A 72,089-nucleotide genomic window follows, 5' to 3' on the forward strand; every position below is an offset into this window, starting at 1 on the left:
TATTTTATTATAAAAAACTTATTATCTAATATATATATATATATATATATATATATATATATATATATATATATATATATATATATATATATATATATATATATATATATATATATATATATATATATATATATATATATATATATATTGATCAGAAATAACATCAAAAAGAATGCAGTCTTGAGATGAAGGAGAGCGATATCACGTCTTGGATTACAACCTGCCGCTTGCGTCTTAACTACAAAAAATGCTTTATCTTACACTTTAACAAAAGCAAAAATCCCAACCACCAATACTATATCTTGATTCAATGAAGGATGCAGCTTCTCGGTTCCTCTTACAACAAAAAAGATCTAGGCATTTGTATTTCACAAAACAAATGCCTAGATCTTTTTTGTTGTAAGAGTTTTTCTGCACACAACGTTAAAAAAATTGATCTAACCTCACTAAATGAAAGACACAATCGAGGTGATGTAATCTACAACTTCAGGTATATTTATAACTTGGAAAATATTTGTTGCCTTAACCCATAAATTGGCCATCTATCTGTTCAAAAACTCGAGGACACTCTCAGCGTCTCTTAAAAGTGTTCTTCAATGCTTCTGACCTCAACAACAACAAGCAAGCTATCTCTACTAGGTTTAATTTCTTCCCTAACAAAGTAATCAACCAATGGAATTCACTCTTTCAAACTGTGATTAACACTCGTTATCTTAATAAGTTTAACATTCATATTGACAAACACTTTAGCCAGCACTAACATTATAATTATTCACAAAATGCTGCTACAGCTCATCGTCTACTGAAAAGGAGCTAAAGGGTTGTTAACCTATTCAAGGGAGAGAGAAAAAAAACACACACAAAAAGTTTACTTTAAGCTAAATTTAGCACTTTTATTTAATTTAGTTTTATTTTAATATTTTCTCGCCGCAGCTTATTATGATTATTACTGTTTTTTTATATATAATATATAATACGCACACACACACACACACACACACACACACACACACACACACACACACACACACACACACACATATAATACAAAATATAAAATAATATAAAATTAATTGATAAAGTTTTATTATAAATTATTTATTTTGTTATAAAATACAACTATTACGGAAACTTTAATTTTTTTATTTACACCAAGTTATTTTTCTTTCAAGTTTTTATCAACTTTTGATTATTAGTTTTTTACAACTATCATTTTTGTAAACTTCTTATATGATATATGTTTTTAAAATACGTTTATTAAGATGAGCTCGATGATAAGGCTATTTTATTTTTTTCCTGTTTCAGACATATTTTATTATATATTTTGCATTGTATATATTCTTAAACGGCTGATGATATACTATGTTACAATTATTTAAGACCTAAGAGACCGCCCGTCCGAGTTGAAAAAACTCAAATAAAAAAACGATGAACCGGTGATAAGCAATCCACCGATAAACCGAGCGATTGAACCGATGAACCGAAAGGTGCCAATTAAAAAAAGGTCCCGGGTTCACAAAAAAAAGAACGACGTCACGCGCATACGCAGAAATAAAATAAAGGATAAGGTGTAAAAAATTTTTCATATAAAAAACTGTTACAAATAAAATTTTTTCTGTTCCCTGAAAATAGGGTAGTGTTTTTTTGCCCAATTCTCGAACGTTATGTTTGGGTTACGTTCTTTTATATACGTCATGAAAGAATTGTAAATATCAAGTTCTTCAGCAAATTGTTTGTTAAATTTTCTAGACATTTCCACAACGAATAGACCTTCTTCAATTGACAAAACAATTTTTTTCACCACAACATTTAATTTTTCAATCATTGTATTAGTTTGCTAAAAAAACAAAATAAATTTATTCATAAAAATATTTACAAAATTTAATCGTAATAATATTTATTATTTAAATCAAATGGGGGGGGGGGGGCGTCACATATCCATTCTTCTTTGAATGGGGGTCGTCGCATATCCATTCTTCTTTGAGCTCTTCGTTTTTTTTTGTTTTAAAGTTTGTTATTTCCAATTTTCTACATTTTTCAAAATTAAGACCTCGGAGAGGTCTTTTTAGTTTTGCATTTGGTTTCTGGAATTCAAAAGGTGTAGCCACCAGTTCATTCTCCCAGTTTTCAACATTATTATTATTATTCATTTTTTGTATCTAAAGAAAAAAAAAGCATGTTAGTATAAAGTTGTATAAAAAAAGAGGAATAAAAATAAAGAAAAATGAGGAATAAAAAAAAGACAAAAATTGTAATAAAAAATATTCTAAAATAAAAAATACAAAAGTTATTTTCTAATTTGACAACTTTGGCATACGCCACATTGTTTGACACAAAAGTATCTTTGGTTTGTTAAAAGTGCATAAGACAACGATTCCTTTTGGAGACAGAAATAGTAGGGATACATGGCTGTAAAAAAAAAAAAATGAGTTTAAATAAATAAAAAAAAATTTGAATTTTTTAAATAAATAAAAAAAATATACCTTTCATTTGTTGGCGTACTTTTTTGGGTATTTTTTTTTTTTGAGCAACCACTTTTGTTCATTTTTTATTAGTTTTGCTATAAATATAAAATAATATCATTTATATGTACAAATTCATGAGAAATAATATAATCATATTGCTGTAAAGCGCAATTTACATAATTTCTTAATAATATATAAAAATCATCATATTGTGTATTATTTAAATAGGGTAAAATATAATGAGAATTAAAAATTTCAACAGATATATATAAAAAAAAGCTAGATCAAAAAAAAATTCCAAATGTTCTCTGTATAAAAATTGAGGTCCAATTTCAGTTGACTTGTAAAAAGTTTGTGTCCAAATAATATGATCTGAATCGTAATATTCTATAGGAATGACTTTGGGAAGTTCTTTTAAAAATGTTTCCTTTTCAATTTGTATTCTTGCTAACCCCATTTTTCTTTTGCATATTTGTTTTAATGTTGGCACTTTTTCGTATTTATAATCCAGTCTAGTTTGTGGACAAAACCATACCCATTCGTGATAATGCAAGTTGAATTCTTCAAAACTTTTTCTTACTAGTTGCATTTTTATTAGTTTGGCTATAAATATAAAATATTATTTTTATAATGTATAAAATTATTTTCGTGAATATAATAATATTGATCTAATGCCCATTGAATGTATTTTCTAATACAATTATAAAAAAATTAAGTTCTTCATTTTTAATAACATGATTATTATAGAGCGATCTAAACATTTGGTATAAAGGAAGTATTATTTTTTTTTGCAACCAAAAAAATAAATTGTGATCGGTTAAAGAACTAAATTCACAAATATAAAAAAAATCATCATCAGAACTGTTTTCAGGATAACGAAAATATAAAACTCCAAGCTGATCTTTTAATAATTCCAATTCGATTCTAATTCTTCTAACAGCTAATCTTCTTTTACATTGTTCTTTTAACGTTTTCATGTCTCGATCCATGTTTTTTTTTGTTTCGCCTATAAACCAACTGGCAATGTGGATAATGTCGTATTCATAAAAGTGTTTGCTTCTTTGATTTTTTTTATTAGTTATCTAAAAAAAAATTAAAAAAATTGATTTACAATTTGAAAATGAATAAAACAAGGTTCAGTAGTATAAAAATATTGTTCTTTGGCCCAATTTATATATTCCATGATTAAACGATATAGTTTTTTGCATTAAATGTATTTCCAGTTGTTTACGTGGCTCAGCAAAACAGGATATTTCTGTAAAAAGTAAATGAAATAAAGTATAAAGATATCGTCTTTGAAGATAAAAAAACAATAAACGCCTTTTTATAAAAGGTAAATCAAAATAAATGTTTGTTCTATAATAGGTGTAAAACATTAATCGAATATTATCTTTATTTTTCCATTTCGTAAGTGGTAGTTTGGTTTTATCAATTAAAGAAACAATTTTATTTTGTAATTGATCGAATTCAAATCGAATTCGTTGATGTGCCAAAGTTCTTTTACATAAATCTTTCAAGGTAAGTTGAGATTGATTTTCATGGTTAAATTTGTTTGATTTTTCCAATGTAAAATTATCAAAGTGAAAAAGATAATAAGAAAAATGTCGTTCTTCTGGGGTAAACCAAATTAGTGTTTGATTTTCAAAGTTTTTAATGTAAGAACGAATGTTTTCCAAATAACGACAACATTTTTTTGTTTCTCTGTCCATTTTTATGACCTTTTTTTCTCGTTTCATTTGTTTTTCACGTTTTTGTAGAAAGTAGTGAAGTGAAGCATCTTCTTTATCAAGTATATCTCCAATATTGCCCTAGTTGCTGCCCATTTTTTTAATTAGTTGTCTAAAAAAAAAGGTTTACAAAATAGTTAATACAATAAAAAATTAATGTTTGGGAATCAAGTCATGGTTTTACTATACAAGTAAAAAAACTATGAATTGATTCCCAAAAAAAAAGTTTAGTAGAAATTAGGTTCTTGTGCTCATTTTGGTATAGGATTATAAAAATGGAATAGTTCTTCTTGCTTGACTTCGATGACTGCACTTGATAAACTGCGTTCGGTGGTGAATAAACAGGTGGTAGATTTTTAATCATGCTTTCTTCATATGTTGGTAGTCGTGGTATTTTATTTTTATATTTAGTGACAATATCCATTCGATGAATCACTTTGCATAATACAAGTAAATATTCTAATTTGCTTTCTAGTGATTCGTAAATATGTCCTTTTTCGTTTTGTATGGTGTTATCTTTAAAATATTCTACAATATCCAAACCATTTTTTAAAGTTTCTTTGATTCCAAACGGTATTCTGAGTATGAATTTGATAGATCTTACGTTGGCGTTGGTTAGTTTCAGACTGATTTCTCTGAATATTTCAATTGTATTTATTTTTTTTATTAGTTAATCTAAAAAAATAATGTATAATAATTATAGATAAAAGTACAAAAAAAACATATAAAAAAATAACAATGATAGAACAAAGTACAAATACATTTTTTTACATAAAATATACTATTGAATACTAATCGTGATAAATAGATTATTGTTAATAATAAATTGTTTTAGTTCTTCGTGTGAAATAAAATTGTTAAAACCAACAGCTACATTATATTCAGCGGTAGGTTTATCAAAAGAACTATCGTCTAAAATTTGAAGATAATTATGATTGGTAGTAGTACGAGTAAAAAATTTATCTTTATCTCTCAAGGTTAAATTGACATTTTTGGTAAAAGGCCATTTTAAAGCATCGTCCAGGTCACCTCGTAATAATTGAAAGTAAATGGCTAGTTTGTTTACGTCGGTACTTCGAGTATAAACTTTTATACGATAACAATAACCTTCTGATGTATAAACGGGTTCTGTATAAAATGGTTCATCTGATAATAGCCTCAGATTCATTTGATCAAGTTTGATGATTTGCGTGTCTTTAAAAATGTGTTGTATTACCTTTACTTCTTTAGGTTGTTGAATTCATTTTTTTAAAGCTAAGAATTCTATGCTACTTTCTTCTACGATTTGATAAAGTTTTGTTATTTCTTGTTTGAGATGTTCTGTATCTTGTTGATTTGCTAAAACCATCATGTTGTCATAAAAGAGAATTTTTAGTTCTGACATTTCTTTATTCGATTCTTCTAGGGCTTGATGAAGTTTGACATTTTCTTCTTTTAGATTTTTAATTTCTTGGTCTTTTTCTTTAGAGACAACTACTTGTTTAGTTGTAATTTTTTGAAGATTTTTCATTCCATTCATGATTTGATTAATTGAAAGATTCAAATAATTTAAATTTTTCTTTTCGTCTTGAACTATTTGGTTCAAATAACGATTTTGTTGTTCTTTATAATATCGAAAGCAGATGACAGAGTGTTCATAATAATCTTGATCATCGACTTTGGTATTACAAAAAAAACATATTTTTTGTATATCTAGAAATTCATAATCACATTCATGGTTTAACAAATCTTGTACCTTTTTCTTACATGTAAAACATTCGTGAGAATATTGCTCTGTAGAACAATCTGTTTGATGATTTAAAAGTTCTTCTGCACTAAATTCTTTGTCACAAAAACAGCAAGGATATATGTTGTTTGCCTTTTTTTTTTATTAGTTGCTGAAAAAAACAAACATTTATTTATATAAAAAACTATAAAAAAATATACATGTCTTTTTTTTATCATAAAAGAATTAATAAATAAATAAAATCACTCAATAAAACATATAAAAGAATAAAAATATAAATGAGGTTCTTTTCAATAACTTCTTTTTCTTTGAGGTTCTTTTCAATAACTTCTTGTATATTGTTAAAAGCTATATTTCCTACTTCTTCATTTAAATAATCTCCAAACCCAGGAAACATATCTTCAAAATCATCATTATTATTCATTTTTTTATTTTAGTTGTCTAAAAAAAAAAGATATATTTACAGATAAAAAAATAATTACAAATAAAGTTCGGGTAAATTGTCCATTTTATTAATGACGTCTAAAATATATTGCTCCCAATCCATTTCATTTAAAATCTCATGAATTTCTTTTTCTATTTCTTCCATTTCTTCTTCTAACATTTGTGATTTTAGCTCTTCAATATAATCTGATTCTTCCACTTCTTCCATTTCTTGAACTAATTGTTCTAAATAACTTTCATAATCTTCCTCTGTTAACTCTTCCATTTCCATTAATTCTTGTAAATCATGTTCTTCTTCTTTCGACAATAACAACTCGTTATAACAAATAGTTTCTTGATTGATATATTCACCATAACTAAAAAGAAAAAAAATATATAAAAAAAATTTAAAAATATAAAAAAAATATAAAAAAAGTAAAAATAGACTTACCATCCACATTTTTTGATATATTGTTTCATTTTTTTTTAATATATTAGTTTGCTAAAAAATAAAAAAAGTTACAAAAAAGTTATTGCAATATAAAATTTGTAATTATTTCCATAGTTATATCTATTTTTTTTTTAAGCTCTAAATTATTTTCTTTTGTTTAAATGTCAAGAGACCACATCCATAAAGCATCATATAAAGCACGAGCTGCTTCGATTTCTGTTCCATTTTTTTGATATATTAAGTTTAAAAGTCTCATTATTCTTTCGTTGATATTATGGTAATCATATTGTATACATTCGATTTCACGTTTTTTGTAGTCAAGATATTCTTCCAAAGTTTGCCATTGTGTTTGCAAATGTACTGCTATTTTTAGTTTTACTTGCATAAAATTCATTATTTTTTGCTAAAAAATATTATATAAAAAACATTAATAATTTAATATAACCAATTTACAATGTAATAAAGAAAATAAAAGTTCTTGCTTGTCGGTTTCAATTTCCCATCTTGTTAATACATAATATAAATGACTAATAGCTCTTTTTTTATTTTTGTGATGTTTAATATAAATAATTAAAGTTTTTTTGATTTTATCAAAGTTCTTGACATAATTTATATCGATTTTTTTAATTTCGTTCTTTTTAAAATTTAAATAAATTGCCAATTGCTTCCAATGTGTGTGAAGTTCTTTTGCTATGGTATTTATTATTATTTTTATCATTTTTTATTCTATTATATATAAAATAGTTAAATAATAGTAATATAATTGTATATCAAAATATTAATGTATATAAAAAAAAAAAGACTACAAAAAATTTTATTTTCTATAAAAAAATATACAAAAAACTTAATAAAATTTCACTTTCATGATAGCGATTTTCTAAAAAAAAGTGAGAGAAAAATATTAAAAAAATGAATTTATTTTTTATTAATAAAAGCTGTAAAAAGTTAAACTTACGAGAAGACTCCTCGAGCCTTTGCCTTTTTCTAAGACTGTTCATTAAATCGTTAACAACTGCCAACCGTTTATCTAAAAGAAAAAAAATTCGATGGTTATAAAAGTTAACAATAATATTACATATTTTTTAAAAAATAAAAAACTACCCAATGCAGCGTTGTACGGTCTTACTGTCGCTACTGGAAATTTTTTGCCGTTTTTTATGATAAATATTTTTTTAAATAAAGTGTTGTTCTCTTCCACAAGTTCGTGTTTTATATTATTTATACTAAATAATATAAAACACGATTATACTGTTTTTGTAATAAAAATATTATATAAAGTTTTTAATAAAAAAATAACATTTTTTTAATAAATGCCTAAAATAAGGTATACTCCTAGATCATTAAACACTGTCAATATGGCGCGTACAAAAACTACAGTTCCTAGAACAAAAAAAGAAGTTCAAACACAAACAAGTACAAAACAAAGTTCAACATCGACACAGACTGAAAGTCAGTATTTACCGAGCAATTGTAAAAGATTATTATCGTGTTTACGAAGAACAAATAACAGATATAAAGATAATAAAACAAATCGTAAACTTGGAAGAGTTGGTAAAAGAATAAAACGTTGGGTTCATACTGCCGAATCTTATGTCGATATTAAACATCAATTAAAAGAAGCAAACATAAGACGAAAAAATAGACAAAAATAATATATTATTTATAATAAAATGATTACAAAAAAGATTATTGGTAAGAATATACCATTGGTGTAAAAATTAGTCTTTTAATTGTTTTTTTTAAGTCTGACCTTTTTTTTGAGCGGCTTTTTTTTTTTTTTTCTAAAAAATAAAAAAAATGATTTTTTTTAAAAAAACTAACATGTTTAATATAAAAAAAGTGTATAAAAAAATAGCTTACTTTTTTTATAGACTCGTTAGTAGTTTCTTCTGGGAATTCTAATGGTGGTTCGTTCTCGTTTTATTTTATAGTTTCTGTGTTTGTTATAGTTTTATTTTTGATTACAAAATTAATTTCATCTGTGTCGCTGTTGTAAAGGTTTAAATCTACGAATTCAAATACAGGATCATCCTCGATGACGATAACTTCAGGTTCGTCATCATTACTTAAAAGTACTTCATCTTCCGATAAATCTATCTCTTTTCCCACAACTTCGTCATCCATATAATAAAAAAACATAAGTAAGTAGGCCTACTAAGACAAAGTAAAGACAGAATAAGTAAGGTTGTGTCAGGGTGACACCATGTTTTTTTTATCTTGTAAAAAAAAGATATAAAAAAAAGTTAAAGTCAAATAAAAGTTAAAGTCAAAAAATGGCTGCAGATGATATTGATTTTTCCCGTATGATTGTAAGACGAAATTTATTTTCAACACCTTCAAATAAAAGCAATTTAAGACCCAAATATACATCTAAATTACCCAAATATACGGTAGATGGAAAATGGCCTTTTCATAGAGATGCTTTTTTGAATTTTTTGATAGGACTTCCTTTGATGAAAACGAGTTAACCGATCCCAATAATACAGAACTAAGAGCTCTAAGACAAAGAAGAGCTAAGAAAAATTTAAAAAAAATAAAGCGTCAATATTGTAGAAAAGCACTGATGTGTTATCGAAAAACGAAAAGCAAGTATATAAATAATAAACAAAATCACGAAATGAATCGAGTAGGGAAACCGATATATCGTTTTGTTTTAACAAAAGTGGATCGCGATAAACACAGAAATATTTATTAAAAAAATGAGACATAGAAGACATAGAGGTCATAGAAATGCTAAAAGATATATTTTTGTTCATAAAAAATCGAGAGCTCATCCTAGACCTTATCATTCTTTAATCGGTAAAGGACGAAAACGTATACTTAGAAAACGCGGTAAAAGTATCCTTGGTAACCTATTAGGAAATATACCCGTACTTGGTGGTGTATTTAAAACTATATTTTATTCGGATTAAAAAACATGTATAAAAAAGCTCAACTCTGTAAAACGTTTATTTACAAAAATGAATTCAAAAGTATGCAAACATGCGAGAAGAAAAACACATATTAAAAAGTATTGCGACAAATGTTTTGTATAAAAATTTCGACTCTATGTTGAAAAAAATTCTAAAGAAATTTTATGGTTAATAAAAGATATGGAAAAGCAAAAGCAAAAGCTCAAAAATTTAAGAACAGATACAAGCTCGTGAGGAGAGTATATTTTAACTTATGAGTACGAAAACGGCATTGCCGAAATCATCAGTGGTAATAAAGATACTGGTCACACAAAATATCTACGTTTTTGGGCGGATTTATTATGGATTTTGACATTATAAATAAATTATATTGTATTTCGCATATTAATGATGGTGTTTTTATGTAGGTAATAAAATACCAAAAATATATTGATAAAAAAAATACTTAATAGTGTTTCTTCTGTTTTTTTTTTAAAAAAAGTACTATAAATTTGGTTTTTTTTTGAAATAAAAAAAAATTCATTTGAAGAAAAAAAATTCATTTGAAATAAACAAAAAATGGAGTTTAAAACTTGTTTAAACGAATTTTATAACTCTATTATGAATGTAGAAGTTTGAAGCTAGTGATAGTTTAAAACAAGTTGAAGGCAATTTTAAATTAGTATTTCGTTTAAATAGACTAGCTGAAATTCAAGTCACTCGTTTTAACGAAAACGCTCATATTAATTTTATTTATAATAAAATCGACCACGCATTTGAAATGGGTTATGAAGCCTTTGTTGATGTAATTACAGAGTCATTTAACTTGTGGTTACTCGAAGAAGCAGACATAAAAAATGAGTTTTGAACTTTATGCAGAGATTCGTTTTCCGTTTCGGCAATTACGAGATTTTTATATTTTACTATTTAAAGCATACAGTAAAGCAAAGGGAGATTTTTCCTTGTCACATTGTTTAAAACAGGGATAAATTATTAAAGTAACTCGTTTCAATGAACATCTCACTATTGTGTTTATATATGAAGATGGAAAAGAAGATTCTTTTCAAATTTCTTTTGCAACATTTTTTATCGTATGTTGTCAATTCTCAAAAATGGTTTATCGAAAAAAACAAAAGAGACATTATAGATCAAAGATACGTCGAAAGAGAAATAGGATACGCACAAGAGGAAGAGGATTAGCTGATTTTATAACTCCTAAAAATGTAAACAACGCATTGCAAGTGAGTTCGCTGTTATATGGTATAAAAAAAGCGTGGAAAGGCAAAAAAACAAAAACGGCTCCTGTTCCTGTTGTTACAAAACCTGCCAACCCTTATATGCCTCCGGATAAAGTGTTTGAAGTATATTAATAAAACAGTTGTAAAAAAAATATTCATTCATTTAAAGAATAAATATGTACAAATAAAATAGTGTTTGTTTTTTCTTGTTCTCTTTTCTTTTTATATCGTTTTATAAGAATAGTTTTTTTTCCCTTGCAAGTTAAACAAAGTGTTTTATGAAGATGTATTTTTGCCGGTCTTTTGGTGACGCTGTTAAAAATCCATACGTCTTTATTTACAACGTGTATATTGCAGTTTTTTAACAAGTATTTGTTTTTTCTTTTCTTTTAAAACCACAAAAAACAGTTCACCATATCCATTACACGTAGCACATTTTTCTTCGACAATTTCTTCTAGTAATGTGTGTGCTGTTCTCTTCATGATTCTGTTTATATTAAATTCAGAGCAATCTGCCTTTTTATTTCTTTTTTAGTTATGACATCATCAATAGGTTTATCTAAAAATTGATTGGCAGTCTTTAATCGCGTATATTTGTTTGCATAAATTCTATCCATTTCATTTTGAATCATATAATAAATATTTTCCTCGTTCATCACAGATGGAACGGCTTGAATATCGCATAGGGATAATTTATCCCACGTAGCTTCATAATTTGTTCTTAAGAATCCTGCATCTTTTAAAAATCTTTTAAGAGCATTTTGAGCCAATATTTGTTTTTCATAAATATCATTATGCAAAGGAATTTGTTTTGTTTTCATAGACAATAGATCACGTTCCAGATTTTCCTGTTTTTTCATATAAAAATGCAACTGCATGTCTTTTTCAAACAGTTGTTTAGCAGTGTTATCAAGGTGTGGAAAGAGTTCGTGTTTAATAAATTGAAAAAATGAATAAAGATTTATCTGAACTAGTGAAGAGGCATAAAGAGTTGTTACTTCATAAAAATAATGGTTTATGATTTTCTGCTGTCCATTCTGTAGGAAAATGATTAGATTGTCTTATATAAGAATTAATTTCAATTTCGTTGTAGTTAATGTTAATAGTGTTGATTTGTATATTGCTATTCACTTCTTCTACTGCTTCAAACAAATATTTATTAAATCCTAAATGTTTTGGAATTTGTTGCAATACACTTTCTTCACCTAAACTATCAAAACAAAAAAAATGATCCTTGTCTATTTTCATCAACACTCTCCAATGTTGACCTGCTTCTTTTGTAGTTTCATTGTTGTAAATCATAAAGGAGCCATTTTTTTTCATTAGTTCGTCAAAAGCATATATTCCTATAAAATAATTTTTAAATTCTGAATTTTTAAAAAAACGAGACAAAGATTCATCAGTAGCCATTTTTTTATTCTTCTTTTTCTAAATTAAAAAAACTCGCAATAAATAGTGTTACAATAGCGTGTAATATATTAACATATAAAGTTTTTTTATCGCTGGTTCCTTCCTTTATAATTCCTTCAATGTTTCTTTTAACAGATTTCTCTTTTAAAGCACTATCTAGTTTTTATATCAAAGAAGAGACGGTAGGTATTACTTTCGAAGTAAACGTATCCACAAAACCGTCAGTTTGATCGCTCTCTGTTAGATCCATAGGTGGTTTGATATCTCTGTCTAGAAGCAAAACAGTAAGCTTGGCTTTATAAAGTTCAGCTACATAGTTATCGCCGAGTCGTTCTTTCAAATCATCAAAGTGGTTGAGATGAATAGGACAAAGTTGAGGATTTTCGAGTAAATTATTAAATTGACTGTTTTTAAAACATTTTGCAATACTGTAAGAATTTAATGTTATCCTTTTAGAATCGAGTACATTTTGTAAAAATTCAAATGAACTTTTATCTGTAAAATGTTCTTCTTCTACGTGATCAGATGAAGGTGAAGAATTTCCAGACTTGTGTTCATAATGTTTATATCTTTTAGATACTTCATCAAGTGCGCACACTGCGCAATTGTTGTGAATTTTTTTAATGATGCTATCAACGCGAATCATTTTTTAATAAAAAAATGTAAAAAGATATTTTTAAAAAATTTGATTTTTTATACTTTTTTATTCATTTAATTAAAAGAATACGCTTCTTTTTTTAATAAAAAAGCATTTTTTTCTAGTTGTGGTTGTTAGATTTTGAATTTATTACCAATAAAGAGATTCACAAGTGGGGCAGAAACTGCATTAGAGTATTATGTTTACCATCACTTGTTGATAAAAAGTTTTTTCACACTCAAGTTATACCATGTGAAAAGTTTGAAAATTTGGATGAGAAGGATAAAAAAGTATTTTCATACTGCTTAACAAATATTCATGGACTAGAGTATTATCCGTCTTTCAAATATACTGGTGAAATTATATTTTGCTGCTCCGTAGTGGATTACTTAAAGACTATATTTTCGAAATTCGAATATAATGTCGTACTTTATAAAGGTGGAAACATGGAAAAAGATGTGTTGGCTACAATAAATGATCAAAAATAGTTACATTCGATTTAAACAAATTATTGTTTCCCAAATTGTGTATATTGCCTTACTATTTTAACTTTGAAAGTTTGTGTTTAGAACATTATCAACATAACTATATGAAAAAACATACCCACGAACATTGTCTTAAATATGAAACATTTATGTTTGCGCACTATTTAGAAGATTTTGCAAACGGATTTATAGAAAATATCGACGTGCAAGATTATACAGTATTAAATGTTGAAGAATACTCGAATTTTGTTAAATTTATAAAAGACAATATCAAATGTATTTACATATTAAAAAAAGAGACTTGTGAATGTTTTGAAAATATATTTCGTATTAATAAACTTGTATATCAACTTTTTGATATGGAAAACAAAAAACAAAAAAACAAAAAAATTGTCTTGTTTATAATCCTTCTTCCGCAGTCACATAATATTTGGTATAATTAGTGTTTTTGTGTATAGGTTGTTTCGATACTATTTCGTTAGTATTGTAATTATAAACTTCGTCTTCTTTTCTGTATAATACCATTGAAATGTTAAAGTTTTATTTTAAAGAAAAAAAACCATTGAGCAGTGGGAAACATATCTATTAAACTATTTTCGTGAAAATTGCAACGTTCAAAGGCTTTGTAAATGCACACTTTATCTCCTTCTTGATGTACTTTTTTTTGTATAAAATATTCATAAATACGAACTGGTGTATATAGGGTGTAATAACCATTATGAAAAACTTTATTGTCAAACGAAAAGCAAGGCGGTTGGTCCATGCAAGCTGGATAAACGTAATTTAATATTTTATAATTTTTCTTCAAGTGATCATACTCCCATTTGTTAGATAGATAAGGAAACAAAAAATAATACTTTAAAGTTAGTTTAAGTTTGCTTTTCCACGAAGTACATTTTTTTTCCATGTTTTTTGATTTGTAATAAAGTTATATACTTTATATACTTTAATAAACTCTTCTAGTTGTCTTTTTGATTCTTCGTGTTGTTTTTCTACAGTTGCTTTGCTTACATTTAAAAAATCATCATTTATCATGCGACATACTTCTAGCATGCTCGTTCTCCACGATGGTGATTGTTCTGCAAAATCCATATAACGACGAGAAGGTTTTTCAAACAAATGAAGCCTATTTTTAAAGGCTTTAGCTATAAAGATATAATACAAATCCTTGTATTTTTCCTCTTCCAAGTTCAACTCCAAGTTAAAATTTTTTAAATACGTAAAGATAATGTCTTGCCATTCTTCATACGTGTTATTTAAATGGTGAAATTCAAACAACATAGGATGTAATTCATTATCTGGATAAAAAAGTTAAACAGCTTTGATGAGACTTTCGTCGAGTTGTTTGCTAGTCATTTTCTCTTTCAAAAATGAACTAGCATTTATTTTTTTCACGCTTTATATAGGAAACAGAGATCAGAAAAACAAGTTTTTTTATTGTTAAAACAGGTTTTTTTAATTCAAAAATTACAAAAATTTTTTAAAAACTTACAAAAAAAATTATTCTTCGTCTTCATCTGGTACTTCTGGTTCGACTTTGGCTTTTTTTGTTTCGATTTCAGCAAGCTCGCCACAAGCTCTCTTCAAATTTTGATTCAAATTTCGAGAAATACCATTTTTAATTAACGAATTGTGAAAAGACGGTTTTATAGCCAACAGTCTTGCGTATTCTGTAACATGAATTTCGTCTTCTTCTTTTGCTAATCGTATATCAAAATTGTTAAAGTCAATTGTTTTTAATACACGAGTTTTAGGGTAAGCCACTGTCATAAAGGCTTTGTTTTGAGCATCTTGCATACTCACCGTTAAACTTTGCAATACTTTTTTGGTCATTTTATTATGATTAAATATAAAAACCACATTATTAGTAACTTCACCTTTGGGCAATTTAAATGTGTTGTCGTCTTTTGTTAATTTCAGCTCTGATCTAAACAAATAATTTGTTTTGTTGAGATCGCACATTTCTCTATATCTCCATGGTAATAAGATTTTACAACCCTCATTTTTTGGTTTGTAAATCAATTCTTTTTTATAATAATTAAATTGTGCCAATGGTTTGAGAGGAACAGTAGAATATTGTTTATCTTTCACATTTTTTTCTTCTTTAAATTCGATTAGTCACAAAGTAGCAGCTGCTAAATCTGCAAATTTAACATAGGTGTTATCGTTGCAGTAAACAATTTCAAACTCTGCCATTTTTGTTGTTCGTTGTGTTGTGAATGAACTTTTAAATGAAAATGAACTCTTTCTATACTGTTTGAGTTGAAAAGATAGATAAAAAAAAACAAGTACTAAACAAGTTTTTTTAAAAAAATGTTAATTCTAGAGTCTAAAGTTCAATTTGGTGTGATAAACTTTAAACTTTGTACTTTATACTTTTAATTCTGTTTTAATGATAGATATAATGTTGTTATGACTACCATTTTATATCAAAAGAGTGAAAAAAAAACTTGTTCAAATCATCTTCTGGTCAAGATAGCGAGATAGATAAAAATGTGTTTTGATTGTAAAATGGAAAAGGAAGAAAATAGTTATGATGAAAACACAAGACTGAAAATTGTAAAATTAAAATATAAACATTTTAATGGTAATATTCAATTAGAAAAGTCTTTAGTTGTAGAAGAACACGATCGAGAATTGGTTAAAAAAATAGATGATTTATTTTTAAATATGTGGATAGATACGGAATTTAATACAGGAGTACCGTTATTACCTTATATTAATGAACTATTTAATAGACCTTTAAACAAAAACGATTTGGAACAATTTGAAGTTTATTATTATTGGTTTGGTCATTGTGAACTTTGTGAAAAAAAATATTTGTTTTGTTTTAATTGTTTTTTTTGTAAATTAAGTTTTTGTAAAAATTGTATTGCTGCTCATAAGGAAAAAAGAAAACATGTAGTTTATTCTTTAGAAAAAAAGCACAATGTATGTATTTAAATTTTTTTTAGATGATTAAAATAAAAGAGTTTAAATCACTCGAAATTACAGATATTCATGACTGGTCTTTTTATGAAACATAAGAGAGTGCTTGTTTTGATCTGAGAAGCTCAAATGATGTTATACTTCAACCACATCAACGTATTTTAGTAAGTACTGGAGTGTATATCAATGAAATGGATTCAAATTTAGCAGGACAGGTATATTCAAAATCAGGTATAGCTTACAAAAATGGTGTGGTAGTGTTTAATGCTCCAGGAATAATAGACGCTGATTATAAAGAGGAAATTAAAGTCTTATTGATGAATCATTCAGACGAAAATTATGTATTAAACGTGGAGATGCTATTGCTCAAATGGGATTTGTGAAAATATTTAAAGCTGACAAAAACGTAATAGAGTTCGATGGGTATTGTTGTCGTGGAGTGAAAATGACAATGATTAAAGACGTAGAAAGAAAGGGTGGTTTTGGTTCTACTGGAAAATAATTTAATTGAAAACAATTTATTTGTATAATTTTTTATAATTTTTTTAGATAACTAATTAAAAAATGAATTGGCCTACAAAATTTGCTTGGGATACTATTTTACAACATGATAAAGAACAATACGAACGTTTATCAAGCATAACGAATTTTGTTAACAACCGTCATATGAACTCGTTTAGTAATGTGGTTAAAGATTTTAATGATATGAAAAGTTCTTTTACGCAAACAATTCAAGTAATGTCTATAAATAAACTGGAATGCTATTTGGATATTTTTTCTAAAATTCAGCTTGATTGTGCTAAAAGAGAAAAATTATTTATGGATAATATTAATAATATTGTGATTGAGGATATGAATGAAATGGAAAAGAATAGCTGTATTTATAATTATATATTGAATTTACAAGCTATTTCAGAAAACTTTTCAGAATTATTAACTTTTAGTTATAAACATATTGAATGTAATCACGATTTACAATATCAGTTTAAACATTTATCTGTATAATATTTAGAATGTAATCAAGATTTAGTATATAAGTTTAATCATTTAACTGTATAATTTTTTTTAGATTAACTATTAAGAAACATGAATAATGAAAAATGGCCTGAATATAATATTGAATAGATTACCAAATATTACAAACTACATCAATCTGAGCAGGAATTGTGGAAGTTTTTGGAAGAATTATCAGCTGTTTTTTATTTTCATTTTGTTATCGTTAAAGAATTTTTTACCAATGATGAACATCAAGATGGAATATTAGGGGAATTTGAAAAAATAACAGAAATTATATATAAAAATAATGAGCAAATAAAAAATCATCTTAATATACGTCATTTTTTAATGGAGATGCTCAATTTCATGATTGTCATTTGCAATGCTGCAATTGAAGAAGACGACTTTATTGTAACAAAAGAAAAGGAAGAATTTGCAAGAAGAGATGAAGTCATGTTCTCTTATATGAAATCAAACGTAGACATGAAAAATTTTCATTATATTTCAAAGCACGAAGAAAGATTATTGTTAAGAAAAACAATTAAATATTTTTAACAAGTAACCTATTTTTTTAAATTTTTTTGTACTTTAAAACTTTGTATTTTTGTACTTTAAAACTTTGTATTTTTGTACTTTAAAACTTTGTATTTTTGTACTTTAAAACTTTGTATTTTTGTACTTTAAAACTTTGTATTTTTGTACTTGAAAACTTTGTTTGTAATTTGTTTGTACTTTAAAACTTTTTTGTACTTTAAAACTTTTTTGTACTTTAAAACTTTGTATTTTTTAGGTTATTTAAAAAAATATGGATTTCTTTCGAGAATATAAATGTGGAATATATATCTCTCATAAATACAGAAAGTTGGATAATCTTAATGCAGATATTGCTGACCAATATAAAATAGTAAAATATTTTGTTAAATATGGTGAAGATTTTAAAGATTTTGTTAAAAATTTTCATGACAACATTTTAAATGAAGCAATAGATGAATTGAACAAATTAATACGAGAAGATGCTGAGAAAGATGGTTTTATAGACAGATTAAAAACTTTACAACTGTATATGCAAGTCATGTACAAATTATTTACGACAAATCAAGAAAATATTGAATGGCTTAAAAGAGAAATAGAAGTAGATAAAGAAAACAAAAAGAAAGAGATGTGGCTATGTTTGAGTATATAGAAAAAAATGTTCCTGAATTTCACAAAGACATAATGAATCATTTTTCTTTTGTCAATAAAACTGAAAAAACAATACGTATTCGCGAAGAATTACAACGTTCATTTTTAAAAACAATGGAATATTTGAGTACTTTTTTTGATTATATTTTTTTTTCTTTAGATTACATAATAAAAAAATGGTAAAATTAACAGTACGAGCAACTAATAGTTTAATGACACCTGTTGTTACCACATCACGTTATATAGAACTATGTGCAACTTCTCAAAAAGTTAAAATTGTTTATGTAATGAACGAACCAAAGAAAACCATCAAATAGTAAAATGACAGCAGCATCAACATTGTGTCAATACTTAGAATTGTGTCGAAAATTTTTGATAAATAAAATAATTTTTAGTTAATTTTTATTGTATTTTTTTGTAATTATTTTTTGTAATTTTTAGGTTACATAATAAAAAAATGGATGTGGTTTGTGAATTTGAAATTGTTAAAAACAAAGATGGAAGCTTTGGCGTTATTGAAGATATTGATCATAACAACAACGTTGTTCGTTACAGCAATGTTCTTCTAGATTGTATAACACAAACTTATTTGAATTCTATGAATGAATGGGGCTGTTTGGAAGATTGTTTGGAAGATTATCATCTTAAAGAATTGTTTCAAGAAGAAATGACTCAAGAAGAATTTGACGAATTTGTAAAACAAGTGCGAAAAATTAAACCTGAAAAATTGAAAAAATATTCAGAAGAAAAAATTTTTAAAAAGGAAAAAGAACTTTTATTAGAAACTTTTGGTCATTTGTTATTTCAAGGTTGGTGGTTAAGTGAAAAGGATTCTGAAATGTGTGAAAAAGTATCAATAAAAATTGGGATTACAAAAACATTACTCAAAGTGATTTGTAAAAAACGTGATTTTATTATGATGCTTTATGTAAAATAGCTCAATGTGAATGTTCACCTCATTGTGTATTTTGTAATTTAAATGCTTGTCACATTTATGTTGAATTAAGAAGAATTTTTGGTTATTCTTTTTTTGGTAGAATTTTTTAAATATGTTTTTTTTTTAGATTACATAATAAAAATGGAAAACAATATAATGTTGGCTTGTCAAAAATTGGGATTGTCCGAAATATTAATGAAAAAGACTTTTAACTACCATAAATACGGAATTAACAGTTTGGTTCTCTGTCCTTGCGAACCGATCGATATGTGTTCGAAATGCAAAAAGATTGTATTAGAAATTATATGTTCGGAATATAATGACTATGAAAGAAAATATAAACATTCTTTATATATGGATGATTAATTATATTTTTATATTGAATTTATTATATTGAATTTTGTTTAAATTTTGTATGCATTTTTTTTTGTATTTTTTTTAGATTACATAATAAAATGTCAGATTACGATTTGTATATGGAATCGCTCGAGGAATTTCTCGATGATGATATTCAATTGGAAGCATTATTAGATTACGTTGCTGATTTTGATGAAACTGGAGAAATAAAAAAACTTTTACTTTCTATGAAATCATGTGCAAAATGTAGAGGTGAACCGTGTGTTAGTTGTGAAGAAAAATTTAGCAAACTCAAAAGATTTATATATGACAATGATCTCGTGAAGAAATATCAAATGGAAAAAAATAAACTGTAAATTTTTTTTATTTTTTAAAAATGTATTTTTTTTTAGATTACATAATAAAAAAATGGAAAATAATATAAAGTTGGCATGCAACAAATTGGAATTGAGCGAAATATTAATGAAAAAGTCTTTTAACTATAAAGATGGAATTAACTATTTGGCTTTCTGTCCTTGTGAACCCAACAATATGTGTTCAAAATGCAAAAAGATTAGAATAGAAATTATAATGTCGGAAAATAATGACTATGAGAGAATATATAAACATTTTTTATATATGGTCAATTAGTTGTAATTATCATGTTATGTTCAAATTATTTAAAGAATAAAAAATTTTTATATTTTGTTTAAAATTTGTATACATTTTTTATATTTTTTATATTTTGTTTAAATTTTGTATACATTTTTTTTTGCATTTTTTTAGATTACATAAAAAATGGAAACTAAAATAAAAATAAATACAACGAGAATTGATACAAAGTCGATAGCATATAAATGTGGTGAATTACGTCTTCCAAGATACTAACAACAATTAGCGGTTGTTTCTTAATATAAACATTAATGTATTTGAAATGATGTGGTCTTCGTAGAGGTATGGGAAAATTACGCCAACGTAATTACTTGTAATTAAGTTTAGTTATTTTGTGGTTCTAAACTTTATATAAAAAAGGTGATATTTGTAAATAATTTATTCGCAGTCAGATGAAAATAAAATAAAATTGATAAACGAGTGAAATCATTAGTGTCTCAGGGAAAGTATTAAAAATTTCCCCACACTAAAAGGTGGCGACCCTGCCAGGACCTACGAAACCTACGAGTTAGTAAAGAATGGACCAAGAGCGAATTTACCAAAGAGAAGTCAGCATGATAAGAATAAACATTAAAAACATAGAACGCAACACGATTAATGGCGACAAATCAAGCATAATCTTGGCGCTGGACAAAATAACAAATTTATTGGGAAGATTTGAAATGGCAAAGGATGAGCTGACCAGGAAAATGCTTGACGACGGCGAAAGCATCGATTCAGTTGAAGAATGGCTTTCGAAACCAGTAATGGAAGTAGAAGCAGCAATTGAAATCAAAAACAAAATGGTGGACAAGTTGGATTCGATAAATAAAAACGAATGCGTCAGAAAATTTGAGTATGAAAAACAAATAGTGGAACAGCAGTTAACGATTCAAAAAGAAGCAGAACAAGCCTCATTGAGAAAACTTCAAAGCGAAGAAGAATGGTATTTAAAGAAACTAAAAATGAAAGAAACATTGCGTAAATCTCTTGGAAACGAAAACGAAGCTACTAAACAATCTGTCAAACTTCAAAAGTACACAATTACAAAATTTAATGGCGATTATAAAGACTGGTTGCGATTTTGGAATCAATTCACGGTAGAAGTTGACAACTCAAACATATCGAACATCAGCAAATTCAACTACTTGCTGGAACTTGTCGAAGGAAAGCCCAGGGAGGATATACTTGGTTTACCTCATTCGTTGGAAGGATACGATGAAGCTAAACGCATACTACAAGAAACTTACGGAAAAGATATTTGGGTTCACAAAGCATTGATTAAAGATTTGGAAGGATTGACGGCTATACATAGCTCGTACAAAATCAAAGAAGTTCACGACTTTTACAACAAGCTTGCAAGAACTGTACGAACATTGAAAACTATGCAGAAACTACAAACGGCTCAATCATTCGTGTATTCATTGATGGATAAACTTGGACCAGTTCGTGAAATACTTACACAAAACGATGATGGATGGGGAGAATGGGGACTGGAGCAACTTGTCGAAAAGTTGCAAAGGTACATTGAAAGGAATCCGTTGAACTCAACTTTTAACTCAAGCGACGAACAAACAAAGGGCGATAAAAAGAACACGAACGTTCAGTCAAGGCCCTATGAACATCGAAGCACTACGTTTAAACAATACAATGGCAGTCTTTATGACAAAGAAACCAGGGCAACTAGTGGAAAGCATGGATGTGTCTACTGTGGGTTACAAAATCACAAAAGCGAAGATTGTACAAAAGTACTAACTGTTGCAAGACGCAGGGAGATTTTAACAAACAAAAGATTATGTTACAACTGCATTGGTTACGGACACTCGGCGGTAAATTGTAAATCAAGAGGATGCAGAAAGTGCAACAAAAAACATCACACGTCCATTTGTCAAGATAGGAACGCAACAATGGATGGTAACATTGAAAATAAAAAAGAAAACATGGGAACGGTGCTTAATGCAAGCACAACTATTCACCCAACAGTGATCGCAAAAGTAAATGGTGAAAAAGTAAGGATAATGTTGGATACGGGTGCTGGAAGTTCCTATATATGTACGAATTTGATAACAAAACTAAAGTTGAAACCTACACGAAAGGAATATAAAAGTATTGAACAGCTCTATGGAACTGTGGACAAGCGTGTGGAAATATATAAGGTTACGCTAGAATCAACGACAATACCGGAATTTAGCATCAAAGTCGAATGCGCCAACGCAGAAAAGGAAACACTCACCTTTTTACCGAATCCGATGATCAAGGATGTTAAGAAGCATTTTGCAAAATTGAGGAGGCTGAAATTTAGCGATGATGAAGGGAGTGACGAACTTCAACCTGTTCACATTATACTCGGTGCGGCTGATTATCAGCGAATAAAAACCACGGAACCGGTAGTTCTCGGAAAAAATCCGGATAAAGATCCCGGAGCCGAATTAACGATGTTGGGATGGACTCTTTCTGGGAGACGAACACAATTTAGTTCAGGTATTGAGAGAAGTTTCTTATTGAACACTGGTCGTGATGAGTTTGAGCAAATGTGTAGTTTAGAAGTACTTGGATTATCGGACACAAATAGTGAGTCAATGTTCCACCAAGACTTCAGCGAAAAACTGCATCAAACCGAAGAAGGTTTCTATGAAACCAGAATGCCGTGGAAAAAGGGTGTTGTTAAACTACCAAATAACAGAAACCTGGCTCTTAAAAGATTGGGAAGTGTGACGACTCGATTGAAAAAACTTAAAAAACTAGAACAGTATAATGAAATAATGATGGAACAGATCAATGAGGGAATATTGGAAATGGCACCAGAAAAACCTACGGGAGAAATTATTCACTACGTTCCTCATCAAGCAGTAGTCAAGGAAAATGCCGAGTCAACAAAAATGAGAATTGTTTATGATTGTTCAGCTAGAAAAGACGCTCAGTCACCTTCATTAAACGACTGTCTAGAAGTGGGACCATCGCTGCAACCATTAATTTTTGACATACTCGTACGAAATCGAATGAATAAACTCTGCGTTTTAGCTGACGTGAAGAAGGCGTTTCTACAAATTCGAATACACGAAATGGATAGAGACGCACAACGCTTAATTTGGTATAAGGACTTGAAGAATATGGAATTAACGGATTTACGATTTACAAGGGTGATTTTTGGTTCAAGTTCAAGCCCTTACATTCTTGGTGCTACCATTAAAAAGCATATATCAAAATACAAGGACATTTATCCTAAAACGGTGCTTGCTTTGGAAGAAGATACTTATGTCGATGATATACAAGCAGGTGGAGAAACGGAAGATGAACTTATCAGGTTTAAAAATGAATCAACGCAAATCTTAATGAAAGCTGGGTTCCAGCTGCACAAATGGCATAGCAACGTGAGCAAATTGGAAAGCAACGCTGAGGGCAAATCAACAAAAATACTTGGGATTCCTTGGAACAAAGAAACGGATCAACTATCGATTGACTTTACTGCTTGCATCAATAGTGGAGATAAAGAAGTGATAACAAAAAGGAAAATGCTATCCGCCATTAACAGTGTTTTTGACGTATTGGGATTTAGTGCACCTATTTTAATCACTGGAAAAATATTATACAGTCGGCTATGCTTGTTAAAACTCGGATGGGATCAACAAATTCCATATGAACTTTCAGACGAATGGAAGACCTGGATCAAGGCAATACGAATTAAAAGAACTATTTCAATTCCGCGGAGCGTTCTGTCTGAAAGAAGTATTGAAATGGAGCTCCATGGATTTTCAGATGCAAGTAAATCAGCAGTATGTGCATGCATCTACATTGCAGTGAGCCACCGATATTCGAAAACCAGTAACTTACTTGTAGCGAAAGCACGGATCGCACCAAGGGATCTTAGCATTCCTAGACTGGAGCTGGTAGCAGCACACACCTTGAGCAAGTTAATGAATCACGTTAGGAAGACATTGAACAAGTATAATATTATTGAAGTATATCATTGGGTTGATAGTACTGCAGTACTTTATTGGTTAAAAGAAAGGGGCAGTTGGTCACAATTTGTCAGGAACCGAGTTCAACAGATATTATTAAATGGAGAAGTAAAATGGCTTTATGTCCCAACAAAAGAAAACCCAAGTGATCTTGGAACAAGAGGAGTAAGTCCTAAGAAACTAACAAGTTTGTGGTTCAATGGACCTATATGGTTAAAACACAAAGAAAATTGGCCAATTCAACCAGAAATATTTGAAACGCCGAACGCATTATGTGAAACTATTCATTTAAGAGAGAACGTCAGTATGGCAACAGAAGAAATAAAGGGACTTCATATAATTAAGGAAATATTGAGTAAACACAAGTATTGGAAAATCATAAGAATATCATCTTTCATAAAAAGGTTTATTTACAATTGTCGGAATGAAGAAAAAATAACAGGACCACTGAATGCTGAAGAGATGATAGAAGCGGAGTTGGTGAATCTTAAGTTACTACAAGAAGCTGTTGCGATAAAGTCCAATGTGGAACTTAAACAGGATGAAAAACAGCTTTGGAGGTGTCATGGAAAAGTCTCTGGGTATAATCCAATATTTGTACCAAAAGGTTTTCAACTAACTCTAAAAATTATTGAGTATCATCACGCGAAAACGTTACACGGGGGAGTAGGAGATACAATGAGTAGCATTAGAGAAAGATTTTGGATACCAAATTTGAGAGTTGCTGTAAAGAAGGTCATTCGTGAATGCAATCTATGTAAGAGATATAGAGTGAAACCGCTGTTACCGCCAACAAGAGCAATGATACCACGTTTTAGAACTGAAAATATGGAACCGTTTACGGTTACAGGTGTTGATTTTGCCGGTCCGCTAAAGTATAAAGCGCAAGGGAAGTTGGTTGAAAAATGTTATGTTGCACTGTTTACATGCGCATGTACAAGAGCTGTCTACCTTAGACTTTGTCATGACCTAACGGCAGGAGAATTTCAGAGAATTTTAAAGGAGTTTGTTGTAAGAAAAGGACCACCACAAATGATGATTAGTGATAACGCAAAAACGTTTGTGGCAACAGGGAAGTGGTTACTAACACTTAAGAAGGATGAAAATCTCGCAAACTATCTTGCTACCACAGCCATAAAATGGAGGTTTAATTTATCAAGAGCGCCATGGTGGGGAGGTTTGTTTGAACGATTAATAGGGATAATGAAGAAAAGTTTGTCAAAAACAATTGGGAAAGGCATCCTAAACTTCTTTGAATTGGAAGAAGTATTGCTGGATGTGGAATGCGTTATGAATAATAGACCACTTTGTTATCAAGGTGACCAATTCGATAAGCAAGTATTAACACCAAATGTATTAATGAGGGGTAGACCGGCAGTTTTGCTTGAAGAAGATATCGATTTAATAACAAGGGATGATTGCGCATTACGGAGAATCAAGTTTGTGAAAAGTTGTAAGAATCACTTAAGGAAAAGATGGATGAACGAGTACGTGCACGCAATGGAAGAACGACAACAAGCAAGGGAAAAGAGAGGTAACGTGAAACTCCCAGAGGTCGGAAGTATGGTACTCATAAAAGACGATGTGAAGGACAAGGCTCTTCTCAACATTGGTCGAATTGAAAACAACATTAAGGGGAAGGATGGAGTTATTCGTGGCTTTAAAATACGTCTTGGAAATGGTTATGTAATTGAACGACCAATTCAGTTGGTGTGCGACTTGGAAATGGGGTGTGGGGCAGAAAGCGGAATCGAATCGGAAGAGAATTTAGAAACCAAGGCCGAAGAGGATACCTTGAAAAGAGAACCAAGACAGGCGAAATTAAATGCACGACAAATAATCAGTTCCATCATGGAAGACGAGATGGCTGATTAAAGCCGAAGTCTCAGCTTTAATCGGGGGAGTGTGTGGTGAATTACGTCTTCCAAGATACTAACAACAATTAGCGGTTGTTTCTTAATATAAACATTAATGTATTTGAAATGATGTGGTCTTCGTAGAGGTATGGGAAAATTACGCCAGCGTAATTACTTGTAATTAAGTTTAGTTATTTTGTGGTTCTAAACTTTATATAAAAAAGGTGATATTTGTAAATAATTTATTCGCAGTCAGATGAAAATAAAATAAAATTGATAAACGAGTGAAATCATTAGTGTCTCAGGGAAAGTATTAAAAATTTCCCAACATAAATTGGGTATACCAGAATATAGATTAATAGAGAGTTTAGGATGGACTAGAAGTCAAATTTTGAGTTTGTCATCGTGTCCATGTACAAGGAACAACATGTGTTTAAATTGTCAAAAGATTAAAGATCTTATTGGATTGCATCGCTCTATTTTTTATGATGAATGGCCAAAAATTTGAAAAAATGTATTGTAATTTTTTATATTTATTTTAGATTACATAAAAAATGGAAAATAATATAATGATGAATGGAAAAAAATTGGGTTTAACAGAAGATTTGTTAAAAAATTTTTTTGAATATCGTCAAAGTCAAATTTTGAAATTGTCAGTGTGTTCATGTCAAAGGTTATGTTCAAATCGTAAAACGATCAAAGATGTGATTATATTTATCGAACGCCATTTATCGGATGAAGATAAACATTTTTTTATATTTTGTTAATCATTTTTTGTATTTTTTTAGATTACATAATAAAAAAAATGAAACTAGATGACATTATTTTGAAAGCTTCAAAAAAAATGGATTTAACTAAAGAACAACTCTTGGAAATTTATGAAAATCAAAAAAAAAGGATTGATTTTTTAGCCGAATGTCAATGTGAGGAATACGTCGAGTATAATTTTCTTTGTTTGTGTTGTAGTTATTCTGTGGATACAGTGAAAGAATTTTACATTTCAATAGTAAAAGCTTCTAACAAGCTTGGTTTATCGGTGGATTTATTAAACAAAACTTTTAATATTCATAAATACGAAATACGTGATTTAGCTAGTTGTAATTGTGTTTTTGAACAAATGTGTGATGATTGTGATTTAAAAAAATCTTTGGTTTATCAAAGGATTCTTTAAATTACATTTTTTATAAATGTATTTTTTCTTTATTTTACTTTATTTTTTTTAGACTACATAATAAAAAATGCAACTAACAGAAAATGATTTGGATTTTTTGATGGAAAGCATATACCAATTCAATCAAGTTCACCCAGCTACTTTGGAAGAAATTCGAATGCATGCGATTACTTCACAACAAATTTTATGTCATCATTGTCAATGTTATTATTTGCAATACAAGTGGGATGGGTTTTTCAATGAAGAAATGAAAAGAATACCTCATATATTGATTTTGATGGTCTTTCAATATATTAAAATACATTATCATGTTTATTTGAATTTAAATTTTGAATATTTTTATGATTTTTATAAAATGACATCTAAAGAAGATGTATTAAATCATGTAAAAGAAAAATGTCTAGATATTGAAAATTGTAAATATTATTTAAATGATTGTGAAGAGTGTGATGAATATAGATATTCTGATGGAGAGAGTTGTTCATTTATATATTGTGAGAAATGTTTTAATTCTGTATATTGATTTTTTTAGATCAATAAAATAAGAGAAAAACATAATAAAAAAATAATGCAGCTGTTAATTAAACAAAACCTATTGCCTGCAGACGAAATGTTACTTGCGAATATTTTGTTAGATGAACCAGATGATTTATTTTGCAAAGTGGAAAGACTTGTTGAGCAGAACATTACATATATGATGTTTTTTATAAAATATGCTGTAATATGTTTATATTCAAAATAAATTTTTTTTAGATGAATAATATAAATGAAAATAAAAAAATGTTGGAGAAAATTATAAATAGGAATTCTTTGATGAAAGAAGATTGCGAAACTTTAACTGACGAGGAAATGACATCTTTGAAGTTTTTGTTGAATGAAAACGATAGTGACTTTTTATTTAATATACGAACAAATTTAAATGTTAAACTGATTTTTTTGTTCTTTTTTATCAAATATACTTAGATGTATTTTTTTCAGTAAATAAAAAAAATATTTTTTTTTTAGTAAATAATAAAAAAAATGTTATCTTTACAACAACAAAAAGCACTTCAATGGCTTGATGAAGGAAAGAATTTTTTTATTACTGGTGGCGCTGGTTGTGGAAAAAAGTTATATTGTCAACCAAATTGCTCAAAGTGAACAAATTTATAAAACAATACATATTACTGCGAGTACAGGAAAAGCAGCTTATTTAATCAATGGTGTCACAATACATGCTTTTGCTGGTATAGAAACTGGTGTTAAAAGTGTTGATTATTATAAACGTCATATGCATCCAGACATTAAAAACACGTGGTTGGAAACTGATGTTTTAATTATTGATGAAATTTCAATGATTAACGCTCAAACATTTGATTTATTACATTTAATAGCTTGTGAAATTAGACAATGTTACGATGAATTATTTGGTGGTGTACAAGTGATTGCTTGTGGTGATTTTTTTCAATTGCCACCTGTCACAGGACAATTTGTTTTTAAATCACAAATATGGCAGCACTACATGACGGAAGTGTTGGTTTTAACTCAATGTTTTAGACAAAAAGACGATGAACAATTTTTTGGAGCTTTAAATGAAATACGTTTTGGTCAAGTTTCAAATCAAACTATTGATTATTTTATGACGCGTTGTTTTGAAAAAAATGAAAATTTAAACTCTAAATATACAAGATTATTTTTTAGAAATATTGAAGTGGATGTTTATAACAATCAAAAAATGGAGACTATCAAACAAGCAGGGTATTGGTTTTATGCTAAAGATGTTATTAAAAACCGAAATATTCCATGCGCGTTTCAAATTCCAGCAGCTGTTTATCTTAAAATAGGTGCTATAGTTATGCTTGTAAGAAATAATTATGTGGAAGAAGGTTTGTGCAATGGTACTATTGGCACCGTCATTTTAATAGAAAATAATGCAGTTTGGGTGATGATGAATAAAAAAGAAGTCAAAATGAATGTGTCAAAGAAGAAATTTTAGATTGCTCTCATGCTGTCGTAGGCTCAAGATTTGGTTTACCTTTAAAATTAGCATTTTCTTTTACTGTTCATAAAGCTCAAGGAAGTACAATGAATAAAGCCGTTGTTCAATTTAATTCAAAGGCTTTCATTAATAGTCTTTATTATGTTTCTTTATCACGAGTTTGTAATATTAATGATATATTTATAATTATTAATATTAAATTTGATTTACGAACACTATTTAAAAGTATTACTGTTGATTCTGATGTTTTGGAACTTTATAAAAAATACATGTAAATTTTTTTTTTAGATTATTAAAAAATGAAATTTGAATATCAAACTGAGGAAACTCAATTTAGTAGTAACAGTATATACACTGAACATTTTTTTTACATTAAAGATGATTATAAAGATGAAGATATTGTAGAAGAATCACAACTTTATTCAGAAACTCAAACTCCTGATGAAATTGTTTATCATGTTGAACAAAAAACAATGGAAGGATTTGAAACACAAATGAAAAACAGTATTCTTTTTGCAGACTTGTTTCAAAATTTCTAATTGGGTTATAATATTGTTACTTTGTGTTGCAAATCTATTGGAAATGGTTATTGTAAAATAATGAAACGTTGTTACAATTCACCTGTTTATTTTATTAAACCTTTAGAAAGACCGACAAAGTTACGTTTTATTCAAGATGCCAATGTGGAGCTGTTTTTAATGCTTTAGAAAACGATAGCGGATGGAAGATAATACGAATATGTACTATTAAAATTAAAACTTTATCCAATTTAACAGAAAGATCCATGATGAAATTACGAAATTTTGAATTATCTGGTTTTAAAAGAAAAATGCTCATGACAGATGAACAATTTCAAAAAAAGATAAAACGCAACAAAAGCTATTATGAAAAAAATAAAAAAATACTAAATCAACGAAGGAAAAGCAAAGATAAACAAAATAAAGACAACAAAACATATTACGGAAAAAAAACTACAAAAAAGGAAAGAAATTGACGAATGGTTTGGTGAATGTTATAGACCTCATTCTATAACACAATGGGAAAATTCACTAAAAAGTTTATCTTATACTAAACTCTCTCATGAACAAAAAAGAAAAATGTTTTTAGATTATAGTATTTTGTTCGAGTCAGGGTTATGTTTTTATTCAGCTTTTCTCATCTCTTTGTTGATTCGACAATGGAATGTGTGCACCATTAAAGAATGGAATAAAAAAGTGTTGGAAAAAAATGCTACTGATTTATTTCTGAAGAAAATATTTTACAGCTTCTTTTTGTAGATCAAGAAGAGCAAAATATTCTAGCTTGGAAAAACGTTTTACAACAATTAAAAGAAAAATCTAAAAATATGTCATTTCAAACTTTGATTGATTTGTGTCATTGTTTTGCTTACGAAAATACTTTTGATCGTATTAACATTAAAATTTTTGCCGTTAACAAAAGTAACACCAAAATTCGTTTGTTGCATTCTAAATTAAAATCACAATATGTAAGTACTCTTGCAGAATCATTAAAAGTGGTTTACGAAAGTGCAAACATTACCAAGGACGATCAAGATTCTCAAAGAGTTTTTCTTAATGACGAAAAAAGAAATAAAGCCAATCAACGGAAAAAAACAAACAACACGATTAAAATTTGTATTTTTCAAAAAAACAATTCTTTTCACGCTATAAGCATGTTGAATGAAAAATTTTTTACTAGGTATTTTTGTTCTAACAACTCACGTGTTTTGTTTCAATGTTCAGAATCTTAGATACTTTGGTTCGATTTGCTTATGAAATATGTTTACCGCGTTTTGAAAATTTAAATTTATCAACTGAAGAAGGAAATTTAATATGATAAGAAGAAAATCCTTTATGTTCTATTTGTAGAGCTCCCGTAGATAAAATACGTCAATCTGATGTTTATAAAAATAAATTTTTCACATGACTCCTCAAGAAATTGAAAGATTAAATCATAATGAATTTCGTATTTACAACGACAAACGAATTCAAGTTGTGAACATAGTGTTTCAAAGAGTAGGACGTTTGGAATTGTTCATGTTACCTTGTCACGTTCAAAATTATTTAATCGACAACGATGCTGAAAAAATAAAACAAGATTTATTTCGAGTATCCACTTTGTATTACATTTGTTGTAGATGGTGGGAAAAATTTCAATACCTACCTGCCACTAACGGTTTGTTGAGTGATTATGTGAGAATCACCAGTGGCGAACTTGTAGATTATATGAAACAATTGTCTTTGCTTATCATGACCGAACATCAATTTGAAAACTATTTTAATCAAGAAGATATAGAGTTGTTAGAAGATCCCTACTTTTTAATCAAAATCTTTTGCAAATGTATTAACGAAAGTGGTGGTCAATATACAGATAACCTTCATTTTTTATTTCTAATGAGAAAATTCAAGCAACCCGTCTACGAATTATGGTATCATGCCATGTTGGTTGCTTTTTATAATCAATTTGAAACAAAATTTAGTTTACCTGATTTTATTCAAGATGAAAAAAATCGAAAAAAAGTTTTAAATAAATGCAATTTTTTTCTTGACGCTTTTAAAGATTATCTTGTTATCGATCACGATCATTTTTCAGGACAAGTGTATGGATTAGCTCATGATTATTGCAACAAAAATTTGGGTAGATATAGTCAACATTTGTCTTGTCCTATTTTTGCACACAATGCTTCTTTTGATAATCGCATTATGATTGTTGAAGGTTTAAAAAAAATGTTGGATATTCCGTTATACGGTCATTTGGCAGAATCTGAAACTACACCTTTTAACGCCTTCATAAAATATAGCAGCATGGAAGATGTTTTTGTTATATCTAAAAATGTGAGCAAAGTCAATATCATCTGCATCGGTAAACATTAAAATTGTGGATAGTTTGAAAATTTTAAACTGTTCCTTAGAACAAGCCAGTAGTATGTTGTCACGAAAAACTTAAAATCAAATTGTCAACACCATGTTGCATTATTTACCTTTTCATCCCGAAGTGAATGGTTTAACCGGCAATCAAGAGTTTAAAAACTGTTTTATAAAAAAAACATTATTCCCTTACTCGCAAATAACAGACGAACTCTTAAACATTGAATATAAAACATTTTCACCTATTGAATTGTTTGCTCAAAACGATTTAATGAAGTCTAAAAACTTACAAGAAGAAATTAAAATATTGAGAGAAGCTTATGAAGGTGTTCAAAAATTGTGGAACTTTTTAAATTTAAAAACTTTAAAATCCTTATTGCATATCTATACTGTGCTCGATACGGTCGTATTAGGTTCTGTTATGATTGACTTTGACGAAAGAACATTTGAATTTACAAAATTTCATATTCTTAATCATGTTGGCATTTTTAGTTATACCAGCAAATTAAATTCTACCATCAGTTTAATTCCAATCCAATATCCTGCGACCAACAAACATCAAAAAATTATTGAAAAGAGTATTCGAGGCGGCATGTCCACCAACGGTACGCAAAAATTCGCCATTGATACAGATTACTTTGAACCTAAAATAAAAGAACTCAAATTAAACAGCGAGTTGAGAGGTTGTTTAATTTTTATGGACGAAAATGGACAATACGGCGGAGCTCAATTAAAACCTTTACCTTTTCACATGAAATATTCTTTTGATTCGGAATGTATCACTTTGGACGATGTGATTTGAAAATATCATCGCGTTAATTTAAACGGTTTCTCAACTAGTGCTTTCGTGCATTGTCAAATTACTATGAAACCAGAGTATCAAGATCAAGTAGGAGGTTTTTCACCCATGGTAGAAAAAGAAATTATATCCTTTCAAGATTATTCTCCCACTGAAATTGTATCCAAACATTATCTCAAAAACAATGGAACCTACGGTATAGAAAAAGACAAAACTATTAAATTGGTCATGAAATTAAGTTTGCATAAAACTTGTGAATTTTTAGACACTTTAATATGGTTGACTACATGCTGTGGATGCGTTGTTGAAAAAATTTACAAAGTACTTCCTTTATGGCGTTATCCTTTAGCTCAAAAAATGGTAAAAAGAAATATGGAAAAAAGAAAAAAAGCTATTCAAAAGGGTGACAAGGTAGTTGATGCTTCTTGCAAATTGCAAATTAACGGTCATTACGGAACGTTGAGTCAACAAATTGCGCAAAAACTAAATACTACTTTTATTAACCACGAAGAAAAAGCATTTCAAAATAGTATTGAAAATTTTCAAAACATTCGTCGTGTTTTAATTCAAGAAGGTCAAACAGATGAAAATATTAAAATGTTATTCCCTTTTCATTTTCAAAATTTATTATATAACGATCCTTATTTATTGGTGTTGAACCTGAAAGATATAAATTGGACGTTTTTGAAAAAAAAGTATGTTTAGATGAATACGAGACGAGTGATTTTAGTTATGATGATTATTTTAAAGAAACTCTGTTTAGTTTGATGAGCGATGTTAAATCCAAAAGTATTTTATTTCATGATGAAGACAATCATCATGAAATGAAAGACGCCTTTGAACTTTTAAAATCAAAAGATCATAAAAATGCTCTCATTTTAACAACCAGCGAAAAATGCAAACTCGTTAACACATCTTTACGTATTGTAGCTTCACAAATTTTATCTTACGCTAAACTTAATGTAGGACGTTTTAGTTGGGAATTGGGACAAGTATTAAGAAATCATGGAGCTGAAAAACATTTGGTAGTAACAGATACTGATTCTGGTTGTTTTTTCATTACGCAAAAGAAACTCAAAATGCTTTCTACAACGTTTCGCGAAAAGGTAGAAGAATGGATTTATTTTTCAAACTTTGGCAATCGTTGGATGGATTATTCCAATTATAAAATGACTCATTCTTTTTATTCCACTCTATACGCCAAAGAAACGGATCATTTTCAAAACGAAATACCTCCTCCTTATTACATTGCGCAAGCTTTTGCTATGGGACCTAAATGTTGTAGTGTTCATAGCGTCAACGGAGACGAAGAAAAAAACTATTATAAAAATAGAGCTAAAGGAGTACCCAATTCCAAAATTTTTTCATTTTCAAATTATGTCAACGGATTCGATACCTTTGCTGCAAAAAGATTGTGTAAACAAGTTCCTTTTTCGGTGAATAAAGAAAATCAACCTATCGAACAAAATAGAATGAGTGTTAATTACAAACAAGTGAAAATACAAACGCACACTATTGATTTTTTAAAAAGATTTACACAAAAAAATTATGTTTTTGATGACGGAGTCATGACCGAAATTCGAGATCATTATCTTTTGCAACCGATACGAGAAGCCAATTTAAAAGTGTTACCCGATATGGAAAAATTTTGTAGCAACGAACACATTCAAAATTTACTTGAAATTGAAAAAAATATTATAAAACAATCAGAACGTTATCAAACAATGGCCATGTTTCATCGAAAAGTTTTAATCCCTTTATTATACGATCTTAAAAAGAATATAAATTTGTAAAAAAAATTTTTTATGAATAAAAAAATTGAAATTTTATTTTTTAGAACAAAAATTAACAGCGCAACAACTTGAAAACAAATTAAAAGAAATTGGTTTTAAAAATTTTTATTTAGTAGAAAATACAGAAAACGAAATTCATTATTTTAAAAATAAAGATTCTTATACTTCTCGTTTGATTCTCATTACTCTTAACGGTCGAGATTTAATTCCTGAAGAATTTTTAAGTTGTTGTCTTGATTGTTTGATTGATTATTTACGTTTTGCGTGTCACGTTGGATGTTATGAAGAATATTGTGTACATTGTGAAAAATACAATAGTGTTCATTATAATTGTGATTGTCTTTTAGAAAATAAAAAAGATAGATAATATAATATTAATAGAAGTCGCAAGACGATTAAATCGAGATTGGAAAACGTGTGGAAGATATTTAAAAGTAAGCGAATGTGAACTGGATCTTATTGATGCAGATTACAGATATATTGAAGAAAAAGCTTTTGAAATGTTAAAAATATGGAATCGTAATGGAACCAAAGAACAATTACTTTACGCAATGAACAACATACCAAGAATGGACATTAGAAAAATTATATTGGACCGCTTTTTGTAAACTTTTTTTGATAAAAAAAAGGATATAAATTTAAAAAAATGTTGTTGTTGTTTTATTCGTAGTTAAAAAAATGAAAGAAAATGAAGAAAACCTCTTGAACAAAAAATGGTGACTGTAGAATAACCTATAGAAAAACCCTTAGAAAAACCCTTAGAAAAAAAAGATGCTAGATCTATCACCGAAATATTAAACGAAAAAGGTTTTCATGATTTCTATTTAAAAGGAACATCAAAAGAAACTGAACTCAAAGACGAAGAAACCCATTCACAAGTGAAATTTAATATTTTTAAACCTACTCAAGATGTCTATCCTGAAAATACAATTATTACAGGACCTACGAACAGCGGAAAATTAACTATGGCTAGAGATTTATTACATTGTGGAAAATTTCCTGATGCCGAAATGTTATTTGTGATGCAAATGAGAGAACCTAGCGATTGTCAACACAAAACATGAAAAAATATTATCCAATCTTCAAAAAATAAATTAGAAGCGTATCAGATTATAACAGTTACCAGTCCAGAAAATTTAGATTCAGTAATACAGAGAGCCATTGGTTTTTCCAAAGATAAATACCGTATTCAAAATAGTGATCACCGTTTATTAAAAACAATACTTTTATTTGATGATATTAGCGCTTTTTGTTTAAAAAGTCAACAATACACGAGCGCGTGTTCTAGCGGATCTCATCACGGAGTAGGTACCATTACCGTTTTTCATTCCGTACCTCCTAAAGCCAGTAAATGTTGGAACAATTTAGTGTCTCATTACAAATGTATCATTTCTTTTGATAACAACAGCAAAATTGAAAAAATATTTAAAAACGATTTTCCTTTAACCGGCAAAATGCATCATCACGTTATAAGCGATTTGTTAAATAAAGAAACTTCTAATCAACACGGACATTTGGCTTAATCTAAAAGAAACTCTTCTGTTGCACGCTTAAGAACTCAGATTACGAGTAAAGAACAAAAAGTATTTATTCCAGTAGACGCTCAAGGTAAATTGGAATTTGATTATAAAGACATGAGCGTGAACAAAAAAATTGTAAGTTTTCAATCCTTTCCCTATGTAAAAGCGCCTAATCTAAAAAATCATTATTATCTCAAATCACATCACAACAACTATAATCAAGAGAAGGAGAATAAACCCGGCGAAGAAAATAAAATCGATGTAAATAAAGAAAAAGAAAATCCGATAAAAAAAAGTAAATGGAGTAAAGCGAAAGAGCAACACAGCTACTTGAAGAAATTAAAAGACAAAAACGATATGGATTGTGCGAATCTTCAGACGAATCTACAGACGAATTTTCAGACGGTGGACCAATTTTTGATTCTACATGATTGGGAAAGCGAAGAATTTTTACGAATTTTACAAAACGATTACAAATTATGCAATCTTTTCAACAAAGCGAGTAAACGTCAAGCCATGAGACAAAAGTTGGCTGTTCGAGAGCAAATTTTTACTCCCAAAATGAATAGAAGAAAAGACATTGACGAAAACGAAATTAAAATATGGATGAAAGAAATTTTGACGCGTTTTAATGCTGTAAAAATGTTAAAATTTGAACTTTTATCCGATCACGAACGTCAACAAATAAAAAACGCTTTTCAAGAATACGTTTGTATAGAAATTAAACACTTTGTCAAAAAATATTTGTATCCGTATCCAAAATTTAACGAAAACGGAAAATTCATCATGAAAAAAGAAAAAATGAAAGATAAAAATCAAGCTATATCAGACTTTGTTTATCACAATTACGACGTTTTAAAAGAATATTTCAACTCTACTCGTTTTAAACTTTATTACAAAATTATAAATTATTACGCTAATAAATTATTCTCATTCGACACTATACAACCTACAAAAACTGTAATCGATTTATTAAGACAACAGTTTGATGTTGATTATTGTCAAAAAGAATTGTATTTTCAAAATAATTTGTATTTTTATGAAACATGAATAGATATAGACCTTATCACGAGTCTCCTTTATTAACTTTACGTAAGGTATTAGCCAAAAATGCCTACAACATGGATGTTTTTAACAAAAAGTTATTACAAATCGACGAACAAGAAAACGAGCAAGTAAACCTAGAATCTGGAGAAACAAACACATTAAATGTGTCTGAGCTTATCCAGAGATACGATTTGCCTTTTTCTCTCAATTATGCCGATCCCATCAATCTCGAAAATCAAATTGCTGGTGAAGTAAGCTTTCAACAAAATTTAAATGCTTTGTTACCTCTAGACACTATGCTCGATAGTGATATAGCTACAAGTTTAATCAGCGAACAAGAAAAATGGAAAACTTATTTCAACGTAGGAGGAGATGCTTACGCTTTTAAATCCATTTTGAATCTGAATAAACAAAGCGAATTCAATGATCAAATTGATCAAAGAAACATTAGCGAATCTTTAAGAATAATGAGAAATTTAAAAAGATTTTCTATTGAAGACAACTCTCTTACTACTACACCACCCACCTCTATTTAATCTACATTAAACACTTTACCGCGTTCTACTACTTTAATTACTATTCCATCGACTCATAAAAAAATTTACACTTTGACACCTCTTAATAAATTTTTAATTTTTCACGAAACAGCCAATGCGAGTGAAATTCTAGAACAGCTTTATCGAAACGAATCTGTAAAAAAAATTCCCAACTTACCTAAACATCTGGTGGACATGTGTAAAAATCAACTCAATTATCGATTTGGATCGCATCAAATTTCTTTACGCGTTTACAAACCAAGAAACGAAAAAGCCACACTAAACAATTTAAAAATTTATATTTTATATCTAGCCAACGTCGTAGATGTAGAAGAATCCAATGCTAGTATTATTAACAATGTTAGCAACTTTGCCTTTGAAAAAATAAACGATCCAAAACAATATTCCTATTATGCTAACGAATTTTTAACTTTACTTACTTCTTCTCATTCTGTAACAAACATGAGAATAGTAGCCGATTATTACCAAATAAGACAACTCACTTTTGCCAAATTATGGAGTTTTATTAAAAAATACAACGTACCCTTCCGGAACGAAACTAAATTAACCTCCGAAGGTGTATTTGCTAGTGCTCTAGCCCAAGATCCTTACACTGTTATGACTTCTAGTTTTATAGAAAGCGAATCTCTCAGCGATAAAAGTTTTGGTGGAAGTAGAGCTTTTGAAATATTAACACAAACAAAAGACATTATTCAATAAAGATGTATACAATATGGCGGAATGTTTCAAGGTGATAAATTTGAAATATTGAGAGAATATATTCAAGTCAACAGTTATTTACTACCTAATAAAGATATTTTTGTTCGAATGATAAACAACTATAACGAAAACGCATTAGCCAGCAGACCCATCGGAGAAACGATGCTCTATTTAACGTTCAAAACTTTTTTCAACACTGTGCCTTCTTTACCTTTTAGAGATGTAACAGATGTGGCCCTATTAAAAGAAGAAGTAGAACAAACTTGTGCTAAAGGAGGTATGTTGGGATTATTGCAACATATTAAATCCAATTCAAATCAATTTTATAGTACAGAAAATACAATCAAAGAAAAAAGTTTACTCGAAATGTTGATGATAATGGGTGCAATGTATAATTCTCAACTTGGTCGTTTAAATTTGCTTTTAATATCTTATAAAAAATGTTTTGAAATGAATTCTAATAATATTGAAAATTTTGCCAACGCTTTAAAACTACTTACCCATTTTAAAAAAAGAAATTTATTCACTCATCCTTTAACAAGGTCTTCCTTATTAGAAATTCCTACACCCAAAAAAGAACCACGAACACGAGCATCCGATCCTTATTTGGGTCCGATAGAAACTAAAAAAGAAGAGGAACCTATTGAAACAACTGCATCTACTGAACCTGAAACTGATCCCACATTATTAGGAGCTACTGCTTTACCTGAAACAACTGAAACTGAACCATCGGCTGCTTCTGCTAGTACTGAAACTTCAATGTTAACTAGAAGTGGTCGTTTAGGATTAAGAGCAAAAAAACCAACTACTAGATCGTCATCTACAAATATAGAAGAAAGAAAAAGAAAAGCTCCGATATCAAAATATACCGACTTTTAAAAAAAAATGGACAATGTCTTGAGAGATGCTATTGACAACCTTGTAGAAGTTCAATTGACCAAATTATCGAGTCGTTTGTTTGCTTTGACAGACGTACCCAAAATTAAAAAATTTTTGTTACAATTGGACACTTTAAAAAAAAATCCAACCGATTTGAAATTTTATGATCAACTCAAAGCGCTTTTAGAAAGTTCCATATATGCTAAATGGAACGGTCTCATCACCGCTTGGTCACACGTTACTTTGCTTTTTAAAAAAACGACAGATGTCAACGTTAAAAAACAAGCCCCTCGGAAACCTTATGTTTACGAAACACATCAATATTCGTACGATAGACCTCGGCAATATTTTCAAGCTGATTTGGCCGACATGAACAGTTTTAATTTAAATTTTGCTTCTCATCGACCCGAATTTTGTTTAGTTGTGGTTGATGGAGTATCTAAAAAAGTGTATTTGAGAGTCACCAGTAAAAAACAGCCGACAAAATGCTGAGCAGTTTTAAACATATTTTTGAAGAGATTAAGAGACGATAAAACTTTTATCTACTTGCAAACGGATCAAGGTGGTGAATTTTTTAACAACAAAATGGAAGAATGGTGTTATGAACAAAACATTGTTCATTTTAGTTCTAAAAATTATGGAAAAGCTTACTTGGCCGAATCAACCATAGGACGTTTAAAACAACTTTATCATAAATTAAGAAAACAAGGCGAACTTCAAAAAAAGAATTGGAGTTTTTATATCGAGGAAATGGAACAAAAACTCAACGAAAAAGAACGAGTCACAAGTGGAATCGCTCCTGATGAATTGGATGCTGACGACGCCAAAGGTAAAGCTCTTCGTTTAGTCGATCAATACCGAGACGGCAAAAGACAAGGACATCATTTTTCTTCCAACATGTTACATCAAGTAGAAAAAGAATACAAAAACGAAAAATTAAAAATATACAAACCTCTCTCCGTTGGAACCGAATGTTATTTAAAAAAATATAAAATAGATCCCAAAGACACATTTAGCAAATCGACTACTCGCGATCAACCGTATTGGGACACTACCAAAAAAGTAATTATTATCACAGTCTCTAAGCGCACTAACCCTTCAGTAGAAGGTTATTTACCCGTTTATATTTATAAAATGGGAATAGTAGGCAATTTAAATACAACTTTTAAAGTAAAACGAGAAGATTTGTTACCTAATAACGAAGAAGGCATTTATTATAAAAACTTTAACGAATATGTTACCACGTTTTTAAAACCTTTGAAGAAAAAACTGCAAGAAAAAAAGAAAAAAAGAAAAAATGAACAATTTAACGTTTGACAATGTTTTAGGTGTAAATAAATATGATTGTAGCACGTATTATTTTAGCGAAATTAAAAATAAAAATGAAGCTAGCGTGCATTATAATGTTTTGAACGATTTTAGTTTACCCTTGACTCCTAACGATATTGACAAACCCACATTTAAAAATAATACCATTTTACATTTAGCCAGTATGGACGTACCTACCAATTTAACTCGAGTAGACGAAAACCTATCCTTTTCTGAAAACGCTTACGGATTAAGAATGGAATCCAAACCAGCTATAAAAAAAATGTTATCCGATATTCAAAGCGACATGATTGCTAATCCTACAAGACCCATAAAATATTTTTATCTTGTTACAAAAAGTGTTGCCTTGTACACCAATCATATCCCTTTACCAGGTGACACGTTTCCTTGCTATGACATATTAGATATGGAAAACATGAGTAGCGATCATTTGAGTTATATGTGGTCCTTTTATGCGACAAGTGGAGGTAAATTTTTTGGGGTTATGACACCCAAAAGCGGACAAGATGATTTTTTTTTAGAAACTTGGAGCTTTATAATTCAAAATTAAATAGAGTGCTCTATTTTTCAGACTTTTTTTCAAGTTATTATAATAAAGATGCTAAAATTTCATAAACAAAATATTTTAATCCAAAATTATTATTTGATCCTTCCACTGAACTTAGATACAAAACAGCTGTAACCAATGTGCCCTTGATAAAGTTTAGTTTAGATGCAAACAACAATGTTTAACAAAATTTATTCAACGTCAATACCAACCCATTTGCTAATAGAACCAACTATAACTTATTGTGGTATTATAAAAAAAGAAACGAATATATATACAATCCTTCTTTTTTACAACCTATTCGATCTAGTTCAACCTCAAACGTTCAAGAAAGAGGATTATCTTGTTTTGGCTTTTTTTCAAACAGAACATCTGCAAGTGCATACGTTGTAGAAGATTTTACCAAATTATTACAATTTGATTATAATCCATTGTTATCTCAATACAAATATATATTCAATTTTTCATTGAATACACACGCTAGTAAAAATTTTGTAATATATGCAAAACATCCAACTTTAACAGCCTCGCAAATAGCCGCTATTTCACCCGAAAGACAAATTATTCTAAACGGTGTAGAAGAAACTTTTGTTCGCCCGTTTTTTCATATCATGCTAACACCCAATTATAAAAATCCATCATTACCTTTCGGAGGAGGTCTAATTGATGGAATCGTATTTACCAGACCATTAACTAAAGATGATAATATTCTCAGTGTTGATTTAGATATTTATATTAATAACTTTTTACCTATTGCAGAAAGCACAAAATCAAAAACGAAACACATTGTACCGTGGCAAATTGCTTTTTTTTTATTAAAAATAATAACCAACACCAACACCTTACCCTTTGAAGGTAACCTATATAACGTAGAAACTAATCTTAACGATTTCAACATACCTTACAATGTCAATGCTCGTATTCAATCTTTATGAAAAATTTGGAACGACTACGTCTACACTAAAAACCCTCAATTTCCTGACATTTATACCAGTGAAAAAATGGTACTACCACAATTTACAGATATTGTTAAAGCTGCTTTTGCAAGTATTCGCGGAGTAACGGCAACCAGAATTCTATATGTTACATCATCCGAGTTGGGAGCAGAACCTGTAGAATCATTAACTAGTTTTTATCAAATATCGTTCCCTCTTACATCCAAAAGAAAATATTATCGTTACACTTTAAAAAATATACCTTTAGCTTCTTTGCCTTTACCTTTTTTTGACGTGGATCAAGTCATATGGCCTGAAAGAGAATTAAAAATGATGGATGTTTTTACCGAAAGTTTAAACACAACAAACAATTTACTCAATCTCAATTTAAACAACTTGACCTTTGCCGATCATACTTATGCAGGACCCGATTTTAACATGTTTAGTAAATATCTTACCAATAAACCCAAAGGTATACCTTCTTGTATTCCCGAACCTATAGACGGAACTTCAAATTATTATACTTTTTTTCTTTACCCTCCTTCCAAAGAAAATTATTGTCACCCATTAAAGTAAGCACATTCCTTAGGAGAGACATGTTGGGTTTTAAAATGAGTCATAATTCCTATTCAGATTATGATATCAATTATGTTAATGGAGTCATTGGTGCTCCCGAAATGAAAGGTACTCCCTTTCAAGTTTTACCTTCCAACGTACCTGATGACATTTATAAAATGTGGACAAGCGATAACGCTTTAATCGCTAAATATAACGCAGAAACTTTTATTGAAGTTTTAATCTATTGCGAACAAATCAAATCTCTATTTTCAAATACCATCAAAGTACCTCTTGTCACTACGAGCAGTTTTGAAAGAGCGACTACACCGTCTCATAAAACATGGTTTGATAGTGTCAAAGCTATATTACAAGGAAATAATCCAACAGAATTAATATTTTATTGCACTTCGCTCAACGGTCAACTTATTTATCAAAAAAAGAGTGACGGTACGATTATACAAATTTGGACAGACAGCTTGCCTTTAAAAAATATCATTTTAAAAATGTATCAACCTGTTGGAAACAATCCTATACCTTATACTTTACTTTTACAAAGAGATCAATACAGTTTAACTCAACAAATCAATCCCTTTGTTATGCAAGTGGATCAAAATATGACCAACACCATGTCACTCGATTTTATAATTCAAAAAAAAAGACTCGCTTTCATAAGATGTGCTCTTGTACAAATTAGTAATTTTAATAACACCGTTTCCAATTTTCCTTCAACTACGGACGCTTACATTTTTATCAAATGCGATCAAGCTGTAAATTGTGGAATGTATATGAACAAAATTTATGTTCCAGGTATTGTTGCTTTTTTCAATTTATTAATCTACACCAATTTTACTCAAGTCACCACCAATATTAATTTTACAAAAAATCGTAATCCTTCTATTCAAGGACAATTATCCACTTTTGATATCAACGATGTAGACGATTGGAAACAAACAAGATGGTCGTTTCTCAATTCAAAATCTCAGCCGCTTACCTTTAATAATCTTAGTTCTACTGTTTTTTTTAATCCTACGTTAAAGATTCAAATGGTTCCGTTTTACAATTAACTAGTTTGATTAGTATAAAATAATGTCTTTTATTTTTTATTATGACTAAATAAATATAAAAAGAAAAAAAAAAGTTGTTATATTTTTTCTCTCACCTATTTACAAAAAAAAAATGAGTCTCTTTTGTGCCAAAGGAAGATATCATAAAAATTTAGTCAATTTAGAAGAAAAAATGATGCAAGAATCAAAAGTAAATCCTAAAGAACAATTCACTCAAATTAAAAATCACATGCAACAATTACAAAATCAACTGACTCAATATTCTACTAAATCTGAATTGCAAAACATGAAATCCGAATTGGATGAAATTAAAAAAATAAAAAAGAAAAAAGAAGAAATACCAGAAGAAAAACCTCCCAAGAATAGGAGAAAAAAGAAACAAATCAAATCCATAGCTAAAAAACGAAAATATTCAGAATCTGAAACCGAAAATTCAGAAGAAGAAGAACTTGTTGAAAAAAAACCTAAAATGAAATCTAGTCCTTTTCACATTTGTTCACAATGCTTTCAAGAAGTCAATGCCGTCGACAGAATAAACGGTTTATGTAGAAACTGCATTATCCAACAAAGAGCCATTTTATCAAGCCCACTCATGCAGAATAACAACGAAAAATAGAAAAAAAAATTGAACAAAAAAAGTCTAATTGAACTTGGTTACACTCGTGCTTTAAAAGACGTTAAAAATAAAAAAATACCATTTAAAAAAACTACTTCAGAATCAGAAGATGAATAAATAGAAAAAAAATGTTTGTTTTTTTTTTAAAAAAAAATGGGTTCGTTAGCTAAATATATGAGAGACGGTGACGGTAATCGCTATACACCCAATACAAACGGTCATGTTACTATTGAAGATGTTTTGGCACAAGCAGACCACGAAAGTTGTTTATTGCAAGAAGCAACAAGTGGTAATATTAGCGCAGAATATAAAGCGATATTAAATGAAAAATATCCTGGTTTTCAAACAGCTCAAGCTCAAGATGAAGTCATTGCTGTTAATAATCAAAAATTTTCTTATGATCTTACTTCTGACATGGCTAATTTAATTTTTTTTTACCACTATACTTAACGCATGGACATATCTACCAGATTTTTATATAGATTTTGATTTATTTCTTTATAAAAATGTGAACACGCAAACAAGATTTACACCTGTAACAGACGATGAGTTAGCAAAAAAAGTCTGTCTTTGCAACAACTTTATTCTTGCCTTATTTAAATGTTTCAAATTTTATCCCAATTATCAAAAAAATAATACTACTTGTGCAAACAACGCTGTCATTAATCGTTCTTATGATCGTTTTAGAGCAATGCTCGTTAAAAAAAGTTATATGAAAGCTTTTAGAGAGTTTATGATTAATCCTAGTTTAGGTTTAACAGAAGACAGTGAAAATTCTACAACCCCTATTAATTATACTGAAACCAAAATGCTTATACAAGCTGCAGACCCTAATGGACTCATTAGACCACTCGCAGCAGTAGAAAGCGGAGCTGCTCCTGCACCTGCTGGATATCAAACAGCTCTAAGAGATAGATACAATGCTTTCATGATTGGAGAAAAAGGTTGTAAATTTAGAGTACCTTTGAGTTTAATATGTGAAGTTTTTCAAATGAAAGAATATTTTGGAAAAAATAAACAAATTAGATTAGAGTTTTATATTGAAAATGATATGAATCAACTATTAAAATGGGTAAGACCTATTTCAGACGCAGATGTAACAGCGCTTGCTAATGTAGGAGTGGCTATAAAAAACCTAATGATTTATTGCAATACGTATAGACTCAAACCTAGTTTACCCTTGGAAAAATCTTTATATCTCAACAGTAAAAAATACGAAATGTATACTTTACTACGTATTGCTCACTACGAAGAAGTTGTCACCAATGTAGAAAATGTGGCAGAAGTCACTGTCAATTTGGGCATTATATTTTTTGTTAATTCTAAAAAAGAAAGCGATCATTTAAGCAAAGGTTGTTTTACACCGGTTGAAATGTCATGCAACATGATTAAAAAATTGACCCTTTATAATTACAGAAGAACATATGTTAATTCAGCAGGTGATACTACTGAATACGATTTGACAAAGCAAGACGATCAATGGATCATTTGGAGAAGTTATGCTTCCTGGTGTAAAGGAAATACACCTTCTACTTTTAACATTAACAATTTTGCAGATTTTTATAATGCTGATGATGATAAATTTTTGAGACATCCTAAACTCTACTTTAGTACTACTAATACTACAGAACCTTTAGTCATCGATACCACTAGCGATTATAATTTTATCAATGATAAACCTCCTGCTACCATTGCTGGAAATAACTCCTTTCAAATCAACGTACAATTTACAGAACAATTTAAAGGTGTACTTGTTATGTATTTGCAATATCCAGCTCAAGTTATTGAACAAGGGTCAGGAAACGATACCGAAGTCAACTATATTCCTACCAAATTTAAATCGTCTTAATTTGTTATAAAAAACATTTTTAATTTTATTAAACAAACCCTATTTGTATTTATTATTTTATATGTAAACGTCTATTTGTTTCTAAAAAAATCTTAAAAAACCATATATCTTGTTTTTTTTATTTGTCGTGTTCATGGCTCGCAGGCGTACAAGAAGAAGCGGACACCGTCGTCGACATCATAAACCTCGTCATCATAGAAGGAAAGGAAAATTTATTACCAAAGTGAAAAATTTTGCTAAACGGCTATTGAAATCAAACGTAGGAGGTTACGCTTTGGATTATCTTCAAAAGCAACGCAATGCGTAAAATAGGGTGTTGCACCGCTTGTAAAATAAAAAAAAAGTCATATAAAAAAAGAGGAAGAGGTAGAGTTTATTTACCTCCTTTAAAAAGAGCCGGTAGAAAACACTCAAAAGTACATTTAAAAAGACGTATGAGAGGTAAATTTCTACCCTTGTTAGCAGCGGTTTTAGCTCCGTCTTTAATATCTGCTATTTTCCGCGTTAAAAAAAATGTATAAAAATCGCAAAAGACACTACAAAAGACAGTATAAGAGATTAAAACGTTTTCGCAAAAAAAATAAAAGAAGAAGAGGTTTTGGTATAGAAGGTGATATTGTAAAAGATTTAGCAACCTATGCAGCCGGTAGATACATACAAAAACAATTACCTATTTGGCAAAAATACGCTTTTGACTTTACATGTAATAAATTAACCGAATTAAACATATAATAAAAAAACTCATCTAGAAATCTTTGTCCACTATTTAAATAGATCTTTATAAAAAAATTATACTTTTTTGTATTTTTTTATCCTTCTTCATAAAATGCGAAAAAAAAGAGGAAGAGGACCCTATTTACTTCCATTAAAAACAATAATACAAGGTAAAGGAAAAAAAAGAGGCGGCGGAAGAGCCTATTTACCTCCATTACAAGGAGCTGGAAAAAGAAGAGGAAAGGGAAGAGTTTATTTACCACCTCTAAAAGGCGCTGGAAGAAGACGAAGAAGACGCATGCGTGGAAAATTTATAGGACCCTTATTGGCTACAGTAGGAAGTCGTCTTATACCTCTTTTACCTACAATTGGAAAAGCTGTTTTGGGTGGCGCTATTTCTGGAGGAATTTCTTACGGAATTAGAAATATTAAACCTTAATTTTATTATAATATATATCATAAAAAAATTTTACACTTTGTTTTTTATTATTTTATTACAAATATAAAATCCCAACATTGTTCCAAGTAATATGAAAACTCCCAATAACGCTCCAAATAAGTATCCTCCCACTACAATAACAATAAACAAGCTCGAAAGTGTTAATATCGACGCTATTTTTGCTTCATTAATACACTTCAAAATTTCGAATATGATTCCCATGCGAGTCGTGTGTGCCACCATTATCTATTGGGGGATCAGGTTTATAAGGTTGAACTACTGCTACAGTCGTTGGAGTTTTAAAATTGTTGTAACGGTTTGTTTTTTGATTCTATTCGTTATGAACCCATTTCGTTTTTTTTTCACTCCTTATATACTTTTGTCACGCTTCATTAAAATTTTACATCAGCGCATGCGCGTGACGTCGTTCTTTTTTTTTTGAACCCGGGACCTTTTTTTAATCGGCACCTTTCGGTTCATCGATCGGTTCAATCGCTCGGTTCATCGGTGGATTGCTTATCACCGGTTCATCGTTTTTTTATTTGAGTTTTTTCAACTCGGACGGGCGGTCTCTTAGGTCTTAAATAATTGTAACATAGTATATCAAACGGCGAAATAAATTAAGCTAAACAAAACTTGAAATAAAATAGAATTTTATACTGCTTTCACAGTTTGCTGATTTTTGCTACTAGTTGCGTTCAAATAGGGCTACTTTATTGGATTGAAGATGTTTTGGGCTTATTCGTTAATGCAAAATTACTTGTATGCACTTTAAAGTTGCACAGTACACAAAAGAGACCTTTAAATAGAACTAGCCGTCTGTACTCTTCAGTTCCCTGTTTACAAACAGGCTTTCTAGACCATTCCTATATAATCTATATAAACGTTTTGATAAGAACAAGAGTAATATTTTCCTATAAAGTTTAATTCTATCCATGACTTCCAAATGCATTTGCTTTTTTTTTTTTTTTTTGCTTTTTTTAACGTTTATTTGAATTTTTATGCTATATTTTTCTATACAATATTATATCCGAAGATATTGTTGGCTCAGCATAGGAACAGCCACAAATAGTCATTAAGACTAACCTAAAGTAGCGTCCGTTATTGACCAACATTTTTGCGTTCGGAAGTACTACTCAAGCGCTGAATTGGTGGTGGCGGGATTTGAACCCGAATAGTACATCAGTCCAGGTTTTAACTTTTCGTTTGACGCTCAAACCAACTGAGCTATCCGGCCACTCATTGTGATCCATTATTGCTTGAATATTCAAAAAAGAATTGTAGTTTGAAGTAACAATTTCGAAATCTGCAATGCAATATTTTTTTGATTTCACAGTATAAACGTAAGCAAGATATAATATGTAATCTTTATTTAAGTCCTCTTTTAAAAATAGTTTGAAAGTCAGCCCATTCATTCTACATATTCATAAAAATTAAAATTAGAACTTTTTCTTATCTTTTAAATAACTACAACAGATGAGTGATATTATTATTTGGAAAAACATTTTTTTTTTTTTTTTTGTGTCATTTATTTTGTCACTATTTATTTTACATACAATTAACTTTAATACATTTATAAATACAAGTATTTTATATGTATACATTTATAAACACAAGTATATTTATATGTATACATCTATAAATAAGATAAAAATTAAAATAATGACAGGAGCAAGTAGAAGACTACAGTCTTATCGTCAAGCCCCCTTTCTTTTGCAACTTTGAAATAAGTTTCACATGAGATTAACGTGACATTAAAAATTCATAAGTAGAAATAAAGTAAAAACAAAGCCTTGTACGTAACAATCTGATAGATGAGTATAGAAAAGAAAAAACTATTTGTATTGTGATATAATCATCATTTGTGGTCATTCAAAAAGGATAAACTCGTTTTAGTTACTTATTATTAATTTGATCTTTAAAAATAGGAAAGTATGTTGACGTCACTTGAATTAAATAGGTGTTGTTTGATTGTTGCTTTAAAGAGATTTGATGACTTCATATTTCTATTTCCTCTTTAAAGATCGAATTCCATAGCCGCGGTCCTCGAGATAAGTTAGAGAAGTCAGTTATCTTAAGTAAAGTCTTCGGAATTTTAAAGTTTTGAAAAGAGTACTTCGTTGAGTATTTGAGATCAATGGTGGAACATTGATTTTCAAAGTATTTTGGTAGCAAATTGTTTTGCGATTGATACATAAATAATAAATTTTGGAGGAGGTTCAGTTCATAAATATTTAGAGCTCCAATGTCCCTGAATAATGGTTTGGCGTGGGTATATCTGTTAGTATTGCACACTAATCGACACGCTTGCTTTTGTTTAATGTATATTTTTATTGGTACTGAAGAGTATGTGCTTGCCCAAACGATATTGCAATAGCTGATATAACTGTGAATGAACAAATGATATATATTTTTTTGAGCAAGCTTTATTTAGAAGGTGTTTTATTTTATGCATGATGCCGATTGACTTGGAGATTTTATTTTTGATGTGCAAAATAAGATTCTTCCAACTAAGATTTTCTTGAAAAATCATTCCCAGGATTTTCATTGAATGGTCTCTTTCTATACTAATGTTGTTGATCATAAGCTGGGGAAGTTGAAGTGGTAAATTAACAGAGTTAGATGATTTGTGAAATAAAACATATTTTGTTTTGAGGATATTTAAGGAAAGTTTATTAGCTTTGAACCACTCATTCAAGTTTTATAAATTTTAAGTTTTGCAGCTCGTGATTAACTATAGAAAATATTTTTTTATATTTGAATGAGTGAAGAAAATATTCGCATCATCAGCAAAAAGAGTAAAATTAAGAATGTTTGAAGTTAAATAGATAACGTTTACATGGAGTAAAAATAGTAAAGGTCCAAGAATTGAGCCTTGGGGTACACCACAACTAATTTTTTGTAACCGTGTACATGCTGAGCTGTACGACACTCCTTGTTTCCTGTTATTTAATTAACATCTGAACCATTTTAGATTGTTGTTTGTTACTCCATATATCTCTAGCTTGAGTAGGAGGATCTCGTGGTTAACTGTATCAAATGCTTTGATTAAATCAATAAACAAGGCTAGAGTATATTCATTATTTTCAAAACCATTCAAAATTTTATTTACTAATTCAATTATTGCATAATATGTTGAATGGCTCTTGCGAAAACCAAACTGTTTGCTATACAGAATATTATTTATTTCAAGATAGTTATAAAACCTATTATACATAATACGCTCGAAAAGTTTTGAAAAGCAAGAAAAAACTGATATAGGTCTTTAGTTGGATGCTAGGGTCGTCGCCATTCCTATAAATAGGGGCTACTCTTGCTATTTTTAATTGATCAGGAAAAACACCAGTTTTTAAGGATAAATTGAATATTGTTAAAAGAGGCGATTCAATAATATCAAATACTGATTTCAAAACAATTGCATTGATTTCGTCGATGCCTGGACTTTTGTCGGTTTTTAGTAAATTTAAGCCTGTTCGAAGTTCATCCGAGGATATTTCAAACTAAGTCATAACTGAGTGTGTTTTTTTAAAAAAAAGACTTAAACGTTTTGCTTCCCGAAATTATTTTTTCGGTTAAATTTTTACCAACGTTTTTAAAGAATTCATTAAACATATCAGCAATTTTGTCTCTGTCAAAAACATCTGTGTTTATTTTTGTTTGTAAACGCCTTGGATAAATAGTGTTTGTGTTTAGTTTCTTTTTTCCAGTTACTTCTTTCATTATATTCCATTTTTTATACCATTTTCTATTGAATTTTCGAGCAGATTGGAGTAATATTTTTTATAATTTGTTTTTTTAATTTTTCAAAAGAGTTTTTGTATTTTTTATATTTAGCTTCATTATTTAAAGTTTTATTTTTTTTAAAAGTATCGTAGAGCTTTTGCTTCTTTTTTGATGATTTATTAAGCCCTTTTGTCATCCAAGGGTTACGCAGGTTTTTAGAATGAATTGTTTTCTTGGTCTATGGAAATGCTTTTTCATATTGTTTAAAAAATAAGCATTATTCGCATCGTTGTACTCAGCTATGAGTTCCCAATTGGTTTCGTGTATCAAATCGCGAAATTTTTTTATAGAAATGTTGTTTACTTGTTCGACGTAGGTGGTAAAGGAATTATTATCTTCACTGGTTAAGCTATTGGTTATCAGAAATTTTGGAAAATGGTCACTTATATCGGATTTTATGATACCACTTTTGATTTTACAAATCATGTAGTTATTAGTTATGATATTGTCAATGATTGAAGAAGTTAAAGGAGTTACACGCATCAGTTTGTTTATTAGTGGTAAACACTGTACTGAAGAAGTGTATTTACAAAGCGTTGACGTTGAAACCGCAATTTGTATTTAAAAGGTTTATGTTAAAGTCACCTGTTAAGTAAATGTTTTTACTTTTGTCAGGTAATATGCGCTCCAGATGTTTTTGAAATAGTTCAAAATTGCCATTGGGTGGTCTGCATAGAGCAGTAATGAAAGTATTTTTTAGCTTTTTGATTGATTATTTCAATAGTTAACGACTCGCAATCTGCATTATTTAATTTTTTTTGAAAATAAATTAATCTGTAACAAAAATACACTCTCCTCCACCGATTCCCCTTTTCCTTGCTTGATGGATTGATTTATAACCCGATAAATAAAAATTTGAGTTTGAATCATCTCCATTTTGAAACCAGGTTTGTGTTAAGCGTATTACACTAAATTTGCAGTTTAAATTTTCTAGCATTATTTTCAAGTTATCAAAATTTTTATTTATACTCCGGATATTTAGCTTTAACAGCGAAAAGGAAGATAATGAAGAATTAAGAAAGCCTCACTGACATTAAAATAATTAGTTTCGATGAAAGTTTGTCAAAAATGTTTACGTTAGGATCAATGTCATTTGTTAAAAGTATATTATCTCTGTGAGGCATATTTAAAATGTTTGATATATTGGTTTCCGTCATGTTAAATGTTAAAAATTATTTTCTTACAGCTATTTATATGGTTGATTATATTTTATTTTTTATTACTTTTACTAATAAGGTTTTCGTTATATTTAATGAAAGCATGTTTTAGATTAATAATTTTGTCATACCTGACGGCAAGATTCTATATATTCGTTCCTTTTAATTTGTACAATTCTTGAAGGATTTTGGCTTTATCTTTGTGTCTAACTAATTAAAACATTTATATGGAAAGTTTTATTCATATTTCAAAAAAAAAAAAAAAAAAAAACTTTGTCTTAAACTGCACTTCAGAGAATTAGCAGGCTAAATCGACTTGGAATTCGATATATTAGGTTTAAATATCTTTTTTGAAAATAGTTTTAAAGCTAATAAAATAAAACCATCATAAAGCCATTATTACATGTCTTTTGCCACTAAATTATTAGTTTAGTAGAAAGATCAGTCTTTGATTTAGTTACTTATACTTTATTGTTTATACTAAAACGTAACTTAATTTTTTCTTTTTTTAATTTATATCCTTTGTAGTTAACACTAATAAGTTTTTATTTTATTTCTTAGTTTATTCGATGGAAATATTATTTGCTGAAGTATTTTGTTAAAGTTGTGTGTAAATATGCCATTTTATCTATCATTTATTAAAACTTTGAAAAAAGTTAGGTGTGCAACAGAGGTTGGTGGTAAGACAACTTATCATCTTCTAGCTCCAGCCAGATTTTGTATTACTGTAATTATTTTTCTGTTAGAGTTTTAACAAACAGCAATAATGATAAAAAAGTATTAATTATTAGTATGCGTTGTTCAACGGCTTCAGATTATCTAGGATGTAAAATTCATAAACATTATTCACATGTTCCTGCTATGATTCGTTTATTCAATTATTAAACGTTTATTCAAGCATAATACACTTTTACTGCTCAAATCAGTAAAAACAACTTTTAAAACTTTTTCTGTTAATATTGTTTTTCATCCTCCATATTTCATAAAATAAATTTTCAAAAAAGGATTTTTCCGTAACATTTCTAGAAGTCAGCATTTATAATACTTGTAAATTGATTTTTGCCTCAAAAAATGTTAGTTTCTTCATTTTTTTGGAATTTAAGCCTTTTTCAATTTTAAAACCACTTCGAAAATTCTTGGTGTGCTAGACACACATGACAAAAATAGGTTTTAAGTTTTAGGTCAGAGTTCCCCAAATATTTTTATGGAACTTTTATCAGTGACTCTTCAGGATACTGAATTTAGAAGCTTAAAAATCAAAAGGTAGCCGTTTTTGAAAAAAACGATTTCAAACTTTTGTATATTATTTTATAAAAGGGGAGGGGGTGAGAGTTGTAAAGTATAGATTTTCCTTATAAAAAGTCAATATTAACACTTTCTAATGATGTTAAAGTTAATCCAGTATTGCAGGCAATTAAATTTTGATCATCTTAAGATGTTAATTTTCCTATAGAATTGTTGATGGAAGCATTCTTTACTTTATATAGTAATTTATTTGTTTAATATAATAATAGAATGTTTCAAACCCTAGTTATTGTTTCGTTATTGTTAATATTAAACATAAATTACTTTATTAGAAAAATGCATAATATATTATCTAACAAAATAGTAAACAGCAAAGAAAAACGAGACCATTTATTGAATCATAAAATTATTTGTTGCTGTTGTTCGAAGAAATGCTTAAAATGTATTCCAGTCACGAAGTTATTAGAGACTTACATAAGAATGTATGTAAAACCTGAATATTCAATATCTGTGTACAATTATCCAACAGGTATACTCTATATTATGATTAACTAATGCAATTATTTTATTAAAAAATACTTTCTGAAAATAATCATCATTTAAAAATTAATTTACTTTATGTAGGCATTTGTCCAACATGCAAAAAATATGTAAACTTACTGAAAGAAAGTAAAGACATACCAAATGCAGTTAAAACTCGATGGCAATCTTCCCAATTATCTAGATGTGTAACCACTAGAAATTGTGAAATATGCACAGTTTGTTCAATAGCTAGATCCAAATTTCCACATATGAAAAAAACAAAGAAATTAGTAAGTTCGAATAGGATGTGTAACGTTTGCGTATGTGCGATTAAGAGAGGAATTAGACATCAATGTAATGAAATGAACGTGTATACAAATCTTTCTGCTAAGTTATTTAATGCTTCAAAAAAAGTTCAGAAAAAAGTAACTTCAAATGTTTTAAGATCGATTATTAAAAAAAAGAAACTTAAGCACGGAATCCAGACACATCTAAATACTGGTAATTTGTTTATTAGTGTTTTTGAATTGATTAAATCATCTAAAGTGTTTTATTATTCAGGTGGGTTGCCATTACTTATAACTATTGATGTTCCTCAATTAGTTATTAGGAAAGTCAAATTTGAAGAAACTGAAAAAATGATTATTCGACTTGGACTTTCAAATAACGCATCCTTCTGAAATCCTTAAGGAAAAGTGGAATTCAATTTGAGGCGAATCTTGAAAAAAAACTTTGCAAAAAAAGTAAACTCCTATCTGAATTTTATGATGTGAAGACAATTTTTGCAGAAGAAAAAAAAAAAGTTGTCAACCGATGTCTCAAGAGACCTTGTTTATGTTTGTCAATTAACCGAGCTGCTTAACTTTGTAATGACTTCCAGAAAGCAAAACCCTTTCCAAACATTAATACGAATTGGAATTGATTCAAGTAAAAACATTATTAGATGAAGAAATATTATACAACTTATATATAATATAGAACTTAATAATATATATTTTTTAAATTAAAATTAATATTTTGTAGGAGGTGGATCACTTAAGGTAATTTGTAACCTCTTTGTTCCAGAAAAAGAACGATGCGAAGATCAAAGTTCTCATGGAACATACCATTCCATAGTTCTTGCATATTGTGAAAACTTGCAGGAGACACACAAAAATTTAGCCATTTTATTAGACCTTCTAAAGCTAGAAGATTGTAAATATGTTCTTGCAGCTGATTTGAAAATAATTATTATTCCTCTTGGAATTTCAGTAAGTTATCATTTAAAATTAATTTATTATGTAACTTTTAATTAATTAATTAGGATTTTTCAAAAAAACATAAGAAAATTTAGCCTCATGGCGGTATGTATGCTTGTGCTTGGTGTGAAGGAGAATGTGAACTTTTTGGTGGGTTGACAAAAACATTTTTGTCATTGGATCTATGGCATCAGAGGTACATGGAAGCTGGTTATCGAAGTTCTGAAATGAAAGATTATAAGGTGTAAATGTTAATTATTATTTAATTTAAAAATTTAAAAATTTTTTTATTAAGTAAAAAAATATTTTTTTCAAAACTGGTAATCAAGTTAATAAACTTTGATAGAATGTGGTGAATGTATGCCTAATAAAGGAGAGAAACAAGTCAAAACTAGTTCTTGAAGTAATTCCTTTGCCGGAGCTTCATACGTTAATGGGATTTGTAAATCATATATCAACTTATATAATTTTTTATTGGCCTAAATACAAAGACTGGGTCAACTCACTTGGATGTATTAGAAGAGGATACCATGGGAGAACATATGAAGGCAATACATGTAGGATTATTCTTAAAAACTGTGACCAATTGAACTCTTACCACTTCTATGTCCAATGAGAAAATTTGAGTAATTAGTTTAAGGAACCTTCGGAAGTTATCTTAACCCTTGTTATCTTCAACTAATAACTGACTTTGTTTGTTCCTACAAAGCCACACAAGAGTACTGTTCAGAGGTACAGTTAAATATAATGAACTTGCTTTAAATTGGCTTTGTATTAATATACTATTATTATTATCTATCTTATAGAATATTTTATTAGTTTCTAGGAAAGAAACTTACTGTGACCTGGGAAATACATATAATCTCAGCCCACTTGCAACAATTTATTGAACTTATTGGTCATTCTCTTAGACGATACAATGAACAGGCATCTGAATCGGCTCATTCAAAAATGAAGCCAATAATCGAACGATTCAATGTTTCACAAACAAGCTCAAAGCACTCTCTTAGAAGCAGAAGAATTGCTGAATCGTTCAGCAGTACTAATTTATAGATTAAAAAATTCAGATATTTTGATATATGTTTATAAATTTAAAACATTGGATACAAATATTTTTTTTAATTGTTAGCTAACAGTATAAAAAAATCTTAGTTTTTTCTAACATTTGCATTTTGTAACATGAATAGTTAATCAGGCATATGAGTTAATATGGATAATAAGAACTGTCTTTTTAAAAGAGTTTGACATTTTTTCTCTTCAAAAAAAAATTTTACTCCATTTCAAGGTCAATACAACTTTTTTAATGTTTGAGGTAACTACCTTCGAGATAAATTTTAGATAACTAAAAATTAACATCTTAAGACGATCAAAATTTAATTGCCTGCAATACTGGATTAACTTTAACATCATTAGAAAGTGTTAATATTGACTTTTTATAAGGAAAACCTTTACTTTACAACTCTCACCCCCTCCCCTTTTATAAAATAATATACAAAAGTTTGAAATCGTTTTAATCAAAAACGGCTACCTTTTGATTTTTAAGCTTCTAAATTCAGTATCCTGAAGAGTCACTGATAAAAGTTCCATAAAAATATTTGGGGAACTCTGACCTAAAACTTAAAACCTATTTTTGTCATGTGTGTAGAAGGAAAAAAAAAAAATTCGAAGGATCTTGTATAGTTGCATTGTTGAACTCTTTGAAGAGACTAAACGTGAAACATTTTTACCAAGAGTCATTCGTAGTTTACGAAGATTAGAAAACCTTTTAATATGTTTCCATTAACCTATAGTTTTTTAAAGTGAACTCTTGTCAAAAATTTCTTTTTTAAAACAAGATAAAGAATAGAATTGCCTTAAGCACAAGATGGTAATAAAAATTAGTTAAAGAAATAATAGGATTGAAAAATTGGTTTGTTAGAAGACAATAAAGAGTGACACGGTAACAGGAATCGCGTTATTAATACGGTTACCGCGGAAACGCTTAATAAATTATGGTAATACCGCGGTAACAGTAACAGCAGGCTTGGTAATATCGTGGTAGTGGTAACAAGAGCTAAATATGATAGTTAAGAAACGCAAACTGTAATCATTATAACATCATAATTTCTGTTTGAACAAAGAATAGGTCTGCGTAACAATATAATTAAACCTTAAACAGTTTAAATTGTTGAATTCAAAAAAAAAAAAAAAAAAAAAAAAAGTCAAAATACAAAATTATTATACATGAATTACTATTCAATGAGGTTTACTGGTTTAATGACTGACAGAACATCAAAATATAAGTCAAAAACGTTTAAGAAATCTAGTGTTTGACTCTCATCTTATATGATATCTTGTAGGCAATAAGTACTCACTTTATTTGTCAGTCGATTTGCCTTTGACAAAAATACCGATTGCTGGTAACCATCCTTGGGCGAGTGCTTGATCTTCATTAGTTTGAAATCATAAGTTAGTTTCAGTAGTTGTATATTTTATTTTTGCAAAAACTATATAAAATTTTGCGACCATAACTAACGCACTATCACATTACATCATTATTGAATGAAACTGGACAAAATAGAAGATTAAATTATTCAACAAAAAAATTGTTAGACAAACTTTTAAAAATATCAACCAAATTTATTAACTTTATATACAATTAAAAATTTTAACATTTATTAATATAAACATTTAAAAGATTTAAAACCATTAAAATATTAAAAGAATTTTAACTAGTACAAAAGTTAAACTATTAAACAACTCGTAATATGCTAACGTCATATACATTAAAATAATTCGTGATATGTTTACACGATATGCTTAAATAACTAGAACAAACTTGATGTTGCTTAAAATTATAAGCGAGAATTAAAAATAATAGAACTATCGATAGTCTAAAATATAATCATTTTCTAAAAATTATTAATAAAACTTCATAAATATAATAAAAATACCATCTAGGTTTCGTTTAGAAATAATATATTAAATATATAAATATATTAAAATTCTGTAAACATTATTTTTAACTCCTAGATAATATTATAATTATTTTTGAAAATATATTTATATTATACTTTAAAAATAATTATTTTTATCTCCTAGATAATACTATAATTATTTTTAAAAATATATTTATATTATATTTTAAATATAATTTTTTGTAAAAAATAATAGCTTCGGTTTAGATAAAACTTTTGAAATATTCAGTTCAAAAGAAAAATCAGTACTTGCTTCGTAAGCAGAATATTTTGTTAAGCGTAAATTATTACTTGCTATTTAATTTAATATTTCCAAACTTTTTTAAATGGATCTAATTTGACGAAATAGTAATTGGTCCAAATATTTCTTTTTGATTAAGAATTATCTTTCCACAACGATGTAAATCTTAAAAGAAAATGCAAAACTTTGGTTGAAAAAAGAAATCTAAAAATAATGTAAAATGAAAATGCAACAAAACAATAAACTCATGAAAAAAGAGAGTGCGGCACAATTAGAAATGAGTGAATTGTTGAAATCCCTTCCTTACTTTGTTTCCAATATAATTTAGTTGGTTTTCTTTACAAAACAATAAATTTCAATACACTTTTTTAATGATTACTACTTAGCTTTTATTTAAGAGGGGATTTTAAAAAACAAAGAAAAAAAAAATTGACGAAAGTTTATAACATTAAAACCTGGAAAAGAAAAAGGGCAAAGAACTTAGACTCCCATACTAGAAGTGGCTCAAACGCAAACATTATACGCAAAGATCATCAAAAACTTATTAATAAAAAAAAATGTAAATAAAATTATTACTCAAGTTTACTTACTTAGTGCAGTGTAAAAAGCAATTGCAATATCTTTTCGACTGTTGCAATATGTTGGAAAAATATCAAAAAAATCAACAGAAGGTCTGTGCAATATTGCAAGTTGAATTTTTCTAAACAAAAAATAGTATTTTTCACTTATATTAAATCTAAAAAATAAGATATTTTTTATAACCGTAAAGATTTTGGCTAAATTATACTAACTACTTTGTTTCCATCTTCTTCCAAATTTAATTATAACATAAAATCAAAACTATTGTGTTTATTTATTACTAAGATAGGCGAAAATTTTAATTAATTCGCGAAACTATTGATATAAATATTTTTTTGTTTATTATACGCAAAATTGTTAGCCAGTTGCAACTGTTGTTAATATGAATGCGTTGTGATATTTTAACTTATAGAAAGTTTATATAGGATGACGATTGTAAAACAGTTGTCAAATATATAACAGTTCTTATTAAAAATAAATTCAAATAAAAAATTTTGCGATGACTTCAACAACAACTTGGTTGATTTTGGTGTAAGCAAAAAATGTAAATGATTAGTTTTGAATATTATATTTTTGATTAATTTTTCATAAAAATTTTGTCTATAGATATAAAACTATTGATTTCATTTTTGATTTTAGGATAGTATACAAATAAAAAATCATATTTATAACAATAGAGATCATGCCGAGAATATATAGACGTGTTGCTGGGAGTCGTGATTTTATTGCATATACCCAGTAAACATTAACCAAATATTTAAATAAAGTAAAAAGTGGGAAATTAATACAAATAATTAAATTTCTTCTTTTTACGAAATTTTTCTTTTTTTTTAAAACCAAGTAATTGCACAATATTTACCAAAATTGAAGAAATTTTTACTAACTATGTTATAACTATATCTTTATTCTGATTTCCAGTTGACTGTTATGATTTATGCAGATTTGTAAAGTCTTATGTAGACCGTAAAGTAATGTTTATTAGGCGGTTATCAGAAAACATGTCTGGTGTTGAAATGGGTAAAATCATTTCTAAAGAGATATAACCAATTATTTGTTGGATAATAATTTTTAAAAGAAAAGAGCAAAGTACTGTTGTTATTAATAACTTTTTTGATAATAGCATTTCTGAACTAGATAAATTAAATCATAATTAATAATATCATACTTAATTAAATTGTAATTAAAACCTCAATCCAAACCCTCAGTGAATGTAGCAGCACTCCTTTGCACGTTCTAATGGTCAGTTCATGCATGTACTTCTTTTGCAAAAAAATATACTATACTTACGTAGACAAGATCTTTTAATAGATTTATAGGGTGCTTAATTAAACTTTTGGTAATAAGTTGTTGTTTTTTTTGCTCAATGTTTCATAGTTATGAACTTACTTGATATGCATATATAATGTACATAGCACACATATAAATATATATATATATATATATATATATATATATATATATATATATATATATATATATATATATATATATATATCAAAAATATATAAATATTTATGTAAGTATTAAAATATCTTTAAGCACTTGCATAATTTCATACTGAATTAGCCATTTGCAGAGGCTTTAGTACATGCATTTACCGAGGGTTTAGGAATAAACTAGATAGATATAGATATAAAAGACTTTTATTTCAACAAAAAATATTTTAAACATAAAATTCGGAAAACATATCAGGATAGACACACACACATACACACACTGTTACATACACAAAAGTGGGCAAAAGTTTAGCAATTATAATAAATACTATATTATTAAAGAGTAATAGTTAATTATTCAATATGTAACTTTATTACATGGTAGATTAGCTTTATATGCACTCATTACATGAAATATATGTCAATAAAGATAAAAATGGTTCATTTTGATGATGCAATCTTTTACAAACTTCAGAAATCCTTTTGGGCATTGAATTGCACAAATTTTAACACAATTCTGGAGTTGTCCGAACCAAACATACTCAATTTTATCTTTAAGTGCATCAATTGTTGTTGCTCTTGCAAAAGCAACTCTGATTTACACTATGTGCCAAAGACTTTCAATAGGATTTAAATCTGGAAAATTCAGAGTTCATAGAAATGTTTTTATATTGTTGCTCTGCAACCATGCTATGAATGTTTTGGCAGAACAGAGCACCATCTTGCATAAAATATTTTGTGTGATGGATGTCAGCACACATACACCCCCAAATCATCACTGGATGCTTAACAGTTGGTCTTGTGTAAATTGGGTTGCAGAGATTTGAACTACCAGGTTGTTGAACATATTATTCTGCATGTGCAAATAGGTGAAAAGTACTCTCTTCACTCCATATTACAGTAGACCATTGCTGTGGTGTCCAATTTTTATGCTGTTAATAGAATCTAAGTGTCTTTTAAATGTGATTTTTGATTATCATTGGTTTTTTTAAGGGTTTGACAGCTAGTAAATCAAGATATTTATTTAATACACAACTTTTAGTTGACCTAGAAACATTGTGCAGTTCAGGGAAACTTTGTTGCAACGCCTGTGTTGACATAGACAGGTTTGCTTATATTGCTCTTCCTATTCTCATTTGTGCATAGAGTGCAACATTTAGCAGTCTTCCGGACCTCAGTTCGGGCTTAATATTACCAGCTACTTTTTTTTAAAAGTTGAGATAGGGTTAGTTAAGATACTTCCAACAGAGTATTAGATGTGTGAATCTTCTTAAACTCAACAATTGAACTTCAGGGAATAACTATTTTGTTTTCCCCTTTTTTTAAATTTTACTTTACATAATGTATCAATACTTACAAGTAATAAAATAAAAACAATATTTATTTATTAATTTGAAGTTCAATTTTACTTTGTTTTTAGATAATAAAGGTCTTTTATTAAAATTGATAAACACTACTATACAATGCCATTATATTAAAAGTATTAATTTTATTTTTATTTATAGGAAATGACATTAATATTAATGAAAATCATTTCAGTTACAGCATTCAAAAATTTTGTATAATAATTTGTAAAATAACTCTGAAAATGTTTTTTAACTTTTAAAACATTTCTTATATAATAATTCAGACTTAAATTCATTATGGGCAAAGGTTGAATTAAGGGCAAAGGTTGAATTAAGCGATCACAAATTACAATATCTGGAAATGATTTTGGTCCTGATTTTTTTAGCTTTTTAAATCAGTTATTATCCTAAAACTTAATAATCACTATTCAATAAAAAATATTTTTTCATTGATCTTGAAACAATAATACAAAACCTGTAGAGGTCTTCATACAAATAAAACTAGAAAGATAATAGAACCAAATGATACAATACAATATATATAAAAGATATTTATGCATTTTTGTAATTATTGTAAATTGCAATAGTCCAAAAGAATTTAGCGATCATGAAATATTTAAATAGTTGCGATCACTAAATTTTTCATTTTATTATTTAAAGATATCAAAATAACTAAATACTTTCATAAAAACTCTCTAATGCTGTCAATTACTAAGATTTTCTTTGAAAAACTAAAATCGGAGATGTTTAAAAAATATAAAAACTTATAGCACTTCTAGTTTAAATAGAAAAAACAAAAACAAAGACAATTCTCTAAAATATTTAGAAATAAACTTTGCTTTTTATTATTTTTTCTTTAATTGATTGAATAATTAACAACATTAAAAGTTTTAAAGTGGCAAATTATTTTCAGATATCGCAATTTGCGACCACTTAATTCAACCCTTGTAAGACATTCTAGGATTTTTTTCTTTAAATTATGAATCTCCTTTTTTCTTCATGCAAGAAAATTCAAAAATTATACTAACTTCATTATGGTCCAGAAGTTATACAGTTTTAAAGAATTTATTAAATTTTGAAATAAAATTTTTTTATTTTTATATCTTGACTTGACTAATGGCATGACTATGTGACATCGTGACTATGATGACACATGTGCAGGAAATTTGTTTGTATTACTTGTTTATTTTATATAACAGATGTTGATCAAAAATTCATGAAAAAAAAAGATACAAAATAAAATTCAAAGGGGCATAACAGGTGGATAAAAAATAAAAAGACATAACAAACTCAGCATAAATACAACATTTAACCTAAAAACATAACATTGAAAAATCAAGACTATTTTTAAACATAAAAAAAAAATAGAATATCAAGAAAAGTTTACCAAATTCTTACTAATAATAAATTTTCATTATAATTTTATCAAATAAATTTTAACAAATACTTTTGAAAGCCAAGAAAACGCTTGGACATTTCCTGATTTTCATTGTCAGTTTCCAAGAGAGTTTCATCTAAATATGAACACACACAAAAATATTATTATTACTACCTATCTAGTAAAATATTAATATTATAATGTCTATTAGAGTGACAATTGGTTTAATAAGAAAAAAAAACAAAAAAAAAAAACAAAAAAAAACATTTCGGCTAAATCTTTATCATCATTTTCTTTTAATAAACAGTGTCTATTAGAGTGACAATTGGTTTAATAAGAAAAAAAACAAACAAACAAAAAAACAAAAAAAAACATTTCCGCTAAATCTTTATCACCATTTTCTTTTAATAAACAGTTACATTGTTACTGAACTACTTTGCTATTTGACTATTTTGTATTTTTTTATTTTGATATTTGTTACTGGAAATTACTTTGTTAATTAAAAAAAATCGAATAATGATATCAATTGAATTATTAATAGATAAAGAGATAGATTTTTTATAAATTAACAATAATATGCAAATTTTTCTTTATTCATCATTAAATATTCTTTTAGTTTTTTTATGATTTAGACGATATTAAGGGTAAAACAGTTTAAAAGAAAAAAACTCCATCTTTTCAGTGTTCTTGAGTTTCAATAAATTTAAAAAATGTGAAAATTAAAGAAATTCCAAGGAATAGTTTTATAAAATAAAGCTCTAATGGATCAAATCAAAAAAAAAGTATTTTCTCTTTTTTTAGTCCAATTGAAGAAAAGGTATACTTTTAAAATAAGGTTTTTTTAATAATTATTTTTTTCCCCTTTTTAGTCCAACTAAAGAAAAGGTGTATTTTTTTAAAAAAAGATTTTTTTAATAAAACTGATCAACAGAGAAATTGTAATGGAAACAAAAATAGCTGAAATGTACTAATTCAAGGGTGCTGAACACAAATCTGATATTGAAAAATTTTGCTCTAGTTTTAAAGTTATCACAAGAGGTCTTGTCGATTGATTAGTTTTTTATTAAATGTGTTGACAGGGGTTTTTAACTGGTTACATGTCAAAGATGAGCCATGCCATTTACAGTATCCATGATTTGGAAGGAACTATCTGTTTGTGTTTTCAACTGTTACTTTAGCATGGTACCCTCTATAGATCACAAAGAAGAGGGCACAATTAATACAATATCTAAATATTCCAAGTGCCCCACAATGAAGGCTTTCCTGTGCCAAACCCACCAACCAAAATACTGACTGAGTTCAGTGATGATAATGTCAACGAAAAAGTTTCAGAGCCATCAACTTTATAAGATGTAACATTTCTTCCTACTGCAGTTGACAATGATCCTCATCGAATCTCTCAAAATGAACCTAATAATCTGGATCTTGATTTAATACTGTTTAAATGCAAGGCAGAGCTATTAGGATCCAGATGGCAACAGTGGAACCTACTTCAAGATGATGTTAGAATAAGTATATTTTGCAGCAGACACAGTCAGTTTGAACCATATTTTTCAATGGCAGAACAAGCTGACTATTGTCATGATGTGGCTGGTTTGATCGATGAACTAATGACTCAGTATGATAATGGGGAATGGAGACTGTTTATTGACACGTCAAAGACTCAAGGCTGTACTCCTACTTAATGGAAACGCTCTACCATCAATTCTAATCACTCATGCAGTTGGATTGAAGGAAACATATGACAATATGAAGCTAGTCCTAGTCAAGATCAAGTGTGAAGAACGTCAGTGGCAGATTTGTGGTAACTTGAAAATTGTAGCACTTTTTTTAGGATTGCAGCTCAAAAAAAAAAATCAAAGAAGGTGTATTTGTAGATTTATAAATACACAAGCTAACAAAAGGCATTCAGTTTGACAACACCTTTGAAGGAGATAAGGCTGCCTTGGAGAATGTTAAATCGGTGGTGAGGAATTTCTTGGAGAACCACAGAGCTTATAATTAACAAGAAATTGTTGGTCTCTTATCAGACACTGGGTTACAATGTCATTGAAGCTACACTTTTAACACAGTCATCTGGACTTCTTCCCTCCAACTGTGTGGATGTGAGCAACAAACATGTTGAACGCTTTCATCAGGAGATGACTGAGATGGAGTAGCGGTACTAGGGTTAATAAGGCACCTCATTGATAAAAGATTTTTGTTGGACAGTAGCAAGAAAATGTCCAGAAGGTGTGTACAAGCTAGCATATAAATTATATGCTCGCTTGTACACATTAAAATAAACATTTTCTATTGTAATCTATGTATAATAAAGCCATAAACATAATAAATTGTATCAATACATTGCATAAAAACTAGAGTTTACACAGCAATTTTAATATATTTGAACTCATGAATGACTGGATAAAAATCTGCACCAACGCATGAAAAACTGCACCAGAAAAATATAGTTTCTGTTCTGTCACAAAAAAGTTAAAATTTGTTGTCTGTGTAATAATTATTTTCTACTTTTTAGTCTTTAAAATTTATAAAGAAGAAATAAAAATGATAAATGAAACATTTATCATTTGCCATTGGACTCAAAAGCCAGTTACTTTAACAGAACACAGGCAGCCGTGGAAGCCTCAGGTTGAGTGGATAAATGGAAGATGCTCAAATAAGCCTCTGAATCTGAAAACATATTTGTTGTTGTAACTTGGACATACTTACAACAGTGAAATTAGTTGGACATACAACGGTGAAATTAGAAATTGTATAAAAAATAGTAGTGGTCCCAGAAAAGAACCTTATTATCCATCATTGTGAAAAATATTATCCATCATTGTGAAAATTATTTCTTTTAACTTTAACAAAGAGGCTCAATGTGTATAATATAAAATTAAAAGACAGATAAAAGGATTGCAATAGGAATTAAAATACATCAAGTGCAAATATTGAGTAGTGTTGTGTTTGATGCCTATGAAACTTTATCAACTAAACCAAATGAGCACGCTAGAAGAAAAATAAGAAAAAGTTCAAGTGTGGGTAATGTCCATAATGATATTAAATTGCTATTTGGCCAAAAACGCATTTTATTATGCAGCCAACTTATCTAGTTTTACTTTTGTAATTAAAACCTGTATAGACACATATTTGTCACAATCCAGACATAAAACATAAACATGTTTATTTCCCGGGCAGTTTTACTTGAGTTTGACACGTGTTTGAGGTTTTAAAGTCAAATTCAAATGTTGTATGCTTTTATCACTGGTTTCACATTCTTTACAGAAATTAAGTATAATATAATACTACATTTCCGTTATGATGAAACCATAATTATTTTAACTAATTCAGACATACTAAAAAAGCAGTGAAATAAGAAAAGGTGTAAAAAAGATGATGTACCTGCTATGCTGATCTATCTATTAATTAACTATTTAACTAACTATGGTAAATCTATGCTTAATTTATAAATTTTGTTAAATAAACAACAATGAAATGCAAAATGCTTTATAGTGTTACTTTTAAACAACTTGAAACCTGGGAAAAATGTTTTGTTAATTTGAAAAATAAATGTGTATGCTTGTTGTGCGGTATTTTTAAAGCACTGCCAAAAAAAATGTTAAATCTCAGCAATACATGCAAATACAAATACATGCAATTTTAACAGACATACAAACTTAGTTAGAGACTGTTAATATGTGACTGTTTCTTGCTACAACTTGATGGGTCAGCAGATATATTAGACACCACACAGTTAGCTGTTATGGCAAGAATGGTATTTAGTAACTTTAGAGTAAAAGTGGAATTTTTTTGCAAATATTACCTATGAAAGGAAAGATGAGGGATTAGGATGTTTATAATTGAGGAAACAAAAATATTCATAAAAGACAAAAAGAAAAATTATGATGAACCAGCTGAATCTTGCTGGCTGATTGCTTAGGGTTTTCTCACAGACATTATAGAAAAGTTGAAATTTGGAATTGCAGGTAAACTGGATTTGTTGATATTATATCTGCAGATCAGTTTCTCGTGCTTTTCCCACATAAAATGAAAATGCAAGGTAACAATGAATTAAACAGGTCATTATTTATTAAGCACCTTCAAGTGCTTAAAAAACACTTTGAAGAGAGATTTTCGCAGTTTACACATATTGATCCAATACTTTCTTTATGTATCAATCATTTTACTTGCTAAATAAATGTAATGGAAATAGCCGTATGTATTGCAGATTTTGTTCAAGGGAAGGCAGAAGAACTAGAGTTACAAATTATAGACCTTAAGAACAAAATTTTTTTTACCTTCAGAATAATAATTTACTAAAATTTTTAATATCAGAGAACTTTTAGAATACTGTTGACAGAGAATAGTTTCCATTTTTGAAAAAAGCAACATATAAAACTAAATCATTTTTTGGTGTTTTTTGTTTACTTTGTTTATATAGTAATTTTATTATTTTGAAATATTTTTGTGCACTGTTTATTAATAAACTATGAGTATAAGAAAATAAACTATGGGAAAATAAGAAGTTATGGAAGGATTTTGTTGATTAAATATAGGTGATGTCTGCTAACCTACCGATATTTTAAAATGTGCTCTAGAATACAAAAAGGTTGGAAACCCCTGATCTAAGTGATCCTGTTATTTTAAAAACTATTGTAATAAAGAGGATAAAATACTATTAAAATTTGTGAAAGGTTTACAAGAAATGGGTTTTAATGATCGAAGCAAAATTTATAGTATGGAAGAAGAATATCAAAGAAAAGACATTTGAAGAATGTCAATGGAAACAATACAAATTTTTGACAATGATTAACACATGACAATCATTACCCAAATTTAGAGGATTATTCATCCTTCAGCTAAAGATAGAATTGATCTAAATGAGTTTCAAATAAGAAAAATCAATAAGAGCTTAAGATATTATATCTATTATATAAATATAATATACAACATCTTACAAAAATTTTTAAATGTGCATTGTTACATTAGTTTATAGCACTAACTGTGAATGTATTTTTATTTTGTGTTTAAATTTTTCAAGGTTTTTAAATCTGGAAAATGATACAATAAAAGTAATAGGTAATAGAACTCTGATGAGTAAGATGAGTTGAGTAAAGTGAGCTGAGATTTATGTAACAATGTTTTTTGGAGTGGATTTATCAAAACTATTAGAAAAGCAACCTTCTTTGAATAATTTATTACTTCATGAAGCTTCTTGAAGTCAAAATTTATATGAGCTGATGAGCTCAGTAAAGTTAAAAAATTAATGGCGTACCACAGATTCAATTCTAGTCAATTAAAATGAGAAAATTATGTCCTGTTTATATATACTTTTATATATCATATTTATATATACTTTTGATGCTTCTTCTCCAAAGTTTGAGAAATAAACTTTGATTTATCATTCGTACTTGGAGGTAAAGACTAATATGAATTTTGCTTGTAATTTGAGTTTTTTGTTTTAAGAGATTACATGCAAAAATAAATTTGATCTTAAAAACGAATCTCACTCCTGTTATTTTTCTCAGTAGTCATAAAATTAATTTTAACATTTAGAAGGTACTGGTAAAATATGAGGTTCCTAACATAAAAATAAAACCACTACTTAATTTAATAAATAGAAACACAAAGCTTTGTGAGCTTGTGATATTAATAGGTGGTTTCTTTTTTTTAGTTTTGGGTTTGGTAAATGAAACAGAGATTTGGTTGCTTGACAGTAAAATGAAGATTTAGACTATATGACCTTTGCTCAGCAGTTTTGAAAGCATTGAAACATGGCACAAGACTTAAGATAAATTTTACTGCTAGGGTCTAAAATCTGAGCAATATTTAGACTCTAATTTTAAAAACAACAATGTCATTGAAATTAGGGTCTAAGTGGAGGTCGAGATTTCAATGTAAAAACCACCTGAGTAAACAGGTGGTTATTTCATAGATTACAATGTAAAAACTACTTGAGTAAACAGGTGCTACATTGTAATCTTAACCTCTGATATGTACAAGAGAGTTGCTTGATATGCTTAAAACATCGTAGGGTTTCAGAATTTCAAATAACGAATATGGATAATTTTTCTTCTGTTTCACTTCCTGCCATGCCTGCTAGTCTGACTTGACTACTTTTTCCCCCAGAACATTACTCTAGTGATAAATGGTACATTTTGTTTGTTGACTTTAAAAATATTTTCAAGCTTGTAAATTGTGAACAACGTTTGGAGTTTAGTTCTATTCCATGAAGTAGCTATCATTTGCCATGGAGACACATTTACCTTTTATTGTTTTCGTTGATTTTATTGCTAATGCCTTTCTTAAAAATAGGAACAAAATAGATTTTTTTTAAATATAAATTCACCTCTCCAAGGCCACTACAGACAAGGAGGCTACTTAATTGTGGATATAACTCTCTCTCAACTCTATAACTCCAAAACATGAATCTTGGAGAACAAGGCCGCTGTGCGGAGAAACAAGTTAATTTTTATCTTGAGCCACATGTTTGAAAAATTAACTGCTGGTGCATGTGTATCTGTTTATAGGCTTTCCATGCCTTGCATTATTCTGTTATACAATTGTTTATAAGTTTTATCTAGTGGTATATTTTCACATTTGATAAAAATTTTTATTAAAAAGAATCAATAAATCTTTTAAAAAGAATATTTATCAGAAGTTTAAATTATTAAAAAAACTAATTTTAGGAGGGAATTAAACTGGGGACTAAAAATATTGTTCAAGATACCAAAAGGTTTGAGATATATAGAAAATTTATGTCTAAAAGACCAGAAAAAATTTTTTGTATTAAGTTTGAGATATCATGTATTCGAGATATCCGTAGCCAACTATAGTGTTCTGCGTTTAAATCAGATGGTTGCACTTTTTCAAAATGTTCACAAACGTCAAGGATTAAATTTTGACTTCAAGAAGCTTCTTAAATTAATAAATTATTCAAAGGAGGTCGCTTATCTAATAGTTTTGACAAATCCACTCCAAAAAATGTTGTTACATAATTCTCACATAGTTTAAACTATTTCCAATCACTTGTAATAAATTGCGTTCATGAAAGTCCTTTAGTAAGAAAAAACTTTTTTTCAGATTGCAAAACACAATGACATTAAAATGCTGCAAAGATTTTATGAAGTTTGCAAAAAAGTTAAATTATACCAAACAAACCGCAAAAAGGATTCTTACTCTCATGTCAAATGTGATTTTGGATTATGTGTTATGCCTTGGTTTAAAAAATATTACAATTTGTTAAGATAATAATTTTAAGCAGTACAAAGGTCCATTTAATTTATAATGGATTTTATTATGTTTTTTATGTAGTTCAAGTTTATTTCTGATTACTTTTATTTTCTCTACCTAAAACTTGTAATTCTTTTTAATTAAATTGAATATAGAGCTATTACATACTCGAATTAGATGACGATTAAGAGATTGTTTCCTGACAAAATACACCTAGTTGCATGTGCCTTTTTTCCACCGAGCCATTCAATTTTTGTTGATATCATTTTAGTTTTAAAATGTAAACGTTTATTTATCAAAGTTTTTAACAATTCGAATATTCTTTAATGAAAAAAACATTGTTTAACTGCTCTCTTTCTTTTATTAAATTTGCATACTGTGCACAACACAAGTATGTATTTTTCAGAAAAAAATTTTATAAAAAATTTCACTTTTTTTGTTGTTATTGAGGAGTATTTAGATTGTCTAAAAATCTGATATATAATCTGATAAATAGCGTGTAACTTTAATGTCTAAAAGACATTAAAGTTACATGCTACTGTTCTAGACATAAAATAAAGAGAAAAAATTTAAACAATGTTTTCTTACATAATATAATAAATATTATTTTTATAAAATTTTAGTAAATTGCTGATAAATAACAAATTGACATTATGCTGTATTTAATAAGCATCATTTTAACTTTTTCATTCTAAAAACTTTTTAATTTTTTTGGTTTTAAAAATGCATTACCTTGTTCTAGAACAGGTTCAAGTCCGGGTTGATCATTCAAGTCCACAATAATATCATTTGGAAGAGCTCCAATACCTGAGATCCTAGGGCTAAAATTTATTCAAAACAATTTATCTATACATCTTTGGTAAATAAAATAAAAACATGCTTTTTTTATTTATTTATATCAAATTTACTTTCACAAGAATGTTGCAATATTATTAAAAAAATAATTTTTTTTTTTCCCCTTCCTATTTTAACAAGCAACACAATAAGTTCTCAAGACACACACAAGATAAATCTGACATCATCAGCTGTTCAAAAATGGAATAGAAAAAAGATTTAAACCTTCTATACTTCTAAATAGCAATTTTAATTTAAAGATTTATTAATAGATATAAGCAATATACAAAGTTTAAATCAAGTGATTACAAATTGTGATATTTGGAAATGCATCTGGTCTTTAAATTTTTAACTTTTTAAAACAAAAATATCTCTAATAACTAATTTTGAAAAATATCATTTTTATCAATTATTTAATTTAAAATATTTTTTTTTTTAATCAATTAATTTAAAACATTTAAATTTTTAAAAGAATAATTTTTCAAAGTTTCCTCTT

At 28.5% G+C, this 72,089-nt stretch overlaps 3 protein-coding genes and 1 long non-coding RNA gene across 4 annotated transcripts in view; 3 read left to right on the forward strand and 1 right to left on the reverse strand.

Annotated features, from left to right (window-relative positions):
* The first annotated feature begins 21,022 nt into the window (after nt 1-21,022).
* LOC136080368 (uncharacterized) lies at nt 21,023-26,317 on the forward strand. The gene has a single exon (XM_065796983.1). It carries the CDS (start codon nt 21,023-21,025, stop codon nt 26,315-26,317), a length of 5,295 nt encoding a protein of 1,764 aa, XP_065653055.1.
* A 2,212-nt stretch (nt 26,318-28,529) lies between these two features.
* On the forward strand, nt 28,530-29,444 carry LOC136080369 (uncharacterized). The gene has a single exon (XM_065796984.1). The coding sequence runs from the start codon at nt 28,530-28,532 to the stop codon at nt 29,442-29,444; it is 915 nt and encodes a 304-aa protein (XP_065653056.1).
* Nucleotides 29,445-55,409: 25,965 nt separating this feature from the next.
* Nucleotides 55,410-56,787, forward strand: LOC136080842 (uncharacterized). The gene is made up of 3 exons (XR_010638681.1): nt 55,410-55,846; nt 55,951-56,336; nt 56,424-56,787. It is a non-coding gene; the product is annotated as an uncharacterized LOC136080842 (long non-coding RNA).
* Nucleotides 56,788-58,743: 1,956 nt separating this feature from the next.
* The window catches only part of LOC101241437 (double-strand-break repair protein rad21 homolog), a 57,930-nt gene continuing 44,584 nt past the window's right edge, over nt 58,744-72,089 (reverse strand). Inside the window, exons 16-19 of the mRNA XM_065798129.1 lie at nt 71,492-71,580; nt 63,611-63,677; nt 59,393-59,502; nt 58,744-58,967 (exon numbers count right to left, since the gene is read on the reverse strand). Of these exons, the coding sequence (XP_065654201.1) occupies nt 58,894-58,967; nt 59,393-59,502; nt 63,611-63,677; nt 71,492-71,580 (340 nt within the window). The 3' untranslated portion in view covers nt 58,744-58,893. The remainder of the gene's footprint in view (nt 58,968-59,392; nt 59,503-63,610; nt 63,678-71,491; nt 71,581-72,089) is intronic.

Source organism: Hydra vulgaris, chromosome 05, assembly GCF_038396675.1.
Source record: "Hydra vulgaris chromosome 05, alternate assembly HydraT2T_AEP".
In the NCBI taxonomy this organism is placed as follows: Eukaryota; Metazoa; Cnidaria; class Hydrozoa; order Anthoathecata; family Hydridae; genus Hydra; species Hydra vulgaris.

What these genes read in the sequence shown, in the direction of transcription:
- LOC136080369 (XM_065796984.1), top strand. Translation starts at nt 28,530, where the DNA reads ATGAAGGAAAGAATTTTTTTATTACTGGTGGCGCTGGTTGTGGAAAAA.
- LOC136080368 (XM_065796983.1), top strand. Translation starts at nt 21,023, where the DNA reads ATGGACCAAGAGCGAATTTACCAAAGAGAAGTCAGCATGATAAGAATA.